The following is a 60,948-nucleotide window of genomic DNA, read 5'->3' as shown; positions in this document are numbered from 1 at the left end:
GGCGGTAAGGATGTGAGGCTTGGATTCTTGGAAATACAAGGAAGGGGTGAAAGATCTCTCAAGAATTTCGCGCAAGTAAGCTGCAAATGAAGAAAAGGTATATATATACCGCAGCTCGGTCGACCAGAAGTAGATATGGTCGACCGACGCTTAAACTTCCCTAGGCACCGACACTATTTGGTCGACTGAGGAGAAAATGAACTGAGATGGTCGGTCGACCGAAAGGGAGTACTGTAGCCATGGTTCGGTTGACCAGGGGAAAATCGAAAGGTTCGGTTGACCGTGGGCAATACGTTCACTAAGGTTCGGTCGACCGTAAGGTTAAAGTCAATGAAGTTTCGGTCGACCGAGAGCTTTTATACCTTCAATGCTCGGTCGACCGAACATAGTAAATTTTCTCGATTTTGCCTGATTTTGGTCCAAAGCTCTCCCTTAGGTCTAGATTTGATATATTGCAACATAAATATGATTCTTAGAGATTCTTGGTGAAGAGGTATTGCTCAAATGAGGTGCGTACCAAGAATTGACTTATTGACCTATTTTGGCACCGAGCATTAAGGAGTATGAGACTTTTCTTAAGCTATGCTCTTTTGTGACTGGAGAGTATCCTTCAGAGATGACGACGAGCAAGGATACAAACTAAGAAATGGGTGAAACCTTACCGAATATGATCATGGTTTGCTAAGGATTTCCTGTTGATGAGATAAACCAAAATTAGAGGATTTTTGTATCTTTGGTTCAAAAAGGGAGTACTTTGATTCTATCGATGAAATATGAATCCCTTAGTGGTTGCCTCTAATCTTGATTGAAAGTGATGGCTTTTAATAAGCACGCAATAAATATGAAATTTTAATGAACAGTGCTTATACCTAGAGTGATGACTAGGTCTTGACTAATGAGATTAGGGTAAAAAGATATAATGCAAGACTAGATCCCTAAAGCTCAATTATGTGCAATGGACAAAGGTATGCTTAAACTTGTGATTTTCATAATAACATGGGTTAAGCATTTTGAATTAAATATCAGGCGTACATGTCATGTCCATATGGAAGTGGATAAAGATTCTTAGCATAACAAGATGAGTGAGTGCGTACACTAAGATTATCATTACAAGCAACAACCACTTCCCAAACCTACCGTCATCACAACCTCCTAAACCTAAGCCTAGGAACTAAGGAAGCATTAAGTAATATTAAGTTAGATCCACTTTTCCTTAGGACCTACAAGGTTTGCTTTCATAACAGCCCACATCATTTCTTTGTCCATACCTCTAGTATTTCTAAGTCGGATACGCCCTTTCATTTTACAAGATAAGAAAAATTTATAAGCATGTGACGGATTATGCTTACTTGTTTTATTCTGATTTGACGACATATGACTGTGGGACTTATAATATGAACCCTTTTTGAAAAATTTATTTCTTTTGACTCTTAAGAATTCATTATGATTATTCTCTTTATATTCTACTTTGGGTGCAACGATAGAATAATCATTTATTTCCTTTTCTAAGCAGATAATTTTTAATATCTTCTTAATCTTTTTCTTCTCAAGGACAGCATGATAATCTCTTAATTCTTTTAATTGTATAGCTATCCTCTAATTCTCAATTTTCAACAATGATTTCTGCTTAGATATTTTAACTAGAAATTTATTCATTTTCAATAAGGTCTTTTCTAGTTTTTCAAATGACAGCATGCTTTTATTATTCAATTCAACACATGATTAATCATAGGAGTTAACACAATAATTTTCATATGAATCATTGCATGCACGTTCAACAGGACTATCATAAATATTCTCAGATGATTCATTGTACGATATGCTGTAATGCTTTTCACAGAAATCATCATATACATCAATGACAATATTATCAATAGATGATTTAGCATGAGACACAACACAACATTCAGCATAAGAATCATCGCACGAATCATCAACAGAATTTTCATGGTATTTAACAGATGATTCAACACATGTAGTGACATCACATACAACACATGAGTCCTCAAATGAGCTAGAGTGAGAATCATATACCTCATGTTCTGTTGATGCACTATCCCTGTCACTTACCACTCCCTGAGCATCTGAACATGAAATCTCTGGAGTGATGGTTTCCTTTTTCTAAGTCTCTCCATATTTCTTTTCAAGCTCATCCTAGATCTCCTGTGCACTACAACATGTCATAAACTTATGAAGAATATCAGTATCTAAAGCACAATATAGCATGTCCACGGCATATGAATTTACATGCATCGAATTAATATCATTTTCTACAGGCATACAAATTCCATTAACAATCACTTGTCATGCCCTCCAGTTCATTGATTTTATAAAAATACTCATTCTAATTTTCCAGGTGGTGTAATCGACACCACAAAACATAGGAGGACTGAAAGGTGACAGACCCTCACCGAATGGGGATACACCAGAGTGAGCTATTGCAATCTTTTTGCAAAAATGTTTAAGTCAAGTGCAACGAGGCTCTGATACCAATGGTTAGAATTGGTGTATTCCCAATAAGGGGGTGAATTGGAATTTTAAACTTTTCTCCTAGGTTGAACAAGATGTTGGCAAAATATTACAACCTAGGGTATTTCTATGTAGCTTCAAATGCGCTGATAAGTATAATATACGGAAGTTTAAATCAAGCGCATCATCCAATAACAACATATACGTGAGGTAAATATAAAATGCGAAAATATAAAAAAACACATGATATGTTATCAGAGTTCGGCCAATTGTGCCTACATCCCCACCTCTAGCACACAAGCCTGAGAATTCCACTAATAGCTCACTTAAGGGTGGAGCGGCACCGATTACAACCAGGTCAATTAGCACAGGGTTGACCTCAACCTTAACCAGGTCAATTAGCATGGCTGACCTCAACCTACACGCCTTAACAGGATGGCACACCTAGCTTTCCTAACCGAGTCTAAGCCAATCCGGGACTATTCCAGTGCGAGTCTTCCTCTTTAGGGCCATGCCTGGAATACAACAGTTTTGCTCAATAAATGAAACGATACAGTGATTATGCTTTCAAGTAAAGCAGATGTGTACCCAGTTACGTTCAATCACATACACTACAATATGATTTAATAAGTAAGCTCAATGTGGTCTAATATATCAACTCTCAAATATATTTACTATCGATATAATTAGTGCGTGAGAGTGCAAACCTATATGATCTTTGTATCACTAGATATTTAGTCAATAAGTCCACACAAAGATGTCAAGTCTCAAGTATTTTAATCAGCCATATGTCTTTACATGTAAACATCAAATGATGTATATGCTTGGTTTGCAAAACAAATGTGTAATCTTTGTATACAACAAATAATATATGAGTGAGTGAATATTGCAACAAATATCACTATCACACAAACAAATATCTCTTCAAATATTCTTCAAGATGAAAGCACAATAGATATTTGAAAATGTTTGAAAAGCTTTTGCAATCCGAAAACAAATACAAACTTCTCAAGATATTGCAATGACTATGCAATACTCAAAATATTTATATAAGTCTTCTTAGGAGAGACTTATTAACAAAGTCCCCTAAGAACACTTAGGTTTAACTCTCGTAAAAATCAAATCAATCAAATCAGAATGGGAAAGCAAACCTTTCTAATCAAGCACTCAATACTTATAGAGAGTTTGAGCAATAAGAGAAGGTAAGTATGAGTGGTTGGGGCTTAGACATGAGTATTATAGGATTTTCAAATTTCAGAGAATTTCTCCTAATCAAAGTGGCTAATCCTCTACAAATTTGCACAAATGATCTTATATATATATATAGACATGGAAAGAGATATAATCATTAGGGACCTATTGGGTATTATTAGGAAAGTTTAATAAGATTTCAAATATGTTAACCCTATTTAAAAAATATTTAACTGCAGTAAAAATCAAGGCAACCCGAGAGGTCCGGTAGACCAGAAAGGTTTCGGTCGACCAAATCTCATATGTTTCGGTCGACTAGGAGGATTTTGAACTAAAGTCCCGGTCGACCAAAAGTGGGCGATTTCCCATTTCTCCGAGGTTCGGTCAACCTAGCCATTTTGAACTGACCGGTTTGGTCGACCAGATAGTTGGGATTTTTCCCGAGGACCCTTGGTCAACCAGGTAGTTGGAGTACAAAATTGGCTCGGTCGACCAGATGGTCAAATTGTTGACCTCTGTGGGTTTCGATTGACTAGGGGGTTTTGAACTACATTGGTTCGGTCAACCAGGGCCTTGGTCAACTGTTTACCCAGGCCTGTTTCGGTCGACCAGAGCAAAATGAACTGCATTGGCTAGTCAACCGAAAGTGCACAATGTGTGCATTTTGGTAGTGTTATGAATTACACAAACCCTAATCAAGTGCCTAACAAATATAGGTGCAAATGTGTGTGTCCTATGGTCATTTTTGTCTAAAATCAAGACATTGAAAGAATCCGGTGTCGGTCGACCGAACCCTAAGGTCACTTTTAGGTTACGGTTTGTTTGAGCTTACGTAATAAATCATGCATGTGTTGTGTGTGCTTATTACAAACCAAATATCCTAATTACTATTACAGACAAATTTCACTACTGAATATTACAATTGAAAACATGAATTTGTCTTCAAGCTTTAAGCTTTCACGTGCTATCAATGTGCTAATATAGACCTACACATGAACTAGATATTTATTAAATACATGAGTATTTGTCATTATCAAAACTGGGCGTGACCTATAAGGTCAACACTCTTCGACTGTCCATCAGTCTGGGGATGGAACGTTGTACTGAAAGTAAGCTTCGTTCCCAATAGCTCCTGCAAGCTCATCCATAATCGAGAAGTAAACCTTGGATCTCGATCTGACACAATGGACACCGGTACCCCGTGCATTCTCACAATCTCATACATGTAGATATCTTCTAGCCTACTCAAAGGATAGTCAACCTTCATCGGTATTAAATGAGCAGATTTCGTCAACCTATCCACGATCACCCAAATAGCGTTCTGCCCATGAAGTGCTGGCGGCAATCCAATCACAAAATCCATGGAAATATGCTCCTATTTCCACACCGGAATAGGCAAAGGTTGCAACAGCCCTATCGACCTTTGATGTTCAGCCTTCACCTGCTGACACATTAAGCACTGCTCCACGAACTAAGCAATCTGCCTCTTCATACCATACCACCAAAAGGACTCGCGCAAGTCTCGATACATCTTTGTACTATCGGGATGTACCGTATATAAGGAATGATGTGCTTCCTCCAAAATTGTCCTTCTGATCTCATCATCATTCGGAACACACAGCCTGGTCCCAAACCTTAACACACCTCCATTAAAAATGTTAAACTCTGTAGCCAGTCCCTGCTGTAACTTTTAACTCTGCATCACTAGCATGCGCGACCTTTATCCGCTCAAACAAAGTCGGCTAGACCACCAAACTAGCAAGATAAGCCGGATGATCACCAACCACCAACACCACGCTAACTATGATGCTAAGCTACAACTTTTGATACAATCGTAGGCTTCGACTTCTAACTCAATGCATCAGCCACCACATTAGCCTTCCCTGGGTGATAACTGATTGTGCAATCGTAGTCCTTAATCAATTCAAGCCACCGTTTTTGCCTCATTTTCAACTCCTTCTGCATGAAGAAATACCTGAGGCTCTTATGATCAGTGAAGATCTCACACTGCACACCATACAAATAATGTCGCCAGATCTTCAGTGCATATACAACAGCAGCCAACTCTAGATCATGTGTAGGATAATACTTCTCGTACTCTTTCAGTTTCTGAGAAGCATAAGCTACTACCTTACCCTGCTACATAAGCACACATCCAAGACCCTTCAGAGATGCGTCGCTATAAATCACAAACCCACCATCCGCTGAAGGAATGGTCAAAATCGGAGCAGTAACCAGCTAGTGCTTTAACTCCTGAAAGCACTGCTCGCAATCACTGGTCCACTCAAATGACACCCCCTTCTTGGTCAATCGAATCAGAGGCCTAGACAATTTAGAGAACCCCTCCACGAACCGACGATAATAACCCGTTAGTCCCAAAAAATTCTGAACCTTCGGCACATTCTTTAGCCTTACCCAGTCGACCACAACTTCAATCTTGCTAAGATCAACTGATATACCATCACCAGTAACCACATGGCCTAAGAATGCAATCTGACTCAACTAGAATTCAAACGTTTTCAGTTTAGCATACAACTTCCTCTTTAGCAGAACCTATAGCACCAACCTCAGATGATTCTCATGCTCTTTCGAACTCCTCGAGTATACTAGAATATCATCAATGAATACCACCACGAACCAATCCAGGTACTTATGGAAAACCTTGTTCGTCAGATCCATGAATACCGCCAGAGCATTTGTCAACCCAAAAGGCATGACTAAGAACTCGTAGTGGCTGTATTTGGTTCGGAAAGATGTCTTCGCTACATCCTCAACTCTAACCCTCACCTGATGATACCCTGACCACAACTCTATCTTTGAAAAGACCCACATCCCCTGCAACTGGTCAAAGAGATCATCAATACGAGGTAAAGGATAGTGATTCTTCACAGTTACCTTGTTAATCTCACGGTAATCAATGCACATCCGCATAGACTCGTCCTTCTTCTTCACAAACAATATTGGATCTCCCCAGGGCGAAACACTAGGTCGAATGAATTCTCTGTCCAGTAATTCCTGCAACTGCTCCTTCAGCTCTCGAAGTTCCTTTTGAGCCATCTGGTATAGAGCTTTAGAGATTGGCGCCTTACCAGGCAGCAACTCTATCATGAACTCCATTTCACGATCCGGAGGTAAACTGGGTAAATCATCTGGAAACACATTCGGGAACTCGCTAACTACCCAAATGTCCTTGAGCCTTAACTCATCCCGCGACGGTTCCTGTACACAAGTTAGGTACCCCTGACACCCATCCAAGAGTAACCTCCTCGCCTGTAATGCTGATAGAATCTGTGGCGCTGAAAGCACATATGATCCCACAAATTCATACTCCTGCTCCCCATGGGGTCTAAAAACTACCATCTTCTTGCGATAGTCAATCACAACATAGCTGGGGAATAACCAATCCATCCCTAGAATAACATCAAACCTCGACATGTCGTATACCACAAGATTCACCGGTAGCAGCTTCTCCTGAATTATCACTGGGCAGTCTTTCAACATCCTTCTACAGAATGATACACTCCCAGATGGTGTAGTAACAGATAACACCTCATTCATGACTTGGGTCTCAACCCCACATCATACAACAAAATTCACAGATATAAAAGAATGGGTTGCACCCGAATTAAACAAAACAGAAGCCTTATTTGAAAGCAATAATAAGGTACCTATCACTACGTTCCCTGCATGCTCAGCGTCCGCTGGAGTAAGAAAATATACTCTAGCCGGAGTTGTATTCATCTGAACGGTTCCCCAAGGTATCTGATTGCTCCCTTGGTTCACACTAGATGTAGGAACGTCTTGTTTCGGTGCACGACAAACACAAAACATGTAACCTGGCTGGCCACAGTTGTAACAGTTACCCCCAAATGACCAACACTCACCCTCGTGCCATCTATGGCATCTGGTACAACGAGCACTAGTCTGGCTCATCTGAGAATCCTAGCGCTCGATATTCTGGCGGTAACCCAAGCCCTTGTTCCTCTTCTTCCACGATCCCTAATAAGATCTTGTCTGAGAACCAGAAGGTACTGTCCTCTTCCTTGATTCCTAATCCACCTCATCCTCTCGGATACTGGTCTCAATCATTGTGACTTTATTTACCAACACTGAGAACTTGCGGATCTGAAGCATACCCACTAGTCTGCGGATATCTTTCCTCAAGCCCTTCTCGAACCTCCGAGTCTTCTCATACTCGCTCGAGATCAAACACGGCACAAATCGGGATAACTCTATATATCGAGCCGCATATCCCTGCACCGTTATACTCCTTGAGTCAGAGCAGAAAATTCATCTGCCTTCACATCACATACAGAAGCTAGGAAGTATCTGTTAAAGAACACCTCCTTGAAATAGCTCCATGTCATCTCCTTAGGACCGCCACTCTACTTCTCTAGCAAATTCACTGTAGTCCACCATCAACCCACCTCCCCAGATAGCTGGAAGGTAGCATAGAGGACTCGCTGCTTATCCATGCAGTGCAGGACCTCAAAGATCCTCTCAGTCTTCTCTACCCAATCCTCTGCTATCGTTGGGGTTAGGTCCTCCAAAGAACGTCAGAGGATGCATGCATGTGAACCTCTTAATGGTGCACCCCGCAGCAATAGGAGAGAGCTCGCGTCTCCTCGCACTACACCCGATCTCCCATAACACCTGCCTCGTCAAACCTCGAGGCACAGAAGGATACTTATCACTTGCAGTCTCCTCGAAGCCACTTCCTAGGTCATTATCCTTGGGCTCCATTCTGCAGCACAATAGGAATCTATCAGTATCCCTACAACACATACAGTTAACACAATGATCCACAACTAATCGTGTTAACTATTCCCTGCCAAGTCCAAGTCTGTCCTATCGCACCAACACAAAAGTCATCAATGATCTGCCCTACTTTTACTGGAACGTCATCCTAGGAAAAACATGGAATACCATTGACAAATCTCAGTCTAGCAACCAAACAACCCTCAACCAACTCTACCCATATGCAACATCCTATACTCTGGTATGTACTCACAGCTAAGCCTAACTAAGTCTACAAGACCTAACAACCTAGTTAGCTCTGATACGAAGTTGTTACGTCCCAAACCCAGAAATAGGACCCAGGGGTGAAAATATAAACCAACCAGTCCCTGTACCATACAAATCATCCAAAGATACAGGACAATGGACGAGGGTCCGACCCCGTGGGGTTCCCAAGCACCCTATGCACATCCAAACATAACAGATCATACGCAGCGGAATAAGGTCTTACTATATACATACAATACCATACCAGAGTCTATACAAAAGCAGAAACAGGCTCTATCATACAACGTACAACTAGGTGCCCAACACATCCAAAAATGGCAACCCATCAAAATACAGTCCCAGGACTTACCCAAACGCTAAACGCAGTACACTGGCCACTACGCTCCCTACACCAGGACGCTAGTTTTGGTTACTTGAAAGACCTATAAAAATGTACATACAGTAGGGGTGAGAAACCTCTCAGTAAGGAAGAACACATGTTATATCGGTGTGTGGCATTTGAGTGTTATCATAATGCAACATACACGCAGTTAAATACAGTTCTATTACTAATTCACAACAGTGCATACACGCACACACACACACACACACACATGATCAGCAATCCCGGTGTCGTCACACCCATCAGCCCGAAGTCGACCCACGACATACGACGTTGGCCTGTAGCCAACCCAGGAACACGGAGCCACCGGCACATGGCTAGTTCCCGAAATAGGCTCACACCCTCGGATATAGAGCCAGACACTCTGTCAATCTATGGCCAGTGATTTCATATGCCCTTGGATATAGAGTCGGACACTCTCAGTACCTATAACAATTCGAAACCGCGTTCCTACTAGCATTTCGACCAATCACACACACATGCATGCTCATATAACCAAACAAATCACACTAATTTGGTAATCTAAAATCAGGGTTTTTCAAACACTACAGTTTAAAATAAGTCAAGACATGACCATCCCTATAACACAATATAAATCAACATATACGTTCAATTTTCAACAAAACATGGGATGCAGCCCGTCGCCCCCTTTTTCCCAAAACTGTAATCATGAAAAACCCATAAATTTCCCAGTTAGATCCCGCCAAATGAGTAGCCAAAACACACACAGGACCGTGAACCACAGTTCTACCGAGTCTGATTTCAAAAATAACCGATATAAACACAATTCCCCTTACCTTTTCCCCAAATAGCAAATCCCGAACTCTAAGGCCACTAAACAGCGAATTGAGTTCCAAAACGTACAATCAATAGTATAGAATATATTCACAACACTGTCCTCTACCAAACTATCGGATCAGAAAAGAAAACCGAGCCTTACCTCGATTTTAAGCCGAAACCCAAAAATCTCCAAAACGGGATTCTGATCCGTAGAACTTGTAGAGAATCCTTCCATAATCCTCGTGGTAACTTCAAATTTACGATTCTCGCAACGAACGATGAAGAAATCTTAAGAAATAGAGAGTAGGGAGAGTTCTAGAGAGAGAGAGAGAGAGAGAGAGAGAGAGAGAGAGAGATAGGATTTAGTTTTCTTAGTTGAGAAGTAAAGAGAATTGATATTTATAGCCCTTTGACTCGGGCGTCCTCGTCAACGAAATGGTGTCCTCGTCGACCAAGTCATATAGACAGCTTGTCGATGAGACGATGGATTCATCGACGAATCTTGATATCACCGTTTTCCTGAAATCTCTCAGCTTCTCCTCGTCGACGAGCCTCTGAACTTCATCAATGAGACTTATATGAACTTCATCGATGAACTCTGGCTTCGTCGATGAATCCTGCTAAATTCTCAATTTTCCCCTCTCTTATTTAATTAAACCTATATATCACGGTTCGGGTTCTTACACTATCTATGAATAGCAAAACTTTAGGGATGAGATGAAGTCCCTAATAGAAAGAGGTTATTAAAGTTAGTGGCTAAGGACAAGATAGTGTATGGATATATAATGGGAGGAAAAAGCCTATGAAGATGAAATTGGGATTCAACAAGTGAGGTAATATAAGTACTATTGATTTCATCATAATCCCCACACTATCTATGAATAGCAAGACCTTAGTGATGAGATAGTCCCTAAAATAAAGAGGTTATTAAAGTTAGTGGCTAAAGACAAGTTAGTGTATATATATAATGGGAATGAAAAACCTATACAGATTAAGGACCAACCTTCAAGCATAGTAATACACAACATCTCAGGAGGACCAATCGCACAAGTGAGTGTAACAATAGAGGATAAATAAATTGATCAAAATCAATAAAAATTACAAATCAAGAGTGAAACTCTTTGAGGAGGCATAAAAGCCCCTCTTTTCTTTATCTCAAGTCATGTATAAGCTCAAATAGTAGGTCAAGACTTAATTTGATACCTAGAACTGCCCAACAAAGAGTTGGATGCCCCTAGTCAAGCTTAGTACCTACACTTCGAAGGACACCCAAAGGCTCATCTGTAGATGGATATCAAATCCCAAATTCCTTAACTCTTTTGGTTTATCATATCTAGTCTTGGGAGACGTGTGTTTATGAAGACATTCTTGAATTCAAGCTTCTTATCCCTCATTTGTGGACATCTTAAACTACTATAAGATTTTCACCCTTAAACTCCTCTAGTTTTCTTTACAAATCATTCTTGGGTTTGTAATATTAATGATGTAGCAAGGCTTTCCCTTGCCTAAAGTAATTATTATCTTTATTAAACACCACCTGATTTTTTAAAACATGTGGTTCTTTTAAGCTAAACCGAAGAAGAAATTTATGTTAGATATTGTCTTCCCCATACATGAATGGAAGGGCAATTATGTGTTCACCTCACATGCTATGGGGAGGCTAGTGAAGAGCATGTTAAGATATTTGATTGGAGATGAGTATTCAAACCTATATGGAGCAAAGAAATAGAGAATCCAGTTAGAAAGACTCTAATATTGGTATCTCCTCCTTTTCCTTGCCTCCATCTAATCTTCATGAAGTTGGTAAAAGTCTTTTGTAGTCTCCTAGTACTAACAAAATAGTTGGTGAAGAAAGCTCAAAATTATTGAAAGGGAAAGTAGAGGTTTGCTTGAGGCTAGAATGCCACATCAGTATTGACTTCTTTGAGCTTTGTTGAAGACTTTACACATTATGGTATCCAGTGCTACATAGAGAATCATCAAAACCATAAGTATGTTCAAGTGATCAATTGGTTTCATGCTACCATTAAAGGCTCATGACTACATCTTGAATCTCCAAGGTAGTGATTTCTTACAAGTGAACAAAGTATCCTTTGCAGAGGAGGAAGGAATGTTGATTCCAACCTACCTTTTTTTTTTTTTAAATGCTCTCTCTAATTTCAAAGGTTCTATTTTTGTTATTCATTGATCAAGGATCCTTTCCAGAACAACATTTAGGAGCGTGTTTCAATTAATCAAAGTTACATTGGGGTATGTCTCCAAATGATCAATGAGGTTCATGTTACCATCATATAAGACTCCATGGTTGGTGTTCTAAGCATCCTAAATATTTTTGTAATAGCTTCTCAAGTATTATATAGGTGAATGATGTATCCTCTTAAAGAGGATTGACACTAGTTTTGGCCTACCTCTTTGCTGCTCTTTAATTTCAAAGTTCCTTTTTTGTTTTTTGTTTTTTTGTTTTTTTTTTTCTTTTAAGCTCTAGGTAGATCCCTTAGAGACTATTCTAAGGAATCAAGGTTACCCTACCCTTAAAGTTACTTGTCTCTACATAATTTTTCATTCTAAGCTAAAAGTCTCATGTGTCCTTACATAGCCTTGAGTTGCTCTAAAGAGAGCACTATGTGCCTTCAGCGGCTTGTACAAGTGTAGAATTTTGTTGACCTTGGTAGAAGACCAACGAATAGTCATCTCATGTGTTTTTCAGAAGACTGAGAATGACTCTTGATTATTTATTTTTCTCTGCACAAAAAATCGAACTATTGATGTAGTTCTTGGTCAAGGTAAATGATGCTATGCTCAGCCCTACAAATCGAGAATGTAAGGGTGGCTAGTGGCAAAGCGCTAGAAGAACCTTCTAATGCTTAAGTCAATCAAATAATAGCAGATAAATTGGGGAAAGGTGGATGAAAAGATGGGCCTCTTTTTTTGGGTTGGCCATTGAACCCAAATATTGAACATCTACATATTATTATTATTATTATTATTATTAAGGATATATTCATAAAAAAAGTACTACTGGCACTCAAAAATTTATTATTAACACTTCACATTTATTTTTTATTGTATTAAATGACAATTTTACCCCTTGACTTTCATTTTTATCCCTTAATTTTTACAAGTGAAAAAACAAAACAAAAAAAAAAAAGGGAAAAATTCATCATTTAATTGTATGAGAAAAGTATTATGTACATGGTATTTTTTGAATTGCCAATAGCATCTCCATATTTGTAATGATTGGAGTTTGTATAATAAAATTTTCAAACAGTCCAACAAAAACATAAGGACTATAAATATAGATTAGTTATGAGGTATGTAGTATTTTCTTGTATTGTCTTTAGCTTTGCTATTTGATCAATTTTTTTTTTTTTTTTAAAGGTATAAGAAATTACGAACTAATTATGTGGTGTTTGTGTTAATAAAAATAGTTATAAATAAATTATGAGACACATAATTTTTCTCATATAACCATTTATTTTAATACACAAGTATTTACATAAAAACATTTATCAAAATAAAAATTAAATGACGTTCTTGGCATAAAAAAAATAAAATAATTCTCAACATGTTTAAGAACATGAATTTCAAGCATTGAATATATAAAGATTTAAAAAGGCACAGAGTGGTTTTTGAAAGGATGAATTTCAAAATTTTAGCTTAGATTTGTATGGATTTAAAATAAATGCAATATAATTTTATATAGTATTTCATCTAAATCTACAGAAATTCAAATCTAAAATTTTGATTTCATTCTATCAAATACAAGATCCATATAATTTTATACTTGCACCTAATTTCAATACATAAAAGTCCAAATCGAGAGCTTGAATTTCAACCCCACTGGCAACTGCAGAATGGGAGCACCCTGGACTGACGGTCCAAATCCAACGCCTCAAAAAAGAGATACGGCACGAATCTTAGCGCCTGGCTGCCGTCCTTCTGGCAGTTATATTCGTGCTTAGCTCAAATGTGAAGCATATCTTGGTCGGCAGCAATCTGTCTTTAGAAAAATGGCATGATTCCATCATGCCCTTCTTCTTTTCTTTTCAACTTTGATTCTCTTCCCACTCTCATTTCCCAGTGTCAATCACAAATTGTGGGCACAAACAAGTATGTTCTAAAGCCAACCTGCCACTTTATTCTCTTTACCCCCCCCCCCCCCCCTCCTTTCTTTTTTAAAGGATAAAAAAAAAGGTGAAAAATATCGATAAGAAGAATGAAAATGTACCACATAAGACTATGCAAACGAGCAGCCTGCAGATTTTGATTAGCATCATTGAAACTGGTCAGTTTTACAAACGGATTAATAACAGCATCACAAAGATAAGCCAAGCTTTGTCTTAAGAACAGGGCGGAGGATAATGTATGTAACTGCATCAAGCAAGGCATGGCTGTTTTCCTAACTAGGACTTTTCTGGTCTGTTAATACATCAAATACTCAAAACCTGACTACAACGAGGCGGGCGACAACAACGATTAAACATAACTCAACCATTTGCATCAACCCAGAAACCAAATATTAAGCCACCTAACATTTGAGAGATCCCTACTACTGTCAGTTGATATGAGATCAAATCAAAGCCCCCAGCTTCCTCTAAAGAGAGAGAAAGCGGACATGGGTAGAATGAACTGAGGGTAGTTTTCTGGTGTATACATGCCCATTCTTGATCATAATATGGAGCAGGCCTTTTGTACCTTTCCCTTCTTTTTCTTTTGCTTGGGCGGCTGGAGCACAACCTTGATGGCTGCGTCAAATACTGCCTTCACATTCTGCATTTACAAAGATGGTCTCGTCAGCTTTTTATGCATAAATGGTCTATGATCAATCAGAAATTTAGGAAATAAATAATGGGTTATTATACGTGCCTGCTGTGTTTTTGAACTGCATTCAATATAAGCAGGTGCACCAATTAGCTTCCTCAGCTCCTCTCCCTAAGGTATAAATGTGAAAACACATGAATAAATAATTTATAAGGTGGCATTTTTGGGTTAAAAAAATCTTTACCTGAGCTGTAGTAATGGGCACTGCACCAGGATGGTCTATGAAGAACTGCTTATCATCCCGAAGATCTGTCTCCATGAACATTGAAAATCATGCAGTAATGAGGATTCTTTCTCCATTGTTAAAAAGGAAAACAATTACGCATTAATCTGGTACAACACCCTAGACCTAAACAAACAAGTGAACAGCAGAGTTTGGACAATGTAATGACTAGTACAAGAATAAGATTTAACAATAATCAACTCAATTATTACCCTTCTTGTTTTCAAAATAAATAAATAAATGACAGAAAAATGACATGCATGCAAGGCAACGTCTATCAAAGGAACTAAACTAATACATCTGGAAACAGGAAAGCAGAAAAGCAGTGAAGTTTTCTGAAAGCAGGAACATATAGACTATAATATTCTATGGGATGCAATTCCTCAATTTGATCCACGTAACAGATTTTATATCTTCAGGAGCACAAGAAAACAAAGGAAGTCCTTACATAAGAGAGAGATAATGTTTTCCCATCCCAAAGCAACTTTAGAAACAATCACATATTACACATATTGCACATATGGTAACAAGCATTGTAGCATATTCCGTAAAATTCTAAAATAAATACACTTCCATTCATAAACACACAACTCCCCTCATGAGATATGGATGAATTGATGCTACGCAATGTTTAAATGATCATTACAGCTTAATCGGCATAATGAATGGAGCACAACTCAAAAGGGATTATGAAAATCTTGCATTTAATCCATAAAAGCGGTTGAGGCATCATTGAAAGCTGATGGCATATAAAATCGTCAAAATTTATTTGCCTCATTTATCTAAAGAAATAAAAAGATAAAAAACTTAGTAGATATTCTATAAAGCAACATTATATACAAAGCATGACAGCAGCTATATATTGCAATGGTAACATGAGGAATTATATGGGTTAAGAGGAAATCTAACCAAGCTTTGTTCCAACAAGTACTATTGGGACACCGGGCGCATAGTGCTTCAACTCTGGAATCCACTGAAAAAATAAGGCCAGCATAAGCAGTTTGGTGTCAAATCTTATGTTTAGTCAAAAGGAAAATACCAGGCCTTTGCACAAAATCAAGAAGTCCTCACCTTCTTGGAAACGTTTTCAAAGCTGGCCTTACTAATGAGAGAAAATGCTAATATGAAAACATCTGCCCCACGATAGCTTAAAGGTCTTAGTCTATTGTAGTCCTCCTGTCCTGTTCCACAGAATAAAAGAAATCAAAATTTTCCAATTAAAATTAAAAAATAATAAGGGTACATTTGGTTCATGGAATGAAATAGGGTGGCAATGGAACAGTTCCTATATAGGAGTATATAACAATTGGCAAGGAAAAAGTGTCAATTCTAAACAAATGACCACATAAAAGTTGGTATTATTCCAACGAACATGGAATAGCATAGGAATAGAAAATCCTATGATTAGGTTTGGTAACAATCATTCCTTGTATATTCCATATTTGTTGGAAGAATATAAACTTTTGCATGGTCACTTACCTTAAAATGGTACCACCAGTTTTTAGTAAACTATTGTATCCTTACAAAATAACTAACAACCACTCCATTGCCATTCTATTCCATTTTGTGAACCAAAAGTAGTAAAAGAGACTGGCAATTTACCTGCAGTGTCCCACAAACCAAGATTAACAGTGCTCCCATTGACAACCACATTTGCACTGAAATTGTCGAAAACAGTTGGCACATAATCCTGTTTCCCATTACAATGAACCCAAAAATAAATAAATTTGTAAAATTTTGTTGCAAAATCTGTCAAATGCAAGTAAAACCAATTTAAGAAAAAAAGAAAAAAAGAAAACAGTCAAATCAAAGTGAAACTACATAAAATAAAATAAATTCCAACATCAGTGATTTTGGTCTCAAGAAACTAGGAAATTAAACCAAGCCAATATAGTTTTATGCGTAGTTTAGTGAAGCCTACTACAAATTATAGAAGATTAAAATAAATAATATTATGAATCTTCTTAGCTTCCTACATTTCCTCAGCAATAAAACAGAGGCATTGGTTCCCACATCACTGGTCAAACTCCTAAGAATCAACTTCAGAAAATGTTAAGGGCAGCAGTAAATATTTGCTCAAGCAAAGGACTTGTAAACCACACACGAAACTAATCCTTAAGAATATTTCCAGTGAACAAGAATGTTATATGATTCAAAATCAAAAGACTAATTAGATTCCACTCAACGTTTGAGAATACGCATACACACATCTCATTTACAAATGTGAGGCAAAGAAAATATGAAAGAAAGAAACAACAAAATGGCCTCTACAGGGGACTTTACACAACTTCTTGCTTTTATATTCTTGTTTCGGTCATTTTATGATTTATCCAAGAAACAAACAGAACCTATAAAATTTCCCTTTTCTTTTCTCCTCTTATAAAGAACCAAGCAAAGCCCAAAATTTTTTTTCCTTTATCTCAAATTTTCTACGCAAACCGTACGAATATCACAAGAAAAATCCCTGATGCGCAGAAATTTACTCCAATGACCAAACAAAACCTGCAAATTTCCCTTTTTTCTCAGTGTTTTATTTCAAGAACCACCCGAAGCATATAAAATTACACTCCCTTCTCTCCATTTCCCCAAAAAATCGCAAGAATATCAAAGTTCCCAATTTGCAGAACAGAAACAAAGAAAACGAATTTCGAAACCTTTGAAATACGCTCTAAACAATGACTCACCGTGGGAAATGTATTGCTGGTGTAGGAAATTAGTAAACACGTTTTACCCACAGCGCCATCGCCGACCGTGACGCATTTGATGAACCTGGAAGCGCTCATCTCAGCCGTTCGTCAGATCTCCTTCGGATGAAGACCTGATCAAAAAGCACTAGCCTTCCTCTTCTTCTTCTTCTCCTTGTTCTTCTACCCCTTCAACTACACATATGCATCGACCAGCGAAATTCAACAAAAAAAAAAAAATCAGAAAAAAATACCCCGTTCCAATTCCGAACCCTAATTCGAAAATGCCGAGAGCAACTATTGCGAATAAGAGCGAGATCTGAAAACCCTAATCCGAAGAAGAAGACGAATTAGATTAGTCGCTAGATCGAGAAAGACGAATGCAGAGAGAGAGAGAGAGAGAGAGAACTTTGTAAGGTAGCCGGGAAACAATGCCGTTGAAGCGTTCGCTGGGCGAACCAACCTTCGCCATCTATAACACATCGTGCATTCTCATTGGCTCAATTTTTACGCGCTTTGCGGTTGTTCTGCTTTTCCCCCAAATTTGGAAAACAAAACAAACTAGCTCTCCAAAATTTCTTTTATTCTTTCATTGAGAGATTAGTATTAGGGCTCTGCCCTTTTTGATCATATAACATAAGATGAAAACTGATTTTATTTTTAATTCTAAACCAAATATTTCTTTTATTAGTGTACTCAAATTTTCATGTTTATTTATTAACATTTGAATATACTTATTTAATTTTATTCTTAATCGAGCACAATCTAATTGCTGAATCTTAATTAATTTTAATTTATTTACAAATTTAAATATAAAATTATGTAATAATTATATTATGTAAATATCTCTTCATTCTATCTGTAGCAGCTTTTAAAATCGAATTAATTTGCTACTCTTACCTCCTAACCGTCTATCCTTACAACTGGAATCAAGTTTGCTATGATAACTTGAAAATGTGAAAACTCGAGAAATATTAAATTGGAGGTCATTTTGCTCAGAGTCGGCTCATTTATTGAATTTAAGTTCAAAACTATTCCTTTGTAGAAATAGATGATCTTAACCTAATTTTTCATAAACTTAACCATTGATTATTCATAAACAACTTGACTCTCTTACACTTCCAATAATGATTCAAAATATAATTTATTAAAATTAAAATAATTCATTAAAAATCATGATCATTTCAACTAAACTACTAAAATACATATGCATCGAAATGCACAATTTTACTTATTTTTGTCCTAAACAATCTACATGATTAGTATGTTAGTTAAATGTATAGATATTTTTCTCACAAACTTCTTAAATATGTGTGTCTATATATATATATATATATACATATATATATATATATATTGATAGACACACATATTGTAAATGGAAAATAATATTGATAAATGAGTGCTCGCACATATTTTTTCTTCTAACTAGTGTAATGGAGATTTTTCAAACTGGAATTAAAAAACAAATATTTACTCTCTAATTCTCAAAATTACTAATGAAAATTTTCGAGTGTAGTAGTAGCTAAGAATACTTTCTAATAAATATGGCCCCGTAAATGGAACATATGGGATGATCTAAGCACATTTTTGTAATTAAATTATTCATGTCCATTTGCTATATTTCTGTACTTATAATAACGAGATTCATATAGAACTAATCAAAAGAAAAGGACAATATGACATACTACCGTTCATTTAGTGGATTGCACGTGATTGGAATTTGCATAAGAACATGCATGAGCACTTTACGAGCTTGTGTACTACAGATGATGAATAGTACATATTTAATTCAAAATAATACTGTGTGATGTTTTTTAATATTTAAGATTAGTTTGTAACTAGATAAACATGAGGAACAGGAAAGAAAAATATGAAAGAATCGGTTTTTTTTTTTTTTTTCTTGTTTGGTTATTAAGGGACGTGGTTAAAATAATAAAATATATAATAAATTAGATGAACAAAATTTTGATTTTATACATCATTAAAATTTATTTATTTTTTCATAATTTTCAATCATATTACAATAAATTTATATGACTAATGATATTTTATTAATCAAGAATTCTCATAGCTGTGGGGCTCAATTCCTTGCAGTTGTCCACAAAGAGGGAGAGGGAGGCCAGGCCAGCTCACATTTCTTACCCGCCATTTTCGAATTTTGGTTAAACCTTGAAGGTGACCGGGTCAGCAGCCGAACACCCAATTCAGCCCTTTGAAAACATGCAGAGAGCCGATTAATGGGGAAGACTGTCTGAGAACAAAGCACAGCCAATGAACCCAAACCAGAAAACCCACAAAAACACCCCTGTTCTCTCCCGAGAATTGCTCCTGATCCTCACTTTTATCTTTTTGATAAAATGATTCGTTTAGGCTTTCTTGACATTGGTTATATGAATTCCACAAAACCCCTTCCGGCTTCCTCCTCCCGTCTTTGAAGAATGGAGCTGCCCACTGCCATTCTCTAATTGTTTTTTTTTTTTTTAATGCTCTCCAGCTTTAATTGAATCCAAGAAGACTCCTTAGCAGCATTAAGCCTAACCCGTATGCATCACTCTGTCCTCTAGAAAGAGAGAACACAATGACGATACTGCACCGTGTGCTCGTGATAAGTACCCTCCTTTCTTTGCTAGTCGTTTCTGCGGTTTCCCATGGCGGGAAAGCATCCAAGGGTGTGGGATACGATGGGCGATCTTTAATCGTCAATGGGAAGAGGGAGCTTCTGTTTTCAGGGTCAATCCATTATCCCAGGAGTCCTCCTGAGGTACTTCAACCTGTTTTGTGATCAGAGAGTTGCAACTTCTAGCTGATGTTAATCTTTCTATTTTATTTTTTAAACTCTTGAAGTTTCTTCTCTCCCCTGAATTGCTGCGCATGGAATTTTTTTGTTTAGATGTGGCCGGATATACTGAGCAAAGCGAAAAAGGGGGGATTGAATGTGATTCAGACATATGTCTTTTGGAACCTCCATGAACCAGTTCAGGGCCAGGTAATGAACTTGATTACTCTTTCCATGATACATTAGTAATCTAAGCTTCTACCATGGAAAAAGTTTTGTTTAATGTGCTATCTACAGAGAGAAAAAAAAAAAAAAAGGCAGTTCTTCCACGAAGATTTCGGTCGATTGTGATTCATGGGGAAAACTCTTTTCTTTGGGTTATTTAAATTGCAGTTCAATTTTGAAGGAAACAATGATGTGGTGAAATTCATCAAGATGATTGGTGAGCATGGAATGTATGTAACACTCCGGGTTGGGCCATTCATTGAGGCTGAATGGAACTTTGGGTATGCCCGCATTTTCCATGTTTTGCATCTTAATTATGTGATGAGTTTATGCTTCCTCTTCCTCTGTCTCCCGCATTCTTGCCTGGCTCTAATAGATTTCTCTGCAGAGGATTCCCATACTGGTTAAGAGAGGTTACGAATATTACATTCCGATCTGATAACCCTCCATTCAAGGTAATCATCTTACTATTTCAGTCATAATTCTGTACTTGCATGGCCCATACAACAGAACAGATGGCTTATGAAACTGGATGTTTCCAATGTGCAGTATCACATGAAAAAATTCACCAAAATGATCATACAAAAGATGAAGGATGAGAAATTATTTGCTTCTCAAGGAGGTCCCATTATTTTATCACAGGTTATATTCCACTTGAATCAAAATAGAGTGCCGCTTAATTGAAATCCTGGGGTCATGCTTGCTGTGTGCTCAAGTTTGCTTGCCGGTTTTTGCAGATTGAAAATGAATACAACAATATTGAACTTGCATTCGAAGAAGAAGGAACCCGATACGTTCAGTGGGCAGGAACCATGGCCGTGGGGCTCAAAACTGGAGTCCCATGGGTGATGTGCAAGCAGAGGGATGCGCCTGATCCAGTGGTACGTATATACACCCCTCACTCTGATCAGTGTTAGGAACACTATGCAAACTTCCTGATATTGAATTAAATGTGTAGATCAACACATGCAATGGGAGGCATTGTGGAGATACTTTCACAGGTCCAAACAGACCGAACAAGCCTGCTCTATGGACAGAGAATTGGACAGCTCAGTATGCATACTTGTTTTGCGGCTTACTGGTATCCTAGGATTTTCTGGGCAGATGCTGAAGATCCAAACTGGGTTTCCTTGTTATTTACAGGTATAGAGTGTTTGGGGATCCACCATCTCAAAGGACGGCAGAAGATCTTGCATTTTCTGTAGCTCGTTTCTTCTCAAAGAATGGCACTCTTGCAAACTATTACATGGTATGCAGTTGTATACCCATCTTCACGAGCTTTTAAAAAATGAACTGCCAATGTGCCTGTGCTTGTGAGGTTTCTCCTTCTCACATGAGTATGCACTTTTTTTTGCATTCACAGTACTACGGTGGGACAAATTTTGGTAGGACAGGCTCATCATTTGTGACAACCCGCTACTATGATGAGGCTCCTATTGATGAATTCGGTTAGAACTCTTGAACAATCTTCCAGTAATGTAGGTTGTGAGGTGGTTGACTTTGAAAGAGAACATGGGCTTGATTTTTGCTTTCATAGAGCAAAACAAGCATTTTTGTAATGCTAACGGAACAGTCTACTGATTCATTTTTATCACCTCGCACTGGATTTATTTGCATTTTTATATATGTTAAGGTCTTCTGAGAGAACCAAAATGGGGTCATCTACGAGACTTGCACAGTGCTTTGAGATTATGCAAGAAAGCTTTACTTTGGGGAAATCCCTCTGTTGAAAAGTTGGGTGAGAAACTGGAGGTAAGCATCATTTTGCTTTATTGAAAATACTCGTCTCAGATGATTAAAAATTAAACAAATATAAATCGTAATATTCATGGCAAGAAAGTGGCTATTTCTTCCAGGCCCGAATCTATGAAAAATCGGAAGCCGGTATTTGTGCTGCTTTCTTGACCAACAATGACACCAGAATAGCTGCGACTGCAACATTCAGAGGTGCCCGGTATTACCTGCCAGCACATTCTATAAGCATCCTCCCTGACTGCAAAACTGTCGTCTACAACACACAAAAGGTATGTTCAGAACTCTTTTGATTTTTCCCTTTTTTATATGCAGTTGAAAATTCTGTGCATCTCCAAGATAAAAACAAGACAAAACAAAAAATGGGTAACGGAATAAAGATGGAACTACAAATCCAATGCATAGAAATGCCATTTCCTGACACTAACCTAACCTTCAATGACTGTTCTTTATGGCGTGAAACAGATTGTTGCACAACATAGTGCAAGAAACTACAAAATATCAAAGGTAGCTAACAAGAAGCTCCACTGGGAAATGTCTCAAGAAAATATTCCAAATATCAATGACGCTCCAACCAAGTCACAAACTCCCTTAGAACTGATGAGCACCACCAAAGATACCACAGACTTTTTGTGGTACACCACCAGGTAAAGGATTTTCTCGCTGATCTTCTAAAGAAATCTAAAGCTAATTTTTTTAGAAGAAGTGAAAATTGAATACATCATAAACCTTTTGAGTGTGTGATTTGCTGTTTAAATTGACTTTTCATTTAAAATCTCTATGCAGCATTGAATTGGGTCGCAGAGACTTGCCCTTCAAGAAAAATATTCATCCAATTCTTCAGGTTTCAAATCTTGGCCATCTAATGCATGCATTTGTAAATGGAGAATACATAGGTAATGCTACTCATCAACCTCTAATGCATTTATATTTTTGGTAATGTGTATCAAATATAGTCAAAGCTTTTAATGAGCCCCAAAACTGCTTATTTGGCGTTAGGCAAGAATTGACATGGTAAAAAAGAATGCATGATGGGATCCTTTCTTCACAGCCCATTTTGTTGAAGAGGGGTGAGGCTTGTCTTGGGATCGTTGTGAAAAGCTAAAAAATATGGCATTTTCTTAAACTAATTTTGTATTATTTTCAAATTGCCTCATCAGTCATGATCGGAATACTTATTTTGCAAAAAACTCCTAGTCCCTCAAGGTTTTCCATATATGCATAAATGTACTTTTCATCTGCCAAAAGAAAAAATGGGAAAGAAAAAAAGCAAAACCCAAGACTTCCGTGAAAATGTTAATTATCACCCACACTTCCTGCTGAAGGAAAGACACTGGTAAACCTTCAAAATTTGTGTTCATATTTAGTCCCATTGTTCTATCAATAACAGGAACGGAACATGGAAACAACATCGAGAAGAGCTTCGTGTTTCGAAAGCCCATACCCTTGAAGCCTGGAATTAACCATATATCATTGTTGGGAGCAACAGTTGGATTTCCAGTACACCTCTTAAAACACATTTCCTTCTCTCTCTCTGTCTCTCTCAAAATGGTGGTGTTAAACTTTTTTGAAAAGACACGAAAAAAGGACTAAATGAGTATCTTTTGGTTGATGAAGGATAGTGGAGTCTACTTGGAGCGTCGGTTCGCTGGTGTCCGTACCGTGTCAATCCAAGGTCTGAATACAGGAACTGTTGATCTTTCAAACAATGGATGGGGGCATCAGGTAATCTGTCTTTCCAAGTTTCAGCCAAACCAAACTGTCCTGCAGGGACAAACTCGTGACTAGAGAATTAAAAACTTAGCTCTGTGCTGATTCTACAGGTGGGTTTGAATGGAGAAAGCCTCCGTGTCTTCACTCAGGAGGGTTCTCACCGGGTGCAATGGACCAAAGCTAAAGGATCTGGACCACCTCTCACGTGGTACAAGGTACTGTCCTAAACAATCTCTATTCAAGTGCTCAATTTTTAAGTAAGGATTTATAATTCAAGGTAGGATTTTCTTTCGTTGCATTATGGAAGATCATTAAAATTTCTATTGCAGGCTTACTTTGATGCTCCCGAGGGAAGTGGCCCAGTTGCTATTCAAATGGACACCATGGCCAAAGGCATGGTTTGGGTCAATGGTAAAAGCATAGGTCGCTACTGGGTATCTTTCCTTTCTCCTCTGGGAAAGCCTTCCCAGTCTGTGTAAGTGCTGCATAATACTTTTTTTTTTTTTTGGTTCTGGTTTAGCAAGAGATACAGTTCTCTGTGAGGATTCTCACAATTTGTTTCAACTTCAGATACCATATACCCAGACCCTTCTTGAAGTCATCAGATAATCTTCTGGTTGTGTTAGAGGAAACAGGAGGAAATCCGGATGGGATTAAAATCCTAAACGTCAACAGAGAGACAGTCTGCAGCTATATAACCCAATATCATCCACCCACTGTCAAGTCATGGAAGAGAGAGAACAATGTGGTACACACTGTGGTGGACGATGCCAAACCGAAGGCTCACTTGAGGTGCCCCGAGAACAAAGTCATTGTCAATATAGACTTTGCCAGCTATGGTGATCCATATGGTGCCTGTGGAAACTATGCCATTGGAAACTGCACTTCCCCTAATAGCAAGAAAGTCGTAGAACAGGTCTCTCTCTCTCTCTCTCTCTCTCTCTCTCTCTCTCTCTCTCTGATTTCAAACTCTGCCATTTCAACTGTAACTGGGTTTTGTTGTTATTGAGCAGCACTGCTTGGGAAAGAACACTTGCAGTGTATCAATGACGCCTGAGACATTCAACAAGGATGGCGACTCTTGTCCAAATGCTCCAAAAACCCTGGCCATCCAGGCTAAGTGTGCTCATGACTAAAAGCTCCAGGTGACAGAATTGAGTGAAACGGGTTATGGCATTTGACTGGCTTGCTGAAAAAGGATATACATGACGGACATGTAATTCTTGATTCATTCTATTCATTCCTTGCTACATCATGGAAATTGTAATTAAGATTGTACTCCTTTTATTCATTCCTTGCTTCATCATGGAAATTGTAATTATGATTGTACTCCTTGACCTTTTTTATTTTTCTTTTCACCCTCATAAATGAGAATGCAAGGGTTGTCCTGAGAAGTAAGACAGAATGCTGCTCTTCAATCCTAGTTTTTTATGCTGCATTACTCTAGTTAGAGGCAGGCATTGTTCACAAATTTGAAAACTGGCGCACAAGAAAAATGTGAATGTGCCCGTCATCCAAATATCCAGAACATCCAAAGGTAAGCTTTTGTCTGGAAAAGAGAGTGAAGAAAGTTTGGCTTTTTTCACTCAAATATTTGAAGTTTGTTCAAGGAAAAAGCTTGGGACTCAAAAACTGTCAAAACATTTCAAGATTTTCTTTTCCTTTTCCTTTACATCTATTATCATCCACTAAAACAAAATGATGAGAAGATCAAACTTACTACATACAACTAACAATGAACTGAGGAATATATCTTATTGAATAATTATGATCTCAAGAAAACCAAAAACAGAAACTGGAAAGCATTTACAAATCTGTGTATATATGTGCCCTTGTGCAGGAATTTAGATGAGTCTCCTCAAACGGAAATTTAGCCCAACATGGTCCCCCTATTCTCACAAAACTCCAGATTTCCGGCCAGCAGTCTTGGGGAATAGGCTGCTAAGTAGAATTGGTAAAGCTTTCCAAGTACCAAAAATGTTTTAGCAGGCTATGACAAATCAAAAGATCCCTGCCCCTCTTTGATGGCATAATGTAGCTTCTTGTACATAATTTCCTGAAGGAAGCAAAGTAAAAATATCAACACTTGTGCACAAGCATGCACAGGATTTTCGAGTTCCAACCTAGAAACATTTTGCTTGTATTCAAGAAAATATCAAACCTTGGTTGAATAGGGTGGAAGCTTGAGGTAGTTGGCACAAGTCATGACACTGGGCAAGTCCTCATCTACTGATTCAGAAGCCCCTATCACATTGGTTCCTGAATTTGTAGTGGTATAGGAAGTCTGTCCACAATATGAAGTTTGAATGTTACATACAAGATCACATTACCATGTTCATGAGCAATACAAAATACGTTATATACCTTTCTCACAATGGTCAACTTCGGGTTTAGCATGGCTAAACCACCAGGTGGCAGCCTAGGTGCGCCAGTAACAAATTGGCAAAATGCGCGCTGTTGCTCAGGTGTGAACTCTCCCATTATTTCAAGTAACTGGAGAGTAAATGCATTTCAAGAAATAACCCATGAGATCACTGTACATTTTGTAACATATGCTACTCTCCAAAATATCTACGACTTCAAATTTGGGAAAGAAGCTCACATTAACAATTACAGGACTCTTGGCTGTGTATCCATGATCAAATTTTATATGATCAACAAGTGCTGCGGCCTGCATTATTTGGGAAAGTCATCTTAGCCAAAAAGGATATAAAATGATAACCATGACGGCATGACCTGCATATGGGGTAATGTTTACGAGGAAATTACCTCCCACAGTTCTCTACGGCCACAGAGAAGGTAATCAAGTTCATGTGGGAAAAAAATTTGTAGGGCTGAGATGTCAAAAACCTGTTTGCCAAATAGCACAACTCTGTTTATTATTCATGAATATTGAGAGACCAAATAAGAGGAAAAAGTACTTCACCCCTCCCTCCTCCCTTTTTCTTTTTCTTGCTCTTTCCTAAATTTAAAACTAAACATTTTTGGGGGGCATCTGGATGGCAAGACAATGTTACCATTGCATTCAATATAACCTTTGATTGTACAAGTTGCTAAACATAAATTGGTGCTATCACCACATTCACTAAAATGAGAACAAAAACATGAAGTCATCAATGATCATTAAAGAATCCTAAATAACTTCATCTCAAGTAAATGAACAAATATAAATTCTCAAACATGGAATGTTTCAATTTCTCGAGACTTCATTCCCCTACCTATTGCTTTGCAAATAAAAAGTTATTAGTCCTAATTCCTAAAAACGTTGTGTGAACATGGCAACTTGTAATTTTAAACCCCCCCCCCCCCCCCCTCTTCACCCCCCAAGAAGAAAAAGGAAAAACAAAACAAAAACAAACAAACAAACAAACAAAAACTAGACCAGAAATTTTCTTTCTTCACTGAAGGAATGAGTTCAATTTTCCAATACCAGCAACTTGGGGTGTAATTCTCTGCACACCCACATCACATTCTCTAATGTATTTGTCATGCCAATTGCCAAAGCTATGGTCTCATTCAAAAACCAAAAAACAACCAACCAACCATAAAGGCAGAATGGTTAATTATAGCTGGAGACAGAGATCCAGTTTCAGTAAAATTAGTGCAGCATGTGGGACAGCAAGTGGGCTTTACCACGCTTGTGTGCAGAAAAAGAATAAGGTAACACTAATGAACATCAAAGAACAAACACTAAAGGCACATCAACTTCCAAGAAGATCATTAGAACTGACTGAAACCAAAAAGACATCACTAATGCCTCTGTGTCTATGCATATGAGATTGAGAGATTAACCTGATTAAACCCTGAAATAAATGCTTCCATTTGCCGCCTTATTCCACTTTTAACAGTTGCATCAACTATCAAGGCAATGTACTCCTCCAAGTTATTAACATCCACCTAATCAATTAAAAACAATAATAATTTTGTTTAGAAATTTTTTTTTTATAAAATAGGGAAGTATCATAAACAAAATGATCATCTGCTGAACCTAAAGGTGTATTCAAAAGAATTACTAGGACATTTTTTTCGCCCGGTCTCAGAAAGTAATCTGGATATCCAGGAAGTGAGAAATCTAGACAAAGATCTTCAATAGGGGCTCCACGGAAACATAAACCAGAATTTTCCTCACATCTATGTCCAGTTGTACTCTCTAGATACCGTTTCCGACAAACAAGGGCTCGTAATTCATGCAAAATCTTCCCAAGTTCAGCATCAAACAAGGAGATGTCGTGCAAATCAAGCTCCTGCAGAAGAATTCAAGATTCAGGTTTTACCCCAAGTAGAATATAGTTTTTTAATAAAAATCTGAAACTTGAATTACTTGACCAAGAACAAGCTTATAAAATGCAGTCGACAGTGGCAAATCCAGAGGTCGTCCATCTTGAAGAGCCTTGGCCATCACCCGTCCAACCAACTGAAAATATTCGAGCACTTTGGAAAATTGGCTACCATCAGAAACCTCTGCACTGGGAGGCCATGGACGAGGAAACAAACCAAGTGGAGCCTGCACAAGATCTCCAGCACCAGCAACATAACCAGACCCAAGTTCATTTCCTTCTGAAGAACTGTTGAACATTCTATTTGGTTCATCTGTTTCCATTGCAGGATTTTTTGTACTGCAACTAGATCTCCACATTCCCAATCCAACCTTTTGTAAGTCATGACTTAAAAGGGTATAGAATTCCAAGGTGGGACCCAATCCAGTGCCAATCTCACCAAAGTACTCTACTTCTAGGACACCTTTTTGGCTACAGTACATCTCCATAACTTTCATGGCAGAATCCAGTATCCGATTTCTAGACACACGAACCTTCTGGCGTTGTAATCTGCTAATACGAGCCTCTCTTTCATTTGCAGAGCTATGAGCATCAGCACCTTGCCGCTGCTGAAGCCAATGCAGTGCATGAGACAATCCAAAGGCAGTAGAATGGAAATATTGCCTCCTTATCTCAAAAGGAAACAAGAATGGACATGCTTTGGTCAACTGGTAACACCACAAAGGCAGGCTACCACTGCAGAGTGCCATGGTATCCTGGATTTGGCGAGACAGTTTGGGAGTCAGCTTGGTGTTAACAAATTCCTCTTGAGGAACCTTGGGGCTGACAACCACCAAGTCATCAAAACTCAAAATCTTGCCCTTTGAGAAGTCATCATACATGGCCTGGGCTCTTAATTGAGGTGCAAGCTGATTTACACATTCCAATGCACGCAACAACGCCAATATACAATATGTAGGGTTACTTTTCCCCAAATCACAAGGAAGATCCCCCAGCAAAATTCCATCCACAAGTGATATTTGATCCAATTGAGTCCGATAGTCGCAACTAAAAGCAGAACCAGTCTTTGAAAGTTCTGATGGGGATAACTTTAAACTTACAGTTGAAGTACCATCAATTTGGCTGTCTGCTCTCTGATACATGATGGTATACACATCATCCAATACCCTGTTTCCATCATAGGACAAAAATTCACCATTATGCCTCTCATCCTCCTCATCCACCACACGCTTATCTTGTACAGCCTGGTATATGGTCATATTCCTATTAAGCTGCTTCCCACTGGCAGAAAATACTAATTTGGGAGGATCATTTGTACAACCAGCGAGCCTATGTCGTTGCCGATCTCTACCACCCCTCAAGCCTCTGCTGTTTGAATGAACAAGCCCATCCATGGCAGTTGCATATGACATTGCACCTTTTGAATCAGAAGTGTTTCCAGAATCCACACCTCTAAGGGCAGTAGCCATCTTATTAGAACCAGACAAGAAATATGCATGGCTCTCCCCTGGTCCAGAGACAACCATAGTATCTCCAGCAGAATCACCCAATTTCACTTCATTTACATTGTCTGGCATGCAAACTGTGACATCATTTTTTAACACCTGGAAGAAAAGGTGCAGTGGGATAAATTAAAACAAACACAAAACACCAAATATGGAAGGTGCCATCCCTTCATTAGACTCGGGAAGTAATTAAACTAGATAAATAAATAAGCCCAACCAACAACCATATTATCCTCCATCACATAACTAGCAAAAAAGGATGTCCATGAACCTAATTCAATCCAAAAAGTCTGATTGCCCAAACCAGATTGGGATGAAAGGTGTTGTAATCTATGGCAATGCTACGATATCTGGTTTTTGAAATTAAAAATGCAAAATTCTAAATCATATTAATCTTCTTGACATGAGAAAAATTGAGGATAAAAATGGCCAGATAGCATACATCTTGGTGATCGTCATCTTCGCAGTCGGAAAGATCATCCTCTTCAATAACCAATGCATCATCAATCTCAAGTGGAGATACATCAAACTCATCCTACATAACATGAGCAAAATATTTTAAAATGATATGATATGATGCAGGCTTATGGTATCATGGGTTGCGGGGTGCATTGGAAGTGTAGACAGTAGAGTGACTGAAGAGAATGCAGAAAGAAGCAAGAAAAAAGCAACAAAAGAAACATAAGAAGAAACATACAACAAATATAGTAGTGGAAAGAAAAAAGTTAAAATAAAAAAATCAGGATTTGAGCATAATGAGAAATCTAGCAGTGTTTCCAGAAGATAAAATAGGGGAAAACTCCTGAAATGAATTTTTCTCACAAAATCCTTCCAACAAATTGATGCCCCCATAATTCTAAAACTAAAACAGCAAACCTCAACAACAATTACCATCAATTTTTTCCCACATTACCTCAGTCATTCAAGTTCAAAAATTGTGCATGTAGAAGAGTTCTATAAAGAAACAAATAAGTTACCTTCCCCTGGTTAGTTTGCGGATAAGCTGTGTATATTATGAAGGTTGGATCATGAAAAAAGTTCAATCTTAAAAAATAAGAATGTCTTTTTCTAATTTTTTTTTTTGGTGGGGGGTTGATCCAAAGGAATCAAATGTAAATCATCGCATGAATTATACAAAGCAAACAATTTATACCTCATACACTGCAAGTGACTAAACAAATAAATTTATGTCAGCTTCGTTAATAAATGCCTTTAAATTCCTGAACTGTGATGAATAAAAAATAAGCAAAAGAACCAATTTACTGCTCCAACTCATCCAGAATAACGGAATATATATCTAGAGACAATATTTGCAACATGAAGAATAAAACAAAATTAATAAGACGACATTGTAATTGCAACAAATAATCAAAACAAGAAATGGAAAAAACTCCACCCCAAGAGCAAGATACCTCGGATGTAGAGTCCCCATGAGCAGGTTTCGAGGATACAGCTTTATATACAGCTGCTCCTCTTTGTGCAGTATTTCTAGATTGAGGTCCTCTTGCCTCTTTTGGAGCAGATAACAGAAAAGACTTTCCCCTTCTCTTCAATGAACTTCCACTACCCTGCTCTAATGAGCCCTTTATAGATGTACCTCCTATCGTCATTAACGATCTGGAATTGGAAGAATGATGACGGGTAGCAGAAGCAAGGGCAGAAGTTGAACATGATGAAAAACCAGCCTCCACAACTGGGGCTCCAGACTCTGAGCTTCCTCCAAGTGCCCGACCCTTCTGCCTAGATTCCCCTCGCTGAACTCTCGGCCAAAGAAATTCTTCAACCGCTGCCAAACTTGACAGAGGATCAATCAGTACAATTTTTGAAGAGTAATCACGCAGAGATTTATCACCTTGAGCCCTACAAAGACGAAGCTTAAATGGTTGAGGCAATGAGCTGAATCCAGATACCGTACGTGCATTTCCACCGAATGACCTAGATGGACTCAACACAACCGGAAATCGTTCCAGCGAGGATAAAGCATTTTGAAGCTTCCGAATCAAAACAGTCATAGGGATTTCACCCCCTTCTCTAAAGCCAGAAGGAAGGGCAACCGCAGTAAACAACCTAAGCCTCCTAAGTGCTTGCTTCCGAAATTCTAACGAGTTAGCTTCTGACTTTCTACTGCTATAAAATGCACCACATGAGATGTAGTTTAACAAAGCTTCAACAACTCCACTACCAATAAACTCAAATGTGGATACAGCATCTTCTTTTCTTAGCTCCTCCAACAAGGAAGATATCACTTCAATCAAGTGTTCCTCCGTATTGGATAAAAGATCGGTGAAATAGGACCCAATGGCTTTCAAGTTTCCATTTGCTTTAGTCTTCAGATCATCAACAGCTGTATTCAAAATGACACAGAGACTTTTCAATCGTAACAGTTCATCGGTAACTCCAACTTCAGCTTCCCCAAGGCCTGAAGGGAAGCATTTATCTTTGAAGGCTTTTGCACAGGCAGTGACTGGCCAATGGGTGCTAGAATTTGTGGTCAGAATTTCTACTGAGGCCAAGCATGAAGCAATATTCACTGAAAATGGTACTTTCGGTTCATCCAAAGAACTTCTCACTGGATTTGAACAACCAGATTGCTTTAGATAAGGCTTAGGATGGGATGATGCTTCACACACAAGGTCATTATCCTTTTTCGTGGAAGAAAATTGAGCAGAAACCATGTTTGAGGAATCATTAGATATTAGCAAGTCCACTGCATGAAACACGCCTTCTCTCACAAACATCCTAATGAAAATTTCAGGAAGCTTTTCCACGAGAATCTCTGCTATTTGGATTGCAGGAATCAAAACTTGAGGATCTTTATCTACTAAAACACCAGCCAGGAAACTGGAATTCCAAATAATAAACTTAGATATTGAAGTTTCAAATTTAGACTTCAGTTTGAGGTACACTAGGGAGTATGGACAAGACAACCGTACCTTGATAAGTTTGCAGCGCTTGATATCAAAAGAATCATATCTGTGGTGCTGAAATACATCAACTTTCCAATAACAGAAAGGCATTTGTAACGAACTTGGATATTCACAGTGGACTCGTAGACCTGTTTCAGCATGCCAAGAGAGAGAGAGGGTCATTAAATATTAGTTAAATGAACAAAGAAATGCATCATCCAAATGCACCAGAAGGCCTAACCTGTACTAGAGTTGGAAGAACTTCCATTCCAAATTGCTGTAGAAATTCAGGTTGATCTCGATATAATTTCTCACGAGCTGAATCCTCAGTTGCATTAATACTTCTATCTTCCAGTTTACCTGTACTGATGGGAAGAGAGTACTTCCTTGTTGGACTTTTCATCTGAAAATTACAGCAGGTTGGAAGGAAGATGGAACCATCTGGCAATGGAGGGAGAAGCACGTCCGCCAGGTTCACAATTTCAAAAATCTAAGAATTAAAATTAAAAAAGAAATAATTAATCAACAGAAAATATCCTGCAAGATTTTAAGAAAGTCTGGCCCATTTAATTGTGGATATCATTTTTCCTTTTCCATTTTTTAATTTTTCAAAAAATTATAAAAGATTTACTAATTGTTTTAGGTCTTCAACATTCATATAAAAAAGAAGAAAATAAATAGTTTGTTAAATGTGGCAAACAATTTTTTCTTTTTTTATTTCTAGATTTCAAAATAATTATTAAAAAAAAAACTTGTTTTTCAATTTTCCAAAAATTATATAAGGTAGTATTTGGGATCAATGATTTTGGGGCTTGAATTTATATTTGTATGGATTTGGAAGAAAACTCAATAAATAATTCACACAAATCAATCTTCCAAATCCACACAAATCAAAGTCCAAGATCCAAAACCCATGCTCCCATACGCAAAGTAAGAGTTAGAAATCTAGAAAATAATAAAAATATTTCTTCCAACTTTTCTATATAAATTGGAAAATGAGAACAAGATGTCATTTTTGTAATTATTTGAAAATTTAAAAATGGAAAATAGATTTGTTTCCATAAGCAAATAGTGTCATAATTTTTTAGTATTGTTCATTTATTTCACACCATTGTTATAAAAACAAAAGGTTAAATTGTTTACCACAACTCAACAGGCACAAAAATATTTCACTAACACATCGTAACAAAAATATAGAAGATGTATATGTTGCAAAAAAGAGACATGATTAAACTTACATCAAGCTTTGATGATGTGCCTTGCAGTATACCAAGGAGAAACAGTGTATAACTTTTTACTATCAGGCACTTCATTGTCTCTTAAAACCATCATTTAATAGGTCGGAAGAAGCAGAAGGATGAATAAAATGGATGAATCACCAAAGCAAGGATAAGAATTGGGCTATGCATAGTTTATATTTTCTGTGCAGCTGGTCCCAAGCCTGAAGAAGGGACGATGCAATAACCAATAGGTTGAAAACCATTGTAAACTTATAGTGGCACTAGGGTCCAAAGCTTAAGAGTTGAGTTAATTTTTTCAATGGTTACAGGAGACTGTAGCCTTTTGAGACTTGGACAATGAGCAGTAGCCCAATCCAGCAATCATGTGAGTGAAGAAGGTCAATACCATTCATAAAGCTCTTTTCATAGAGCATGCAATCACCACAGGACTCAAGAAAGAAGCCCCAGCAAACTCCATTGCAACGGCCAAAGTACGACTGCCAGGGGTACAAAGGTGGGGGCAAGTGTTCTTCTGAATGACTGGATGTATAGGGCACAGCTAGTGAATCAGATTGGAATAAAATGCACCCAGTTCAATAACTCAAATCATACATCCAAAGCATCATAACAAGCATAAATAAACAGAGACATTTTTTATGCTAGATTCATTTTAGCATAGACATTGTGCCAAGCAGTTATTCACATAAATAGAATAGTAGGACAGTGAAGTAAGCATCAGGGCTGACATGCGTAGCATTGCTGTGCTTATGGCAACATTTAAACTTATTGCCTGAGCTGTAGTAGAAGATCTGCAAACTGGATACACAGGCAATATCAGCCCAAACTCTTTGTATTGCAGGCATACACCTATAAATTTAATCAGAAGCACCCCAAAGTGGCAGCTAAAACACCACACATGGATGTCTGTGTGGGGACTGAAGGGTAAAAGGCTAGTCAAATGATGAGATATTATGAAGGTGTTCAGCTTTGACCATCCCATGTGTAAATCAGACATAATTAAGTATTGAGCATATTATTTACTAGACTTAAAAAAAATAAAAATAAAATAAATAATAAAAAATAAAAAATGAGGAAAGAACAGGAGATGAAAAAATGAACACAGAAACTACCTGATCTGGAGGTCTAGTCAAAGCAGGGGAAACAGAAATATTTCCTACTAAGTCAGAACCAGAAAGTATATCTTTAAGAATCCCACTTATCCCAAGCAGAAGTAAAGTTTTGGCTCCCAATGAAGACCCACTGGCACATATTGATAGCAACCGGATTAAGCCCTGCATGGCTAACAAGTCAGAATCAGATTGAGGATAAGCAATTAATGTGGAACAAAAAAAAAAAAAAAAAAAAATTTATCTACCGTGTACGTAGACGTGCTCAGAGATGTCTGACCTCCCCCAGAATTACTTATGGAAATAAGTGAAGCAGCTTGTGCAACCAGTCCATGATTGGCTAGATCATCTAATTTCTCTGGAGATGAAGAAAATGCTTCTGCAATGCGAATCAAGCAAACACAAGAATGCTCTAATACCTGCAGATACAAGATACAACCTATGGGAGGAAGTAAAATGAATAAAAGTAGAAGGGACAACTAGGAATGGATATCTTACCTTCGAATCATGAGACTGAAGAAGATTTGTCAGCAGAGGCACTGCTTCCATGACAAGGTTGGCTGCATCAGATGGGAGCTTCTTGCACATATTTGCAGCAGTTGCCAGAGCTATTCTCTGAAACATGGCATTGAATTCTTACATTAAAAAACTGGGAGGGTGGGGGCAGAAACCAAAGGGCAGCATGGGATTAGTCAATAACAAATATACCTGGACACCAGTAGGGAAGAAATCAAGGAACGAAAGAACTGCCATCAGTGCACCAGCTCGCAGACACGCAGTTGGGTGCTCTTGAGATATCTTCCTTAGAGCTTGTAATGACTGCATGCATTACAGTAAAGACTGAATTAAAATATTGCCCAAATGATTCCCACTTTTCAGCAGTAGCTGAACAAATTTGCTTCAATAAAAATATGAGCACAAAAGGCAGCTTCCAAAGCTTTGCCAAGTTGGACTGCTCATAGGCCTGCAAATACATGCATCAAAACAATTGCCATCTCTAGCACTTCACTAAAATGCCAGTAATATGCTCATTCAGAATATCCCCTTATGAAGTATGGAGTAGAGGTGATTGAAGTTTGATGTTTGTTGCAGTAACCACCTACAAGGAACAGACTTTGCAATGTTGCTCTCCCAGCTTGAAAAAGCCAATAACACTTGGAGATTATGCCTCTATGTTTATCTAGGTTAATGATCAAAACGTTGTTATCTAAGACAGCTTGAGGACACTGATGTTTATAAGATTTTTGAGCAAGGCGTTAACTAATGCATAGCAGCAACAGTTTTGGGCGACACTATCTCCTCTTAGCCAAAACGCCTTTATAGGTGATAGACAGACCATAGATGCTGCCTTGGTAGTTGGTAGCAAATGAGGTGGTTGAAGATGATGCACGAAGGAATTACAAGTAGATTTTTGAGATAGCTTGTAATAAGGTGAGCTGGAGCTTCTTCGACAAGGTTATGGTTAGAAAGGGCTTTTGCCTGGGGTGGAGCAAATGGACTAGAGGGTGTTTATCTTCTATGGTCTTACCGTCTTGGTAAACAGCGAGGAAAAGTCTTAGCTGGGTGCATCAGTGCATCCAGGGGTCTAAGACAAGGAAATCCTCTTTCTCCCTTTTTATTTGCAGCGGTTAATAAGTTGAGTAGGATGATAGAGAGAGGTGTAGATAGAGGGTCAACGGAGGGGATTAAGGTAGGATATGAGGATTGCATCATATTGCAACTTCAGTTCACAAATGATACCATTCTCTTCCTTTTAGAAAACATGGTACACTTCTATAATTTGCTGACATCTTACAATTGAGAAAGCCCCCAAAATGAAAATTAATTTGTCTAGGAGTGGTTTGGTGAGTCTTGATTTTAATGTTGGATCCCTTAGTTAGGCTAGCTGGTTGTGCCATTTTGACTTGGACTATTACTTATTTAGGAGTCCCCCAAGGTGGCAATCCCAACGCTGAATATTTATGGACCCTATTTTTAGGAAAGGCTAGAAGAATGGATGGGTTGAAAGGTGTGTTCATCTCTTTAGGGGGCTATATTACTCTTATCCACACTTGTCCATCCTCCATCCCTTGCATTATCTTTTTCTGTTTATAATCATTCTCAGAATGGCATGGAGGCTTGCGAAATTAATGAGGATTTCTTATGGTCGAGTGTGGGAAAGGGTAGTAGAGATCATCTTGTAAGTTGGGAGACTGTGTAGGTCTGAAAGGGAGGGAGGCTTGGGCCTTCGTAATTTGGTGTCCAAAAACATTTCTTTAGTGGGGAATTGGTTATGGAACTTCCCTTTAGAACCTAATTCTCTTTGGCGTAAGGTAATTTGCAGGAAATTTGGAATACTACAAAATGAGTGGGATGCTAAACTGGAATTAATATTACTTATTCGAGTCCTTGGAAGTTGGCATCTCAACTTTATGATTATTTCCTTCCTAAAGTCCAGTTCATACAATGGGTAACGGGGAGTGAACTCAGTTTTGGCAGGATCATTAGGTGAGGGAGATGCCTTTGGCTATAACATTTCCTCATTTTTTCAGTTATCTAATCTTCAAGATACCCCTTTTCTGCTTTTCTTCTTTTGCAAGAGGATACGCGTCCTTGGATCTTCCATATTTTTGGGTAAAAATCTTAATGAGAGTCTAATGAGTTGGCTCTTGACAAGGTTGCTCAAACTCTTTTCATGTTTATTTGGGGAGTCATATATAAGGGTCTGGAGCTTTGATCTTTCTAGGGAATTCACTTGTAAATCATTTTCCTCCGACTTGACTCATGACTTTACTTCAAATCCTTTTGCATTGTATTCTTTGATTTGGAAAGCTACAGTGCCCCTCAAAAATAAAAGCATTTATTTGGACTGCAACACTTGAATGAATCAACACTATTTGCTTCAAAAGGAAAGACCTAATAAGGCTCAATCATGTTTGCGTCCTTTGTTTGAGGAGTGGAGAGACTTGAGCATGTCTATTTCTTTTGTATCCTTCCACTTCAATTATGTTTGGAATAAACTATTTGGCATATTTGTTGAAAACTAGGTTTGCCCCTACATATTGAAGGCGTTTTCTACCATCACCTTTAGGGGTTTTGGCAAAAAGAAAGGATATGAAAGCTTTGTGGTAATGCACCATTACGGCTATTACTTAGCATGTTTGGTTAGAATATTCAAAGGTGTGACTATAGCTATAAATTCGCTTTAGAGTCAAGTGGTTTATCTTGTGTCATTGCGGGTTTCAACAATGGATTTTTTCGTAATGCTTCTTTGGAAGACTTGGCACAGGATTGGATAGCTCTGCTCTATTGAGTTGCTTTTCAGTCTATGCTAAGATCTTTGTAACTAGTTTCTAGTTATGTAAAAGGGAGGATTTTTCCTTTCTCTTTTCTCACTCTCTATCTCTCTCTCTTTCTGAGTACATTCTTCTCTCTTCTAATACAATTCTTTGAATATATATGAAAAAAAAAAAAGCAACAAACAAACACGGTTGAGCAAGTCCCTAGTTTTCATTTTTAAGGAATTCTTTCTTTTGTGAGCTTCTAGACCTGGCAATGCAGCACTTCAAAAATTAAAAATAAAAGAGAAAATTAAAGAGCATACGTCGAGTGTACAACTCATTTGAAAGAAGTATGTCAAGGCCCCAAGAGCCCCAACCTACAAAATATAGAATAAATCTATAGGTCACGTATTTTTCAATTTTGGTGACTCAAAATAAGGAAAAAAAGAAGGAAAAAAGATAAAAAAGAAAGATTTCTAGGATGCTCTAGCAACTCTATGGGTATGTCATTACACCTCAACTATCAACATACACTAGCATCTACAACGTAATGAATACCTATTTTTTTAAAAAATAGGCAGCATATACCAAAAAAACAATTATACGTCGAACCATAACTACACACACTTTTAAATCTTTTTAAAAATTCTTTGAAACAAATGAAAAATAATGCACTATGCACCCACACCACTGCCAATGCCAAGTAGTAATCCAAATTCTTATGTTCATGTTGTAAGCAAGTCCACCTGATCTGCCAGCTAATTGAGCTTGAGCTGCTCCAGATATTTTATGAGTTATATATATTATATTTTTATACATATATTTTATATTCATATTTACTATTATTTTATGACCAAATCATATTAGTCAGCTCGAGCCTCAAGTTTAAAAACTATTGAATTAAGCTCGAGTAGTGTCCAACAATTATAAGATTGACTAGGTTTGAATTAAGGTTCAATTTTTTTAAAAAAAAATTAATTAAGTCATTAAACTACAGTTCAACAATCATTGAAATGATGGAGTTTGAATTGAATTTCAAACTTAAAATTTTTGAATCAAGTTAAATTGATTATCCCACTCTGTATACTCAACTGGTTAGGTTTCCCAAATGATATAGAACCCAGCCTTCCTGCCACTGGTTCTGCAAGGCCACAATAATTTCAAAACCCACACCATAATTCTGCCAGTTACAACAAGAAATAAAAGACTTCATTTGGATTACTGATTATGTTAGAGAAGGAAAAAAAACAAGAAGAAGAAGAAGAAGAAAAATAAGATGGAAAACAAATTTTATTTCTGACTCATGCAGTTCTAAAAATTAAGTAAAACCACGGGTAAATGGCATATTCTCAATGATGATTAAGAAGGAAAATTTATTAATATATGATTCAAAATTAAGTAAAATAAAATGTTAATGACAAGTAAAATAAAAATTTTGTTCGTTTATTTGCCATGTATGTTGTATTTTCTTTTCCATTTTCCATGATTTACCAAACAAGAAAGAGCAAACTTCTTAGTATTTTCCTTTGCTTTCTTTGTTCTCCAAGTTCCGCTGAGGAGCCTGAGCCCCGTACAAACGCATTAAATGAACAGATAAACGGATTGCGCACTCACCTGTTCAGCCAAGTCCATGTACTCAATGTTGAGCAATCTAGCACAGAAGCACGGAACGGCACCATAATGCACCACCGCACCACAGGAAGATGGAAGCACCTCGCAGAGATGCGTGAGCGCCCTCGCAGCCAACACCATCACATCCGCATTGCTCTCGTGATTAAGCAGGTCCACAAGCACGGGCAGAAAAGAATCCACCGGAAAACCCCCAAACGAGTCCTCGCTCCCAGTCAATAACATCTCGCAAAGCTGAGTCAATGCCTCAATTCGCCGTCCATCTTCACCGTCAGCCCGCAGGCCGGCTAGTATCTTCTTGAGCCGCCCCCCACCGTGAGCTGAAGAGGCCGCCGCAGCTGCCGCCCCCGGCGGCAGCCAGTCGTCGAGGCCGGCGCCCAGCTTTCTCAGAAGCCCTTGTAGAGCGGTGCTCGCGGACGTGAAGTTCTGTTGCAACAGAGCAAAACTCCCGTCGGAATCATCGTCGTCGTCGTCATCGTCGATGCCAGTCTCATCGTCGCGAAAACCTAACCCTAAGCCTCTCTCCCTGCGGCTGCTCGTGAACTCAAATTCGGGTTCTTTCTCCTTCCCCTTATCGGAGTCCCTCTCTCTGTCGCGACCCGGGTTCTTTGACCCGGACGACCCGGCTGCCGAGTCCATTAGTCGCACACCCGGAAGAGAAGGAGCTGCGATTGGAAAAGAAGAAGATGTAGAGGTTTTTGATTTCTTGGGAAAAGGGGTCGAGGAGGCCTCCGAGTCCGGCCGTTTCCGGCAGCTAGGGTCCATACAAAAGCACCGTCGACGGCGTTCAGGGGTGGCCGGATCCGCCGGTCTCCGGCATCTGCTATTTCCGCGACGATGAAAAGAAGAATCTAACTTCCTTTTTTTTTTCTAATAAAGGAAGAGAGCAACAGCAGGATAGCACCTTCTACCTCTGTGAAAGGTTCTGCTTGGGAACGTCGCTGTCGAGGAATGGCTTTACCATGCCGTATGGGGAGAGAGGGAGGAACTGTACAGAGCTAGAGAGAGAGAGAAACTGTACAGAGCTATGTATGGTGGAGAGACAGGAGGGCGAGGAAGAGGTATTGCTTACTATTTAATACAGTGAGAGTTGCTGTTTGCTTTACAGCTTTGCTTTGGGTTGCCTTACGCTTGCACATGGCGTTGCACACCCCACCTGGGCTGGGCTGATAACCTCAACCCGCACTGGCGTGACTCACTTCATCATGCATCAAATGCGTTTGTTGTGCGATCAAACAGTTTTGGTTTTGACAAAAAAAAAAAAAATACTCACCTCTCCTGAAATTTAATATAAAAAAAATATTTTTTCTAAAAAAATAATAACCTTTCTTAAATTTTAAAAATTTTAAGAACCTAAAATTTCAAAAATATTAGTAACTAACTTTGTTAAAAAGATACAAATCTCTGTTTATATTTTACAAAAATAAAAATATTTTTTTATGGAACGTATATGTCTTCTCGATAAATCTTGAAATGCACGACATTTTTTGAAATGTTAAGGAAGGTCTATATCATTTTTGATAAACCTTAAGGAAGGCTTCTAAAATTTTTGAAATCTCAACTGTCTTTTCGCAAAACTCTCTTATCCAAAATTATATGAACCATCCTTTGATTTTATTAAAAAAGATATAAAATCCACGGTGCTTTTATTATGGTCAACCCTCTTAATTTTTGTTATTTATTAATTTTTTTGTACATAGTCACACATCTATTGATGTTGATAATTTTTATTTCTAGTTTCTAACCATTTTTTAAAATAATTTAATTAATTTTTATTATTTTTAGTTGTTTTAATTAATATCTGAATACTTTAATATGTAGAATTAAGTTTTGTACATTAAATTGCTTCCATTAAACATAGTTTTTAATTAAAGTTTAAATAGAATTCAAATTATTTTTAGTTAAATTTTAAATATAATTCAAATAAGAAATGTGTAAAATTTCAAAATGTATATATATAATAAGTCTTTTTAAAATATTTTTATTATTTTCCAATTTTTATGTACAATAAACTAGTCTTTTAAAACTCAAAAGAGACTTCCTAGATATAATAATCAAGCAAAACAATTAATATAAATTCTATTATTATTATAATATTTTTAAAATCTTTACTTTTGTATCTCTATTATTTAAAATATTTTTAATTATTATTTGATTTAAGGACAAAAATGAGTATCTATTCAATCAAGTTTTTAATTTATATTAGTTTTACAAATATTAATCAAACAAATTGTTAGTTTCCAACTTTTTTTCTAATTTTTAGTTTTCATTATGATTTCATTTTCATAATTTTTTTTTTACAGTAATGTCATATGTCCTTCTAACTTCCTTATATAGATCGCGAACCAAAAATTGAGCTCAAATTTCAAGCTCACCAATTAGACGAGCTAAGCATGATTTAAGTCATATTCAACTTTATAATTTGAGTCATACTCGACTTTATAGCGCTCCCAAGCTAACAAATGATAATTTACTAACTCACGACCTAACTCGACAATAGGCTTGTGAACTAATTCAATAGTAGCCTTATTAAATATTTGATTTTAAAACTTTAAAATAAGATTTTCCTCAAATTATCTTTATTATTTATCAATTAAGGTTTACTAATTTAGTGGCTCAACTTGTTTTATTAATTTGAAACAAACTTCAGTTGACTCGAGTTTGTTTTTTTTTATTATTATTATTACATAGGAACTCCAGCCACCAACGAGTCCTTCGGACCCCCCGATGCAGCACCAAACCTACGTATCAACGTCCTCCGCCCCTAGGTCTTGTTAATCAGGGTAAAGTCCGAATGCGGACACGGCATCTGTGCATTAGTTGGACGTTCGGTCAACCCGACTCTCAGGACACATCTTCATTACCATCCACGATCCCCGTTGGCTCACAGAGAACTCTCACCATCAATGATCCCCGCTGGCTCACAGAGTGAACTCTCATCATTCACGGTCTCCACTGGTTCACAGAATAAATTCTCACCATCCACAGGTACCGTTGGCTCTGTAAGTGTATCTACCTGGAATTGAACTCCCGATACTCCTTTTTACTTGCTGATGTCCTTCCACCGCACCATGCCGTGGGGGCGACTCGAGTTTGTTTTTGAGCTCAAGCTTTCTAGTTACATTTAAGCTAATCTCATTTATTAATATGAAACGTGTTTTAGTTGAGCCAAGCTTAAGTCCAACTCAAATTATATATATACATGCTAAATGAGTCGAGTTCAATCAAACTCAAACTATCTTTCAAGCAATCAAGTCAAACTCAAGTTGGCCAAAGCTTTACTCCACTCAATTTGTTTGCGACCTTACTTTTGTATGGTTTTCAAAATTATAAAAAGTTAGAATTTTATTGATTTTATTGAAGAAAATCAACATATTATTTGCAAGTACTATTTTTATGGACAAAAACACAATTACATGATAATACCTTTTTTTTTCTTTTTTTTAACCTTCAAAGAATTATCAAACTATTAATTATAACTCCCGTTATTATAATAACCTAGGTTTGAATTTGAGGGAAAAAAAATGTACATAATGCCTATTATTGCCTTAGGTGTCCTAATCGCATAACCCTTCTTTGATTTCCTAGTGAGATGAAAAATAGTCTGTATCAAGTTATGTGAATAACATTAGAAGATTTTTAAATTACTAAGCATGTTAAATTTCATATTGTGTAATTAAAATTTGTTTATATATTATTATTCCTTAAATAGTAGAGACTATTTTTATGTATAATCATGGAATTAAAAAACATGTAAATGCTAATTTGGTTAAGTACAAATGACACATCAAAATTACATACATGTAATTACATATACTTATAGTTAGATAATTATGTAATTAACTATATGCACACGTTTGCATAGTTATCTAGTTAATTATGCACATATAATTACATATACTTACATATTTATAGTATATATAAAAATACAAATAGTGTAAATTATTTTGTGGATAAAAATATCCTTATCTTTTCAAAAAAAAAAAAAAAGACTAAAATCTCTTTAAAATATAATTGTAAATCTTTCATGGACGACAATATCCTTATTTTTAAAAATATTTTTTATAAAAATCAATATTTCCAAAAAAAAAAAAGAATAAATTTATATATCATATATAGACGTATGGATTGTGTAAATCATCTTATAGACAAATATATTTTTATTTTTAAAAAGTAAGACTAAATATTCTTTTAAAAAAAAATAAATTTCTATAACATATATAGAAAACAATTTCAACCAAAATGATATAAAATTACGTTTATAAAATCTACTTTAGATATGTTAAACTTTGAACATAAAAGTGCAAATATTGTAAATAATTCTAGAAATAAAAATTTATTTTAAAAAAATAAATCCAATAACATTAGATGATTTACATTCAAAAAATTTTATTTTAAATATGCCAAGATTTGGACCTAAAAATTTCATTTCATTAAAAAACTAAAAAAAAATAAAATGGTATTGGCTTTTTGAGTTCGATATCTGTTTTGATACTGACAAACCATCAATATCTTCTATGTGCATTTAGCGTGTAAATAGGTTATCATTTCAGCACGAATATAAGATACTGAAAAATGGAAGCCAACAGAGATATAAAGCTCACAAACTCCTAACGAATTCCATGGAAAATGAAGAGTAAAGAGGAAAAAAAGACATATATTTTAATTATATATGCATTTATTTTTTATTATTTGGTTTGTGATAATACATGTATCAACATGATATGACTTGAATGCTCAGACAGAACCATAGATTGACCATAGGGAACTAAACGCCATGACCTTAGGGCAAACTTCGGTCGACCAACACTAAGTTTTTAGGCTTAATTAAAAAGTCTAGACCTTAGATAAACCTTAGGTCCCTGCACGTAACTTTTACTCAAAAACAGAACTTAGGCTTAAGTTTGAAAGGGTTTCAGGCGATCGAACCTTGAGTGTTGAAAACGTCTCGGTTGGCCGAAAGGTTGAAAATTCAAAAAGGTTGACTTGGGTTGGGCGACCAAACCAAAATGAATTAAGTGTCCTTGGTTGACCGAACATATAGTACTGACTTTTTCACCTCCCCTAGGCGCCCAAACTTTACGTTCAAAAATACCTCAGGCAACCGAACTTTGAAGTTAGGCAGACCAAACTTAGAATCGGGTGACTGAACCTTGAGTGTTTAGAAAATCGTCTTGGTTCAGCCACCTGAACCTGTCCTCGGGCACCCGAACTTGAAAAGCACATTTTCTGTATGTGTCTGTTCGGGCGACCGAACCTAAGGTCCGAACGACCAAATCTCTCGAATTGCCCAGAATTAACTGCGGTAATTAGGGTTAAAATTCAATTAAACTTTTTAAAAATCCCTAATAGGTCCCTAACGGTTATAATTTTTAGAAAAACTATAAACATCCATTCATTTGTCAAAATTAGTAACTTTAATTAGCAAATATTTTCTCTCAAATATTTTTAACCTCTTGTTAATCAAAGTTCCCCCAACTTAATTTTTAATTGCAAAAACTATATTTTGGGGCAAATATTTTACTCTCCAAAACTCTCTTTCTTTTTATTCATTTCAAAAAGTATTTTGAAAGAGAGCATATTTGTTTTGGGCATTTATTTTTAGATCACTTACTCTCATATATACTTTGATTTCTCAAAAATAATTTTTGAAAGTAAGCTTGAAGTTTTCTCCGATTATTTTATTGAAAAATATTTTTGGGAGAAATATTCATTTTAGATTAAATCTTTGAAATATTCATTATATATATATATGTTCAAAGATTTCGAAAATATTATTTAGAAAAACACCCTTTCTCTACTGAGTATTATTTCATATCATATTAGAGAGTGCATTTATTTGAACTTAAACGTGTACATCTTAGCTTGTATTTTCAGAAATATTATTTTGTACAAAAATGATTTTATTGTATCAATTGGGTTCAACCTGAAATTGAACTAGGGAGTCTCAGCCCGTAAGTGAGATTGGTTTGGTTCAGCCCGAAAATTGAAATGTGGAATCTCCGCCCCATAAGGGAGACCAGTTAGGCTCAACCAAAAATTAAACTAGGGTTTTTCTTACCCTGTAAGGAGATGATGTAAACAATTTTTGCTCCACTCGTTTAAGTGAGTAGGGATAGTGTCTGTATGCCCAAGGCAGGGACGTAGGCTGGTTTGTCTGAACCTCGATAATAAATATCATGTATCTCTCTCTCCATATCTCATTTACTTTCCGCACTTTAATTTCAGTATGTGTATACTTGTTCATGTTTTGTTATGACCATCTTGCATGCACACAGAATTAATTTAAATGAGATATACTGCACACGTGCATGCCTGCACTTATGGTTTAATTATTTTACATATATGTTTGTATTATGAATGAGATATGATTTGTGGTGAATCAGTGAAATGGTTAAATAAGCCAAAAAGTTTTTAAAACTCAATTCACTCTCCTCTTGGGATCACACCAATTCCAACAAATGGTATTATAAATGTTGAATAAAATGTACATCTTCAAATAAAATAGGTAAATTACTCTTATATTTTCTAAAATTAGTTTAAATTGTATAGCTAACATCGTTAGATAAATAATAACGTAATTTCCAAAAGACACATTTTAGATGTGAAATTGTAGATCTAAAATAACCTCTAAATAATAAATTTTAATTTTACTTAAAATTTTAAAAACTCAATAATTAATTGCTAGATAAAAAATAAAAATAATTAAAAGTTTAGGTACCAAATTGCAATTTTAAAATAATGAAAAATCTAATTACTAATTTTTTTATTTATAAAGTTATGTAACTATTACAAGTCAATATTCCTCGTAACTTTAATAGAGGATTAGTCTTATATCATAACTTGCATCTTTAAACATTTTCATATCCTATATTTATATGGTGTCATAATAACATTACATATCGATGTTTATATTTTATAATTTAAAAAATAAGTATATATTTAATGCTACAGGAACTCTAAATACAAACGAGCCACATTGGTCCTCCTATATGACACCAAACCCACAGGATGTTGATCGGTCCCACGACCAACAATTCAGGTAAATCATGAGTTTAATCTCAAAAGTAGCGGACTCGAACCCTTGACCATGCGGCAGACTAGACCCAAGCCTTACCAACTAACCAACCCCAAGGGGGCAATTCAATATATATATATATATATATATATATATATATGTGTGTGTGTGTGTGTGTGTGTGTGTGTGTGTGTGTGTTGTTGATCTTATAGGTCATATCCGATTTTGATAATGACAAATACTCTTTGTATTTGATAACTTTCAAATTTGTATTCAGGATCATACTAAATTGGATTACATTGATAGCATGCAGCAACTTGAAGAAATATGAAGATCCCGACACATTTATTATTTGTTATAATATTATTGGGTCTGTAATGATTTCATTTCAATCGGGTCTGTAATAATCTACATATCATGAATATAGGACTATAAGCTCAAGACCTTAGAATGACCTTAGGGATCACCCTTGGTCGACCAACGCCGAATTTTTTTTGCGTACCTCAAAAGACCTTACAAAGACCTTAGGTCCTTGCACATACACGTAAAATAGTCCCCAATATCATATATATTATCAAGGGAATTAATTGAAGTAAAATAGGACTTAGAGGGTAAAATTGTGAGGATTCGGGCGACCGAACCCCTGGTGTTCAAAGCACCTCGGGCGACTAAACCAATTTGACCGTAGCGTCCTCGGGCGACCGAACTACTATTCATACTTTTCCCACCAACTCGGTAGCCCGAACTTCACGTTCAAATTTGCCTCGGGTTATCGAACTCAAGACTGAGCGACCGAACCGCGATCTTTTGAAATCTCCTTCGGTTCAACAGACCAAATCCTTTTTTTGGCACCCGAACGTTCAAAAATGATTTTTTCTATTGTGTCTGTTCGGGCGACCAAACTTTAGGTTAGGCGCCCGAAACTCTCGGGTTGCACAATTTTTCACCGCGGTTAAGAGGGGTTAAATGGGGTTAGTTTTCTTAAACAAAATTAAAATAATTTAATAATTTCCCTGGTGTCTCCCAATGGTCATAATTTGTGCCTTGCCTGTATATATGAGTTCATTTGCACAAATTATGGGTGATTAGCAAAAAGAATTAAGCCAAAACTTTCTTAAATTTGCAAATCTTATTTTGCTCATACTACTCTCATACACTCTCATACACTCTCATACACCTATTCCTTTGATCATCCAAGCTTTGTGAGAGTGCTTTGAGTGTTTATATTCCACTCTAATTTGCTTAAAACTCTCATTGTGTTATTTGTTGATTGATTTTGGTTTTGAGAGTTAAGCATAAGCTTTCCCACTGATTTAATCTAATAAATCTTATGTGGGGAAAACTTAGTGGCTTGTGGGTCTTTGCATTGATATTGCAAGATATCTTAGCCCATATTTTTGTGTGCAAAATATTTTTACAAGCTTGATTTCAAACAACTCTTGTGTTTGCTACATTGAGAAAATATTTTTGAGTTTATTTGAATATTATTGTTAGCATCTTTAAAACCATAATCTGACATTGAGATTTAGTATATCTTGTTTCAAAGAATAGCTTGTTTGAACACTCTTGTGCATATTTGAGATTATACATTATATTGAGAGTTGTTTGCACATATACACCATTGAGCTTATAGTTCCTACATTATTGGTGTGCATTGATTATACTGTGCGTATTGTAACACATATCTGCTTGTATAGAAGCATATTTCTGTGTATGCAAAGTTTTACATTTGTTGTATTCCAGGAGTGGGCCTGAAGAGGGAGACTAGCCCTGTTGAATAGTCTCGGATTGGCTTAGACTCGGTTAGGAAAGGTAGGTGCACCATCCCGGTAAGGTGGAGTTGTAGGTTGAGGTCAACCCCATTAATTGACTTGGTTGTAAACAGTGTCACTCCATCCGTTAAGTGAGCATTAGTGGAATCCTTGTGTTGATGAGCCAAGGTGGGGGCGTAGGCAGTATTAGCTGAACCCCGATAACATATCGTGTGTGCACTTTACATTTTCACAATTTATTTACTACACGTGTATGTTATATTATGAATGTTGCGCATGATTTAATTTTCGCATCTTACATTTATCTGCGCATTTGGGTTTATGAGTATATAGATAGACCCTAGGTTGAGTATTACTACTTGTGAAATTGAAATCAACCTAGGAAGTTTTAAATACCTAATTCACCCCCCTTCTTGGGAATACACCAAAGCTAACATATATATATATATATATATATTATTTTTTATAAATAACTTTGAACGTTATACTTTAATGTTTGTACACTGAATTATGATAATATATTATTAATTTATTTTTAAAATATATATATAATTTATTTAAAATTATAAAAATAATTTATATTATTATTTACATAGAATCACATACAACACACATGACATATTTACTAGTAGTTACAAAAATTACATAATCCTTACATACATGTCTAAACCATTTGTTTATTGTGGGCATAGGTTATATTGTCACCGATGCTAGTTATTGGAGACCTTAATACTCTCTCGTTCCTTGTTTTGATTAATTATGTAGGATTTATGGTGTAATAACTTTTCATAATTTTGAGAACAATAAGAGATTTAGTGATCATAAACAAATCATAGAGTGACTCATTATTTTTAGTTAAACCACAAAAGGATTTATGTAATTTTTCCTGTTGCTACATACTTAACTTCAATAATAGACAAAGTTACGGAGTTTTGTTTTTTAGAGAACCAAGAGATAAGAGACCATCCTACAAAGTGACAAGTCTCACTAGTGTTTTTTCTATCAATCTTACATCCATCATAATCAGCATCCGAGTAGCTTATTATCTCAAAACCGGTGTCTTTAGGATACCATAGACCTAAGTCAATAGTACCTATCAAGTATCTTAAGATCCTTTTCACGGTTATTTGGTGAGATTGCTTAGGTGCTGATTGAAATCGAGCACACATGCATACAATAAACATGATATCCTGTCTACTAGCTGTCAAATGTAATAAACTTCCTATCATCCCTCGATAATATTTCATATCTACTGATTTTCCTTTTCCATCTTTGTCAAGACTTATGGATGTACTCATTGGAGTTCATATTGGCTTTCTACTTTCCATGTTAAGCTTCTTAAGCATGTCCCTTATATACTTAGATTGATTTATGAAAGTTCCATTCTTGGCTTACTTAATTTGAAGTCCTAGGAAGTAATTTAATTCTCTCATCATACTCATTTCAAATTCCTCTTGCATACATTTTGCAAAATCCTTACACAAATCTTCGTTTGTAGCACCAAATATAATATCATCTACATAGATTTGAATGATGAGCATATCTTCATTTTTAGATTTAATAAATAATATGACTTCTACTTTTCCTCTAGAAAATCCCTTTTCTAGTAAAAATCCACTCAACCTCTCATACCAAGCCTTAGGGGCTTGTTTCAACCCATATAAAGATTTTGTTAACATAAACACATGATCAGGGTTATTGATATCCTTAAATCCTGAAGGTTATGCTACATAGACTTCTTCATTTATGAATCCATTTAAGAATGCACTTTTTACATCCATTTGATAGAGTTTGAATTCCATATGAGATGCATAGGCTAATAACATTCTTATAGCTTCCATTCTAGCTACGGGAGCAAAGGTTTCATCATAATCTATTCCTTCTTCTTGGTTATATCCTTCTGTCACTAGTCTAAGTTTATTTCTTACTACAATTCCATTTTCATCCTTTTTATTCCTAAATACCCATCTTGTTCCAATTATTGAATGATCATTGGGTCTAAGAACTAAAGTCCATACTTTATTTCTTTCAAATTGATTTAACTCTTCTCGCATAACAATTACCCAAGAATCATCATTTAAAGCTTCTTTAATGTTCTTAGGTTCTTCTTGAGACAAGAATGCATAATGATTGTATATATTTTTTAATGAAGATCTAGTGGATATATCATGTGAAGGTTCTCCTATAATTTGATCTTTTGAATGATTCCTTACGAATTTCCATTCTCTAGGTAGTTCAGAATTTTCTAAAGATTCATCATTTGGAGTTGGTTCATTTGTCTCATCCTTTACTTCTTTTATTTCTAAGTCTTCTAACTTTTGTGTTGTTTCAGCTTCTTCACCATTTATTGTTTTAGTGAATGGATTTTCCTCATCAAAAGTTACATGCATTGATTCTATAATTGTGAGAGTTCTTTTATTGTAAATTCTGAATGTCTTGCTTTTTAATGCATATCATAAGAATATTCCTTCATCTGATTTTGCATCGAATTTTCCTAAGTCATCTTTGTCATTCAATACAAAGCACATGCACCCAAATACATGGAAATAAGAGATGTTAGGCCTTCTTCCTTTCCATAGCTCATAGGAGGTTTTATTTAAACTTGATCTTATGGAAACTCTATTCATTACACAGCATGCGGAATTTACAGTTTTGGCGCAAAAATATTTGGGTAGCATATGTTCATTGAGCATGGTCCTAACCATTTCTTGAAGAGATCTATTCTTTCTTTTTAGAACTCCATTTTGTTGAGGAGTTCAAGGTGTTGAAAAAATATGATTTATTCCATGTTCATTACAAATTTTTCAACTTCTTTATTGTTAAACTCTCTTCCTTGATCACTCCTTATATTTAAAACACCATATCCTTTTTCATTTTGAAGTCTTTTACAAAAATTTATTAACATTTTGCATGCTTCATCTTTGGAGGCTAAGAAAAGTACCCAGGTAAACCTGGAGTAGTCATCAACTATGACAAAAGCATATTGCTTTCCTCCTATACTTTGTATTCTAGTAGGACCAAATAAGTCTAAATGAATAAGTTCTAAAGGTCTACTACTTGAAATGTGTTTCTTCTTTTTAAAGCTTGTCTTGGTTTGCTTCCCAAGTTGGCAAGCATTCTTCTTCTTCTTTTTTCAACAAGCCTTCAAAATTCAGATTTCGATATCAAACAAGTTACTTGCGTTTAAATCTATTAATGTACTTTGATATTTATCAACGTACTTCCTTTAATCAAGATTTCCGCAATCAACATACTTTCTTTAATCAAGATTTTTGCAATTATCAAAGTCAAATTAATTTCCAGCAATTAACTAAGCATCCACGCAATTTATAAATGCAGAAATTAAAGAGAGTAGGGTAAGGAGAGTGACACAATATTTTTATAAGGTTCGGTCCAAGACCTATGTCCTTGCCCTAAGCAAACCACTGTGAGGATTTTCCTTTCGAACTTTTTTATTAGACCAAAGTTACGACCTCTCTAACAAGAATCTCCTCTCTTTAGTACAATGATCCAATCCCTGAACCGTCAACAAATCTCCCTAACAAGAATCCCCTCTCGGTAGTCCAACGATTCAACAACCTGAACCATAAAAAACAACAAGATACAATTTTTGTACAATGACACTCTCAAAAGAGTTGATTAGTACAATTGAATGCACAACAGAAAATACTTCAATTAAATATCAATATAGGAAGAATTGAAGCTCAAAAATTTATCACCGGGTTCTATTTTAGATTTGAATTTCTTAGTAAGTGAACAAAGAACCGTGTGATTTGATCAGCAAGGATTTCAGCAAAAAAAAAAAACTTTAGTAGAGTGTATGCAGTGAGAGTTTGAAGAGTATGAACAATATAGCTTGAATGCTGTTGTAATTGATTGTTGTCTGAAATCCTTTGGTCTTCCATGTATTTATAGATGAAAAAAACTTCTATTTCGTGTTCCCCAAGTTTCTTTGAGTATTCCCCAAGTTTTTATAAAGTTTGGGGTCCAAGAAATTAAATTTGGAAACTTTTCTTCGCTGTCTAAATTTGACCATTATGAAGTATAGTCAACTGCATTATTGGGGTCAGTCGCATGTGCTTTTAAAAACCAGAAAAATTTCAAAGTTAGAATGGGGTCAGTCACCTGTACTCATGGGGCCAATCGATTGTTCCTATTCTATCTTCCCAAATTATTTCAGTATAAAAGTATAGTCGCTTGACCAAACAAGGTCAGTCGCCTGAACGAGCAACAACATATGCATTTTCAAATTTGTTTCCAAAAATTTTTGTTATCATTTATACTTGCCATATTGTTTTGAGACTTTAGAAAATATTTTCCGAAGTTTTCAAAATTTGGTCTCTAAGTTAGTAATGAAACCTAAAAGCTTCAATGCATCCATGTCAAAATTAAATGAAGTACTTACATAAGACTCTTTAAGACTTAAACGTTTTAAGCACTAAGTCTTCATGCTTGTCTTTCTTTGAGTCCATCTTGTCTTCAAGCTTCAATATGCTTTAAGCTTCATCAGATTTTTCTATCTTTGAGTCCATGCTTTAAGTATACTTTAAGCTTTCATTTGACCACTTGTCTTTAGAGTACAATCTTTCAACAAAGCTTGTGAGCACTTGATCTTTAACTTGAATGCTTGATTCCTGAAACATCATCACTTAACCAAAATATGTTAAGTTCCCTTGATTTGTTATCATCAAAATAAGATTTGTAAGCCTTGTTAGGCTAACACCAACTTCTCTTATTGGTCCAAGTAAAGGGGGGACCAAAGGGCAGGTGATCATCCAATTCAATGGCTACTAAGGAACCCCTAAATTTTGAAATATCAAGAAGGCAACTATGTGGAGGAGGGTTGTTTCATTTTGAGTAATGTCTTACAATATTGAAATCACCTAAGACAAACAAGAATTTATCAATAATTTTAGATGTTGGTCAATTTGTCCATAAGTATTCATTTTCATAAGAGTTATTAGATGCATAAATAAAAGTGAACCAGCTACAAGTTCCTATCATATAAGTTTGGAGGGATAGGGCTTGGGGGGAATGTATAGATAGTGGAGACTATGAATGTTAGCCTTGGTGGCTACATGAGTTTTATTATCTTATTTTGATGATAAAAACCCATTAGTGGTTCTAAGTGAACTAATCTTTGCATATAAAGCTACGGTAAGTCAAACACAGATGCAAAGATTAACCTATTTGTTATTTTTAGTGTTTTTCCTATCTTTGTAGATCATTTTTAGTATAGGTACTCGTACATGAAGTACTGAATCAAAAGTAAAGATCAGATCGAGTAGATGTCAAGTAGGAACGATCAAATGGACAATCACTCGGAAAGGATTCAAGTTGTAAGAACCTGAATCAAGATATGTGGATTGACTAAATAGCGAAATGGTAAAAAGGCAAATTTTGCAGGCTTTGTCGACGAAGTCATTGTTCTTGTCGACAAAGGCCCTCGTACTATTTGTCGCCGAAATTCAAAGCCTCGTCAACAAAGAGATACCAAACGTGTTGTAAAATATCGAAATAGGGTTCGTCATCAAAAGAGCCGATTCATCAACTAAATGTATGGATGATTCATCGACGAAGGTGTTATCTCATCGACGAGGTTGGCCAGGTCAAAGGGGCTATAAATATCCTATTTCATTGCTTAGGTGCTAAGAAACCTCAAACTCTCTCTCTCTCTCTCTCTAGAACCAGCAGGATCTCTCTCTCTCTATCTTCGATTCTTCATTGTTTGTCTCCTAATTCGTCAATCCGACATTACCACGTAGATAAGAAGGAGAAGCTCTATGTTTTTAGAGAATCGGAAAGTCGTTTCGAGAATTTTCGGGTTTTGATCCAAAACCGAGGTAAAGGTTCGATTTCAGTTTCGTTTTGGAATATATGTAGTAGTACGAATTGTAGTGAAGTATAGTTCTTGGATGTTTAGGTTTTGGTGTCTCGGTTCGTAATTTTAGAGCCGCAGAGTTCGTATTTTTGGTATTTGGGAAAAGGTAAGGATATTTATATCAGTTTATTTTTTAAATCGGGATTCGTAAACCTATAGGTTACGATCGTATATACATTTTGATTACTTATTTAGGAAAATCTATCAGGTGAAAATGCGGGATTTTCGGGTTACAGTTTTTGGAAAAATTTAGGGGTTTTGGGTATCATCTCTATTTTGCTGGAGAAATCGTATGTTGTATTAAAATTGCAGTATTGAGATGACCGTACCCATATTTGTATTAAACTGTATTCTTGAACTAAAAAACGATATGATTTGTTGTATACTCAAATAAGTGTGGAATGAAATGTCATATATAAATATTCCAGGTTTTGTAAAATAGCTAGGGGCGGCTAATTACCGTACGCTGATAAGTATAAGGACATGAGTTCCGAAATTGTTCTAGGTTTTGTAAATCAACTTGGGGCGACTAATTACCGTACGCTGAATCAGCTAGGAGCGGCTAATTACCATATGCTGACGCCGTGTCTTGGCTAATTATCGTGGGCAAGAGTGTCCAGCTCTATATCTGAGGGTGTGAAATATCTCCTGTTCTTTCTAGCTGGTCACCGATGGGTGTGAGCTACACCATATTAGCAACGATATCGCTGTGAGGCTTCAGTTATTGCAAGGTTTTGGGTGCTTGAGTGTAACGACACTAACTGTATGTTTGGTATCGTATGTATTGGAACGTATTTGTGAAAAATATTGGAACTGTATTGAATTGTATTGTACTGTACTGTATTGTGTTATGTTGTACGCCAAAATAACACTCGTATGCCACACATTGATATAACCTGCTTTCTTCGTCACTGAGAGGTGTCTCACCCTGAATATACAAATGTTTTTTAAGTCCTTCGAGTAGGCAAAACTAGCATCCTAGCATCCAGAAGCGTGGGTGTCGGTTAGCTACGTTTAGTACCTATGTAGGTACGGGTTTTGTAACCGAGTTGTCATGGTTGGGTTTTGTAGACACTCGGAGTATGTTCTGTAATTTTGGGAATGTATATTCTAGTTCTGTATAGACTGGTATAGTATGATGTTTTATAGAAAGAACATTTTTCGCTGCATATTTGATGAGTATGGATATGTATGTGAATGTGTATAGGGTTCACGTGTACCCCACGGGGTTGGACCCTCATTCAATATTGTATCATGTATGTTTAATTGATACAAAGATAGGTTAGGTTACTATATTCACACCTGGGACCCATCTGCGAGTTTAGGGCGTGACACAAGTACACCCAAGGAAACTTATTGCACAATTGTTTATTTGAAATGGGGAGTGTTTGAGGTAGTATATTTTGTAACTCTTGTGGTCTTGATTCATGCATGATTTTTCAGTAAAAGTTGAGCAAAATGCATGCATACTAGGGCACATGAGTTTATAGGATTTCACTAAAGTCACAAACTCAACATACATAGTTTTCAAAGTAAAATGAAAGAGTTTGTCAAAAGAATCCTAAACTCAAATATGTTTTCCAAAGGGACAAGTTTTCAATTATATTAGTGTCATAATCTTTTACAAACTTGGTCCTGGTTGGGTTTAAAACCTTAGCTATGCACCTCTCAAATTTCCTAAACACCTTTCTGTATTTGGGGCATAACTTTTTGCTAGAAAAATCCAAAAAGAATGATCTTGGTGTCTATGAAAAGCTAAGAAAAAATTTCACAACTTTCATGTTGATGACTTTTTCTAATTGAGGCACTTATCAAAATTTGGGTGAAATTCATCGATGATTCTAGGCAGAATGTTAACGATTGCTAGCAGAATGTTAATAGTTGACGAATGGGGGCCAATAGTTGACGAATGGGGGTCAATAGTTGACGATTAACATCAGGATTTAGTCCCCAACAGCTAGAAAATGGCTAGTTCTCAAGCCAATCAAAGGGGGATCACTCCCAACAGATAGATAACGTCTAGAATAGCTTTTTGGCTATAAATATAAGTTCATAGACTTGTTTAGTAATGGTTTAGGTAATTTTACAAGTTCATAGTGAAAAATATCCTTGAATACAAAACTTAGGAAATTTGCATATAATTTATCATTCACAAGTGCTCATTCTCTCTTGCTTTCTAATCTTGCGTGATTCACTCCTTTAGAGAATAGTGTGAGGACTACATTGTATTTGATATCAGCTCATTTGTGGAGCATTCCTTTTTTTACCCGACTTCTTGTAAAGATTCTCTGTGAGTCATTTGTTGAAAGGTTCTTTATGAACCATTTGGTGAAGGCTCTTGGTGAGCGGTAGGGATTTTGTAGAAACTAGAACCCGAAAAATAAAAGAAAATAAATAAAAGAGAGAGAAACAAAGGAAAATAAAAGAAAAAAGGAATGAAGTTAGTTGTCAGGGCCAAAACCGTCGATGGTTTCAGAGAGCATGAGAAAAATCATCGCCGGTTTTAGGTCAACAGGACGAGTTAACCACAAAATCATCAACGATTTTTTGGATACAGCGAAAACCGTCGACGGTTTTCTCCTAGGTTGCCCACCTATAAATAGAAGTGAGCTCATTTTTTTTAGAAAATTTCAAAAAACCCTCTTCTGGAGCTCTGCTAGGGTTTCAGGATGTCTACGTAAAAATACTTCTACGAGTTCCCTCGTGCTCTCGGATCACTCTCTCTCCTCCCAGTTCATAAGATCTCGTGTTTCTACCGGTTCGAAAAGCTAGGGTTTCGAGTTTTTGATCCGTTTCGATTTTTTTTCAGAATTAGGTAAAGGGATTAAGTTAAGTTAGCTTTTTAATGAATTTGAACCATATGAAATGTTTTTGGTGTAAGTATGTTTATGTTTTCAGTTGTTGCTTCAAAAACCGACCGTTCAAAAGAACCTTTTTCAAATCTAGGATATATGTTATGCTATTTTGAGTAAAAATGAACGGTTGGAATGTCACGCCTTGATTTTCATACCATTTTTTATTTTTTAAAAAAATCATTAATAATAATTAAATCATACATATCAAACATCACATCGACCACGTCAACAACTCAATTACCACTCACACGACCTAACCCGCATTGGGTACTGGGTAAAAGACATTTTATTTATATTAACCTGACAGTGGAAGACATAACAAACATATAATCTAGAATACAATTACCAAGAGTACTAAATCATCCATATCTACATATATGTTTAATACATTCCCCAAAAACAAAACATCCTAGGGAAACACAAACATCCCTGGTTCAAAGCACTCACCCTATATATCAGGGTACCAGCTCCCCACTATCCCAGAGCTCTATCATCTGCTCTGTCACAGCTTCCTAAAATATTTAGATATTTGGGTGAGACACATCTCAGTAAGACGGAATAAATTATTTATAGTATGTGGCAATATGAGTTTCATCATATCATAATATACTCTTTTAAATTATCATATTATCTGAGAAAATAATTGATATATGATCATAATCATATAGATATAAAACACAAGCTTTCATAAGCTTTTAATTCCATTTTCAAAATCATTCATATGCAACCCAAGTTTACAAGCGAAGTTCCCAAGGATAGGGAAGATTATTCGCCCGTACAAGTAGCTTCCCTCTGCCCTAATATGCTATGCAGCCAGGTATGGCTACATCTGATACCTATCAGGGCACTCTCCTTACTCAATAAACCCTCAGGTGGAGAGTTTTACTTCGCTTCAATTATTTATGTTATTAACTCACACATATCCATTTATCAATTTCACTATCCAGCACATCAGTATCCTTGGTATTCAGTAACAACACCGTGTCTATAACTCATGGCTACCCTGAGGATCTTTTTTTCCACTCCATGCTTCCCCCATGGTCAGGGTTGTGTGGCCCGAAGGTTGGATCTAACCGCGGTTGGCCTACCCGGTTAGATCAAAATGAAAATCCATCCATGTGTCTGTATTACGACTGGTCGGCCTATAGCCCTGATCCGGACTCAAGGGACATAACAACTTTACTAAATGGCTTAGTCAACTGCCCACACCACACTCTCCACAAGACCACGTGGTTGCACTAACACCTCTAGCAACGGTACTGTACTCAATATCACAACCCATCATTAGGGTTTCTATAACCATCCATGAGGATTATCATTACCACATACCCGCAATCATTAAGCAGTATTGACATTTCATCAATCATATTTCAATGATCTCATTGCAGCTTTCGCACTTTGCAATGTTTACATTTCCCAGTATTTAATGATCCCATTGTAACTTTCGCACTTTACAATGTTCACATTTCAATTTCCACATTTTAATATTTATATTGCAGAATTTACATTGCAATATTCCTATTTTTAATATTCATATTTCAAAATTCATTTCATAATAATACATATGTATCTCATTTCACATTATTCAAAATTTCCCAAAAAACATTTCTATACTACATATTTTATCATTTTTCAGAAAATACTCTTCAATATATATATATATATATATATATATATATATATATCTTGTTTCAATGTTTCTCAATAAAACATATCTTCATTTCGTTTACATACTAGCATATATCATAATTCACATGTTTTAATATTTCTCAAAATACCCATATCAGAAGTTCACACATTTTCATTTTCATAGAAATTGTTTCTATTCACATATAAATTCCACATTTCATTAGTTTCCATTAACACATCAATAATTCTCATTTCATTATTTTCTCAGAAATTACCCATCACTATATTTCACATTTTCAATATATGTCATATGCCACAAAACTTGTCTAATACTCACAATATACTAATTTTTCAAGTAACTCATCATATTCCATTTTTCCAAAATAATTCATTCAGTATTCCAAAATAATTCATTCACAAAATAATTTTTCAAGTAACTGCTATAATTTATTCCCCTTAGCTGGTTTCCTGAATTACGCCTGTAGGGATCTCGAAATCATACCCGTGGCTCTCACCCGAACCCTGTATTCCAAAAAAAAACGTACTTACTCAATTCAACTCCAGAATGCCCAATATTTTAACATTTTAAAATCTACATTAATTAAATAACAATTATTTTTTAAATAACCCCATTATCCTAATTTTTTGGGCTATGCCTACAACGACCCCACGAGCTGCTCCGCTAGACTTGTAGAAAATCATCCCTAGATTCTCATGGTGGTGTTCGATCGTCAATTTGACTTATGATTTAAGAAAAATTGAGGTAATATTGAGAATTTATCTTACCCCAGGAGATATACCTACATCGCTACTATGACAAATTTGTTACGGTAGAAATGTCAGTGGCAGAGAATGGAGCCCAGCGGTATTTTTTTTATTTTCACTCGGCACTCGTTAGGTCGATGAAATCTAAGAGAGAGAGAGAGGAGAGACGAGGAGGGAGAGCGTGAAAGGCGAAAGGGGCACGTTATGCTTTCTTCTTCCTAAAGGAATAAATTTCCTTCAGGTTTTCACTTTTAATATATATAAATATATACTTTAACTATTATAATATCATATACTTATATATATATATATATATATATCTATGTATATTATTTAAATAATTTAATAATATTTAATTAATTAATCCAGTTTAATAATTTTTAATTAATTAATTATTAATTAATAATTAATATTATTATTATCATCATTATTATTATTATTATTATATTTCCATGCGTACAATTTTTGAGGTCATTACATTCTCCTTTACTTATAAAAATTTCGTCCTCGAAATTTGGTTAATACAACCCCAAGTTAAATTCATCGTTAACCTAACAAGTTTTAGGTTAATCTTTTAAATCACTCTATTAGAACTAGTAACTAACATAAATCGATGGATTATACATCCTGTCCTAATACACCTTGCTTAGTTGTTTAAAACCCACATTTCCTGTTTAGCATATAACTGATGCTCTCATAATGTTTGTAAAACTAATCACAAACATTGTTCATGCTCTTCTTGAGTCTTTGAATACTCCAAAAATCATTCATAAAAAATTACAATAAACTGATCCAGGTATGGTTGAATGACTTGATTCATTATATCTATGAAAATATAAGGTGCATTGATAACCCCAATTGATAACACCAGAAACTTATAGCAACCTTACTATGTACTCAATTCTGTCTTTGGGATGTGTAATTCTCAAATCTTAATTAGTGATAATTTAATTGCAAATCACTTTCAAATATTTTGGGATTTTACCAATTAATCTAATAATCCACCAATCCCTGGAAGTCGCTACCAATTCTTAATGTAACAAGATTCAACTTCCAATGA

General features: G+C 36.3%; 3 protein-coding genes across 4 annotated transcripts; 1 reads left to right on the top strand and 2 right to left on the bottom strand.

The window, feature by feature from the left end:
* Positions 1-14,085: 14,085 nt before the first annotated feature.
* Positions 14,086-18,256, bottom strand: LOC131153954 (rac-like GTP-binding protein RHO1). The gene is made up of 8 exons (XM_058106401.1): positions 17,985-18,256; positions 17,576-17,770; positions 16,494-16,581; positions 15,963-16,072; positions 15,801-15,864; positions 14,853-14,917; positions 14,714-14,779; positions 14,086-14,617 (listed from the first exon to the last, which is right to left on the bottom strand). The coding sequence occupies exons 2-8, from the start codon at positions 17,672-17,674 to the stop codon at positions 14,516-14,518; spliced, it is 594 nt and encodes a 197-aa protein (XP_057962384.1). The 5' UTR covers positions 17,675-17,770; positions 17,985-18,256; the 3' UTR covers positions 14,086-14,515.
* A 1,900-nt stretch (positions 18,257-20,156) lies between these two features.
* Positions 20,157-25,438, top strand: LOC131153946 (beta-galactosidase 13-like). The gene is made up of 19 exons (XM_058106393.1): positions 20,157-20,339; positions 20,469-20,564; positions 20,748-20,860; positions 20,968-21,034; positions 21,129-21,221; positions 21,317-21,460; positions 21,538-21,632; positions 21,723-21,828; positions 21,943-22,027; positions 22,213-22,331; positions 22,436-22,603; positions 22,797-22,978; positions 23,118-23,227; positions 23,722-23,831; positions 23,949-24,056; positions 24,155-24,259; positions 24,374-24,519; positions 24,615-24,960; positions 25,058-25,438. The coding sequence occupies exons 1-19, from the start codon at positions 20,157-20,159 to the stop codon at positions 25,178-25,180; spliced, it is 2,499 nt and encodes an 832-aa protein (XP_057962376.1). The 3' UTR covers positions 25,181-25,438.
* A 336-nt stretch (positions 25,439-25,774) lies between these two features.
* LOC131153937 (E3 ubiquitin-protein ligase UPL3-like) lies at positions 25,775-41,048 on the bottom strand. Of its 2 annotated transcripts, none has more exons than XM_058106384.1 (17): positions 39,954-41,048; positions 35,788-35,898; positions 35,578-35,694; positions 35,328-35,498; positions 35,083-35,244; positions 32,974-33,222; positions 32,760-32,881; positions 31,239-32,667; positions 30,269-30,361; positions 28,366-29,925; positions 28,058-28,288; positions 27,837-27,941; positions 26,814-26,894; positions 26,647-26,715; positions 26,409-26,537; positions 26,206-26,328; positions 25,775-26,100 (listed from the first exon to the last, which is right to left on the bottom strand). In XM_058106384.1, exons 1-17 carry the CDS (start codon positions 40,731-40,733, stop codon positions 26,035-26,037), a joined length of 5,598 nt encoding a protein of 1,865 aa, XP_057962367.1. In that variant the 5' UTR covers positions 40,734-41,048; the 3' UTR covers positions 25,775-26,034. The 2 variants fall into 2 exon arrangements, with proteins under 2 accessions (XP_057962367.1, XP_057962370.1); XM_058106387.1 differs by having other exon boundaries at positions 28,064-28,288; positions 39,954-41,031.
* Between the last annotated feature and the right edge of the window lie 19,900 nt (positions 41,049-60,948).

The sequence above is a fragment of the Malania oleifera genome, chromosome 1 (assembly GCF_029873635.1).
Source record: "Malania oleifera isolate guangnan ecotype guangnan chromosome 1, ASM2987363v1, whole genome shotgun sequence".
Classification (NCBI taxonomy): Eukaryota; Viridiplantae; Streptophyta; class Magnoliopsida; order Santalales; family Ximeniaceae; genus Malania; species Malania oleifera.
Note: the sequence above shows the minus strand (reverse complement) of the source record. Positions and strands in the feature narration are given on the sequence as shown.

Excerpts from the sequence above, each read along its gene's own strand:
- LOC131153954 (XM_058106401.1), bottom strand. The coding sequence starts at position 17,674 with ATGAGCGCTTCCAGGTTCATCAAATGCGTCACGGTCGGCGATGGCGCT. Across the intron at positions 14,918-15,800 it reads ACTTGTTGGAACAAAGCTTG|ATCTTCGGGATGATAAGCAG; the intron begins GTTAGATTTCCT and ends TCATGGAGACAG. Across the intron at positions 14,618-14,713 it reads GCAGTTCAAAAACACAGCAG|AATGTGAAGGCAGTATTTGA; the intron begins GCACGTATAATA and ends TTGTAAATGCAG.
- LOC131153946 (XM_058106393.1), top strand. The coding sequence starts at position 20,157 with ATGACGATACTGCACCGTGTGCTCGTGATAAGTACCCTCCTTTCTTTG. Across the intron at positions 20,340-20,468 it reads ATCCCAGGAGTCCTCCTGAG|ATGTGGCCGGATATACTGAG; the intron begins GTACTTCAACCT and ends TTTTTTGTTTAG. Across the intron at positions 21,035-21,128 it reads CTGATAACCCTCCATTCAAG|TATCACATGAAAAAATTCAC; the intron begins GTAATCATCTTA and ends TCCAATGTGCAG.
- LOC131153937 (XM_058106384.1), bottom strand. The coding sequence starts at position 40,733 with ATGGACCCTAGCTGCCGGAAACGGCCGGACTCGGAGGCCTCCTCGACC. Across the intron at positions 32,882-32,973 it reads TTCTTCCAACTCTAGTACAG|GTCTACGAGTCCACTGTGAA; the intron begins GTTAGGCCTTCT and ends ATGCTGAAACAG. Across the intron at positions 26,716-26,813 it reads GCCGTAGAGAACTGTGGGAG|GCCGCAGCACTTGTTGATCA; the intron begins GTAATTTCCTCG and ends CAAATAATGCAG.